Source organism: Zootoca vivipara, chromosome 16 (genome assembly GCF_965207765.1).
Source record: "Zootoca vivipara chromosome 16, rZooViv2.hap1.1, whole genome shotgun sequence".
Lineage (NCBI taxonomy): Eukaryota > Metazoa > Chordata > Lepidosauria > Squamata > Lacertidae > Zootoca > Zootoca vivipara.
The window spans coordinates 29,598,727-29,654,543 of record NC_142599.1 but is presented as its reverse complement, the minus strand read 5'-3'; the positions used below and the strand labels follow the sequence as shown (position 1 = coordinate 29,654,543).

General features: G+C 47.4%; 1 protein-coding gene across 1 annotated transcript; it reads left to right on the top strand.

Moving 5' to 3' along the window:
* The first annotated feature begins 26,711 nt into the window (after positions 1 to 26,711).
* ACKR1 (atypical chemokine receptor 1 (Duffy blood group)) lies at positions 26,712 to 46,398 on the top strand. The gene is made up of 2 exons (XM_035098189.3): positions 26,712 to 26,985; positions 43,151 to 46,398. The coding sequence occupies exons 1-2, from the start codon at positions 26,965 to 26,967 to the stop codon at positions 44,057 to 44,059; spliced, it is 930 nt and encodes a 309-aa protein (XP_034954080.1). The 5' UTR covers positions 26,712 to 26,964; the 3' UTR covers positions 44,060 to 46,398.
* The last annotated feature ends 9,419 nt before the right edge of the window (positions 46,399 to 55,817 follow it).

The window sequence follows — 55,817 nt, the reverse complement described above, 5'->3', positions numbered from 1 at the left end:
ATACGGAGACCAGGCATTCAAGGTACTTTACACTAGAGATGCTCGGGGGCTTTGCTTTCTGTGAATTCCAATGCAAACTGACCTCATCTACTCTGCCTGGACCAAGGTGTGGATCGGGAGGTAATTTATCCTTCAGACGTTGCACATCTTTGCAAGGCATCTCTCGGCTCCAAGAACATGCCCAAACCGGTAGATGCTGGTCTGTTAAGGGAAATGGTCACACTGGTGTAACAAGAACCCCCACATAGGGATGGGTGCTGGGAAATGCGGCTGCTATTTTAGGGTGTGTTGTTGGCTAAATCCCAGCAGAGGTTTTGTATTAACTGTTCATGGTAGTGTGATTGTTTACTAGTCGTGGGATGTTACAAATAGGAGAAGGGGAGCCTATGACCCCTCGCCCCTCACCCAGTGGGTCTAAGTAAGGATGAGGCACTTTTAAAAGGAACTTCATTTGTTTACACCCAAGGAGGGTATAGCTTAGCCGTTACTTTTGAAATACTTTCTTTCAAACAGACCCTCTTGACAGAGCTGTTTAATCTCTTTCCACCTTTCGCTGGACAGAGGACTTGCTTCTAGGACAGAGATTACAGTGGTACCTCGGTTTGCAAATACAATTGGTTCCGGAAGTCTGTACTTAACCTGAAGCGTACTTAACCTGAAGTGAACTTTCCCATTGAAAGTAATGGAAAGTGGATTAATCCGTTCCAGACGGTTCGTGGAGTACTTAAACTGAAGCGTACTTAACCCGAAGCATGGGTGTAATTGGTTCCGGAAGTCTGTTCATAAACTGAAGCGTTCATAAACTGAAGCGAACTTTCCCATTGAAAGTAATGGAAAGTGGATCAATCCGTTCCAGATGGGTCTGTGGCATTTGTAAACCGAAAATACTCAAACCGAGGCGTACTTAAACCGAGGTATGACAATTATTATTATTATTATTATTATTATTATTATTATTATTATTATTATTATTATTATATATATTCTACCAATAATAACAACAACAATCATCATCATCATTGTTTATCAGCCGCCCATCTGACAGGGTTGCCATTCTGGGTGACTTCCAACAAACCTTAAAAACTTCCCTATACAAGGGTGCCTTCAGACGTCTTCTAAAAGTCTGTCAGGCAAAGGAGACACACACACACACACACACACACACACACACCCCACCTCCTGAGGCAGCGTCTTCTACTGTCCAACAAAGTCCTTAAATCATAGAATTTTAGAGTTAGGAGGCATCTCAGTCACTGGCGGAGGAAGGCAGGTGCGGGGGGTGCGGTGCGCACCGGGTGTCAGCCGTGAGGGCGGGTGACATCGCCGCACCCCCACCCCCGCCAGTTGCGTGGGTGGCACCCCTGGACGCTCGCTGTGCAGGCGGCGGGCCACTAAGGACAATACTGCTACGGGCGGCTAGTGGTGCCCCTCCCAATGCTCGCTGTGCAGGCAGAAGGCGGCATGGAACACTCGCTGTGTGGACGGCTAGCCCCGCACCTGTGGGCCAGCTAGCCCTGCCCCTGCACCACTCCAGGTGCCGGGGCAGGTAGCTCCGCCTCTGATCTCAGTGTCCCCCCCCCCGCGCCGCCCCAGCAGAGGACCAGCTAGCCATCCAGTCCCAAGCAAGACTTCTAAGCAGAAATGCTGGCGTTTGTGCCATCAGTTGATGAGGATGGACTAAATTAAATAATTAGGTTTGCATCTGATTGGAGACAAGAATCCCGGAGCACAAAGCAGGCCACTGAACTGCGTATTGGCCTCCTGCGGTTGTCACAGGAGGCTCTGCAAATGTACCTGTGCAAGAGATGGCACATCTAGGGTCCCTTGCTGGGAGCTGTGTTGGCACACCCACCCACCCAGAAAACTTGGCTGCATGCCTTTGTGCCACAGTATGGGAAGAATGGGATGCTTCTCCTACATTTGATCTTGCCGCGATGGTGGCAAGCGCTCCATCACACGCACACATAAACGTCACACACGCCATAGTCTGATAGGTGGTTTTTGTGCCCCTATCAAGGGTTGGTTTCGCAAACCCCTAGGCACACAACCGCTACTTGTTGGCAATTGCCCTCTTCCCTTTTTGTAAGGACTTGTATCATCAATAAGGTTCGAAAGCAAGCAAGCAAGCAAAACCCTATTGCCTGACTAATTGGGGGCAGCTTTTTAGCTGATCGAGAAGTTTCTGATCAATTCGTCTAAATCGATTAAGCGTCGCAGCCGTACCTATAACTCTTTGCAACCTCAGATTCACCCCTTGACTGTGTAAGTCAATCAGAAGTTAAAATAAGTTCAGGGATTGTTAAACCGAAGGCAGATGTTGTTAAATCATCACCATCTTATTAATTTACAAATTGGTTTCCTTCCCCCGTGACTCTCAAGGTCTTTTACCTTAAATACAACAACCCTAAAAATAGCTTTATAAACAGTTTTTAAAAAGCCCACTACATATAGCTTCTAAAACAATAAACACAAACACATTTTCCTTTTTCTCTCTCCTGCGAAAGTGTGTTGAAACATAAATGTCATTTCCCCTCCCCCCAAAAAAAGTACAACCAGTGGCCACTCATATGGGCAAAAAAATGAAAGGCACAAATACAGGATGGGTGACACCTGGCTTGAGAGCAGTACATGTGAAAAGGATCTAGGAGTCTTGGTAGACCACAAACTTGACATGAGTCAACAGTGTGATGCAGCAGCTAAAAAAGCCAATGCAATTCTGGGCTGCATCAATAGGAGTATAGCATCTAGATTAAAGGGAAGTAATAGTACCACTGTATTCTGCTCTGGTCAGACCTCACCTGGAGTACTGTGTCCAGTTCTGGGCACCACAGTTCAAGAAGGATACTGAAAATCTGGAACATGTCCAGAAGAGGGCAACCAAAATGGTCAAAGGCCTGGAAACGATGCCTTATGAGGAATGGCTTAGGGAGCTGCGCATGTTTAGCCTGGAGAAGAGAAGGTTACCCAGTGATATGATAGCCATGTTCAAATATATTAAAGGATGTCATATAGAGGAGGGAGAAAGGTTGTTTCCTGCTGCTCCAGAGAAGTGGACACGGAGCAATGGATTCAAGCTACAAGAAAGAAGATTCCACCTCAACATTAGGAAAAACTTAAGGAACAGTAAGAGCTGTTCAACAGTGGAATTTGCTGCCAAGGTGTGTGGTGGCGTCTCCTTCTTTGGAGGTCTTTAACCAGAGGCTTGACAGCCATATGTCAAGAATGCTTTGAGGGTGTTTCCTGCTTGGCAGGGGGTTGGACTGGATGGTCCTTGTAGTCTCTTCCAACTCTATGATGATTCTATGATTCTATATCATGTCTTTACAGTGATGCTGTTCCACAGAAAGGGGCAGCCACATTGAAAGCTCTGCCCCAAGTTCCTGTGAACTGGAGTCAGTTATTTCATTGCTGAATTAATGTGGTGCAGGGGGTAGCGTGTTGGGCTAGGACCTCGGAGACCAGGGTTCGAATCCCCGCTTCACCATGAGACACATTGCAAGGTCAGTCACTACATCACAGAGTAGTTGTGGGGATTAAATGAGGAGGGAGAGAACCTTGGAGGAAAAGGTGGTGTATAAAAGCAACATATAAATAAATAAAATTGTTTTGACCCACCCTGGGACCTGATGGTGAAGGGTAGGCCAATAATAATAATAATAATAATAATAATAATAATAATAATAATAATACAGTCGTACCTTGGTTTTCGAACAGCTTAGTTCTCGAACGTTTTGGCTCCTGGGTGCCGCAAACCCAGAAGTGACTGTTCCGGTTTGCGAACTATTTTTGGAACCCGAACGTCTGATGGAGCTTCCGCGGCTTCCGATTGGCTGCAAGAGCTTCCTGCAGCCAATCAGAAGCCGCGCTTCAGTTTCCGAACATTTTGGAACCCGAACAGACTTCCGGAACGGATTCCATTTGACTCTCAAGGTACGACTGTAATAATAATGCCACCTCTGGTAGTGGCAGATTTCACACAGTCAAACTTGTGGAAGCTCTCCTTGGATTACGGCGCCTGAGGCAGTTGCCTCCCTCTGCCTCATGGACAGGCCGGCCCCTCAGCTAGGCCACAACATTCAAAGAGGGTGTCACGCAGGACTAAGGAGGGGTGTGGTGAGTCCTGAGGGCCAGGTAGAGAGGCTTGGGATGATGCTAGGGGCTCCCCACCCCTGTGTTAATTTATCCAGCCTTCTAAGCTCACTTGCTAAGAAGGTTGTGGGTGCTGAGGGAAGGGTGCAAGGGAGGAGATAGGTAAAGCCATCGCGTTGCAAAGAGGGAAGGCTGGCTGGGAGGAGACGAAGCCGCCGACCTGCCAAAGCAGCCGGGGAAATGGCACGTGCCGAACCATCACATTGCGGAGTACAGAGGCAGAGAGACCGCATCTCTATGCAGCTGAACCACACCTGGGAGAGAGGCAGGGATGTGTGTGTGTGTGTGTGTGTGTGTGTGAGAGAGAGAGAGAGAGAGAGAGAGAGAGAGAGAGAGAGAGAGAGAGAGAGAGAGAGAGCATCGCACGCATTGTGCGTAGTGTTCTGGGCATCTCATTATCCGCTACGACTGACAGGATGGAGGCAGTTCAAAGAGAGAGAGAGAGAGAGACTGCAGCAGGGGTAAGGGAGTGTGGGAGACCTACTGAAATAACAAGGGCTCTGGAGGGACTTGGTTCTGGGGGGAAAGATTAAGAGAGGCAAATCTGGCTTAGTGCAGTGCAGGGAGCCAACGGTGGGAAAAAAGACTAAAAAGGAAGACCCAATTCCAAGTAGCCAGGAGAGCCTCAGGCTAAGTTAGGATTAAGGCTGAGAAATAGTTCCCCCTCTCCAGAGCAAAAGAATAAATCAAATTGGTAAGGAAGTAGGGAGCCAGTTGCATCTGGCCGGGAGTTTATAGAATTGTGGAGTTGGAAGGGACCACGACTCCACAAGGATAGCCACACGGTCCCCGTACAAACATTTGGGTCAAACTAAAAGGGGCAAAGGGAAAGAAATCCCATTCAGTTTGCATGGAAAGGGAAGCCTGCCCGATTTGCACTTTGGAAAACAAAAATGATCTGAACCGCAGCCCTCCTTCGAAATCTGTACCTCTCCGAATTTTGCAATGCAGCTCTCCAGTCGAGATGTGTGCGCAAAAATGCACGTGCGCAGGTAATGTTGGCATAAAAATGCATATACATTCATTAAACTATGACAAGATGCATTGTATTAGGGGAAATTGCTTTCCAAAACTGTGCATCTTAGATAACATTACCTCCAAAAGTGGGTCTACCACAATACATTCATGCAAAAATATTGCTGGGAAATTTTCCCGGGGATTTTTCTATCCACTGATCAATCACAAACAGATTGATCCTTTGGAGAAGAGCTGCTGTCACGGCTGTCCCTGCCCTGAAGCTTGCCTTCCCCTGTCATGGGAACACCTGGTTGTGCCCCCTCAAAAAAATGCACCTGGGGCAACACCCCCCCCCCCCGCGAGGCCACTGCTAGGATGTGTGCTTTTTAAATTGCTCACAATACCGGTTTTGTTCAGGAACATTGAAACAAGATGGGATTGTGAAAGGCTCCAATAGGATCTCTCCAGCAGAATGGGCAGTAAAATGGTGAATGCAATTCAGCCTGAGCATATAGTGAGCTACAATGGGGTGTAACTTCATATATCCATTAGTGGAGTCTGAAGCGGAGGTGACCGATCAGGACTGATACCTTGGGGTCAAGCTTGCTAAAAATGTCAGCCCACAATGCAGCAGCTGTGGACAAGGTGGAAAACAACCAGAAAAGGACAAGAAAATTATTAAAGGGCGAGGAAAAGTTACAGCATTGGGGCTCTTTAGAAAAAAGGCAAGAAAGAGGTGCCTTAAAATATTGCATGCTATGGTGAAAGTAGATAGAGCTCGGTTTTTCTCGTTCTTTCATGATACTAGAATCTGAGGTCATCCAGCGAAGCTGAAAGTTGGGAAATTCAGAAGAGACCAAAGGAAGGACTTATTCAAGCAGAACTCGCTGCCACTAGATGTGGCCAACAATGTGGAGGCCTTTGAAAGAGGATTCAGGAAGCAGGGGAAGGCTATGAACCATTTCCAGGCACAATGGCTGTGATTTCCACTGTCATGTCAGCTGCTGGAAATCATGTGGGGAAACTGCTGTTCCGCTCAGGGTTTACTTGGGGGTTCCCATTGTGGTACTTGGTTGGCCACTGTGAGAACAGGATGCTAGACCTCATGAGTCTTTGGTCTGATCCAGAAGTCTCTCCAGCACAACTTTTCTAGTACAGAATAAACACCACATCCTAAGAAGTTGAGATTTTGTTAAAATAAGATCCTGGCGCTGTTTGTTCACATAAACACTCGAACGGGGGCAAATCTGAATTCTAGAATTTCACATTGGGGGGGGTGGCGGCGAGACCCCTTCCCATTCAAAATCGGAATGCACAATGTCTGCAAAATGCTGATGAGCTATTAGAGAACCGCTCCTGTTTCCTTATAAAGAAATCTAATTGATCCAGGCATTTACGACGGGCAAGATATTGAAGCAATAAGCAAAACTTGCCTTCGCTTAATCTGGCAACGGGGGATATTCAGAACCAGGAGCCAGGCAGGAACGAAGGCCAAATATCTATCGGCCGGGGTCCAACGCTCCCAAAAAGAGCTCACCAGCAATATTAAGAATGTACAGTGAGTTAGACTATTGGTCTACCTAGTTTGGTAACTGACAGGGACTCTCCAGGGTGTCAGACGAGGGGAAAGTCCCTGTCCTACCTGGAGATGCCTTGGATTGAACCAGGGACCTTCTGCATACAAAGCAGATGTTTTGCCACTCAGCTGAGCCCCCTCCCCTGTTTGATTTTGTGATCAAAGAGGCATCCAAGGACAGCCTCCGCATCAACCTTGCACGGTATTCTGCAGAGATGGACGGGGGCGCCCATTTTCAGCTCACTTTCCTGCCACCACCTCCTTAATCTCTTCCCCTCCTTGGAGGTGAGGAGGAACCGCCAGCCTTGGCGTAGCTCTTTATCTCTGTGCTTTTGGTGTTTTGAATTTCTGGCTGTGGCTGCGCCCATGTGTGTGTGTGAGTGTGTGTGTGTGTGTGTGTGTGTGCGTGCGTGCATTTTCTTCTTCTTCTTCTTCTCCTTCCCTTTGCAAAAGCAATTTCCCGCCTGGACCTTGAAGAACCCATTCGCGGCTGACAAAAGAAAAGCGAGGGTGCTCTATTAAACTCCAGACCTCTATCAATCTCGGCTGCGCAGCATTAGCGTCTGGCGTGCTCCGGCTGCACTCTGGGCTGCGCTCCGCTGCTCAACATGAATTTCAATAGTGCCCATAATAAAACGCTGGCTCAGGGAAGGCCCAGGCCAAGGTCCGAGGGGGTGGGGTGGGGGGTGGAGCAGAGGAGCCAAAGGTACCACTAAGATCGCTCGGGCATGGGGGAACCACATGTCCAGTGCTCTAGGGCAGGTGTGGGCAACTATTCAGTGGCAAGACGGAGGCCAAGACCCAAGAGTGGACAAAGGTACCCACTTTTCCTTTTTTTTTAGGGGTGCCAAAGTTCAATACATGGGCATTCAATTGCAGCAATCGGCTACTATTGTGAAGCTATCATGAGGGCTTCTAGCTAGTGTGAAAATGTTGTTGTTTAGTCGTTTAGTCGTGTCCGACTCTTCGTGACCCCATGGACCAGAGCATGCCAGGCACTCCTGTCTTCCACTGCCTCCCGCAATTTGGTCAAACTCATGTTGGTGGCTTTGAGAACACTGTCCAACCATCTCGTCCCCTTCTCCTTGTGCCCTCCATCTTTCCCAACACCAGGGTCTTTTCCAGGGAGTCTTCTCTTCTCATGAGGTGGCCAAAGTATTGGAGCCTCAGCTTCAGGATCTGTCCTTCCAGTGAGCACTCAGGGCTGATTTCCTTCAGAATGGAGAGGTTTGATCTTCTTGCAGTCCATGGGACCCTCAAGAGTCTCCTCCAGCACCATAATTCAAAAACATCAATTCTTCGACGATCTGCCTTCATTATGGTCCAGCTCTCACTTCCATACATCACTACTGGGAAAACCATAGCTTTAACTATACGGACCGTTGTCGGCAAGGTGATGTCTCTGCTTTTTAAGATGCTGTCTAGGTTTGTCAACTCTAACCTTTTTTGGGGGAAACTCTTTATATCCTGGATCAAGGAAGAGGAATGAAAATCAGTATCCCTTTATTGAGACATTTCCTAATGATTCCTGCATTGCAGAGGTTTGGACTAGATGATCCTTGTGGGTCATCTATGATTCTGTGCTCTTTCTTTTCCCTCGTTTTCTGCCACTCCACTCTCTCTAGTGTTTTCTGCCACCCTGTCTCTTTCTCCCTCTGTTTCTTCCACACCCTCCCTCCCTCCCCCTCCCTCCCTCCTTCCCCTTCCCTCCTTCCTCCCTTGCATGCTCTCTCTCTGCCACCCCTTTATTGCTGCCTCTCTCTTTTCGCTCTTCTCCCTTGCCCTGGCTCTCTCCTCTTCTCCACCCAGCGGGCTGCATGGGGAGGGACACATTGCTCTTTCCCTGAAGTCTGAACTGACAGCTTTGGAAATTGGGCCGAGAGCTTGGCATAATTATGCTGAGGGCTGCACATGGCCTTTGGGCCGCAGGTTGCCCACCACCTGCTCTGAGAAAAATCACAAGCGCACACAAACCTGCCCTTTTAGTTGTTTGGCACAGACTTCCACCTGCGCTCGGTCAAAATGCCTCCCTTCCCTGCCCGAGAAATCGTCTCAGGGTTTCCCTTGTCAGGCTCTCCTGGACTGCTGGGAGATTTCAGTGATCATCGTCCCCCCCACTCCCCCTGGGGGGGGGAGAATGTTTTGTGAAATGCCCCATAATGCTTCTTCAACCACAAAGAATAGGGTGGGGGATTTGGGGCTGTGGATCCGACCCAACACTGCCCAGTTCAACCTTCCCGCCTTCCCTCCTGCCATTCCTGGTGATAGTAACTAAAAAACATGCTGCCTGTTTGGGGCATTTACCCATGACAATGTGGTGGCTTTTTGATTTTTATTTATTTGTTGCATTTCTATCCCACCTTTTTCCTCCAAGGAGCTCAAGGTGGCATACATTTAATTCCCACAACAACCCAGTGAGGTAGGTTAGGCCGAGAGGCAGTGGCTGGCCCAAAGTCACCCAGTGAGCTTCATGGCCGAGCAGGGATTCGAACTCTGGTCTCCCAGGTCCCAGCTTAATACTCTTAACCACTACATCTTGGGGGTACCACATGCTGTTGCACGCCACCCCAGTCTCTGTGTGGGGTGAGATTCCAGGGGTTCCTGATATTTACCCTTTGGAATGAGGGACAGTGGAGACTCTGCTGTCTTTAGGATGTGGGGTTTATTTACACCTATATGCAACCTGAGCCTGCGATGGAGGGACTCTCAGCGTTAACACCCCAGAAGGTATTGCTTCTCCCATAGCCACAGACTTGAATCCCAGCAGAAATCAGGCCTCTCTCTCTCTCTCTCTCTCTCTCTCTCTCTCTCTCTCTCTCTCTCTCTCTCTCTGTGGCTTTCCAGCCTGCAGCCTTTGCTTCTAGTTCACATCACAGTCATAACCTCACTACTATAAACTCTCGCTTTTTCTGTTGAGAGAGGAGGACCGCACCCATCCTTTGTCCTCTTCAGGGCCAGGCAATCAGCTCAACACAGGAAACTAGCCTGGCTTAATTTGCTTTTGACACTTGCTGGATCCAGGATTTGGAAGTGTCTGGTGCACCGTTTAGCACCCCAAGCCTTAAATTGAATTCTAACACTTGCTGGATCCAAGGATTAAAGGAGACTGGTGCCCACAAACTCATAACAATTCTCTGCTAAAATGAGGGGGGGGGGGGGGTAGGGCTGGAAACCATGATTTTCAACATCATGATATATACCACCAGCTAAACATCACGATATGCAGATATATCACGATGTCTGAAATAAGGATGGAGCTGTGTAGATGCATTGGCTGGCTTCACTGTTTTTCCTGCATCGTGTTTTTTGCCGGCACTTGATCTTGTGATTTGCTGCCCCCCTGCGTGAGGCAGGAGAGAGCTGCGCCAGCAGAGTTAATAGGGGCTGCAGGAATCGAGAGAAGCAATGGCTGGCTTCAAGGTTTCTCTCACAGTGTGATTTCTGCATGGCACACACACATCCATCATGATTTGTGATAGATGCCCCCTAGGGCTGGGCAATATACTGATATATCATCCAGAACTGGTTTGAAGTCCATATTGTGCTATGGTTTTCATAATTTCTGACCTGGCAATTTGGACGAAATCTGGCTGAACTAAGCAGGATTTAACCCCCACTCACCAGCTGGCGATTGGGGCTTAAATCCAGCCGCTTCGGCTGCCGGTCCCTGTTCTCCTGCTGGGAAATAGCTATGGGCAGCCAAAGCATCAGAATTTAACCCTGCCCACCTGCCCGTCCAATGACATCACAAGTGATGTCAGTCAGTGGGTGGGTGTGGTTTGGGGAAATGGCCTCACAGGCTAGCTTGGACTCCCCTGGCACCCCCAAATCAGCCTGTGGGCCAGAGGTCCTCCACCCCTGATTTACACTGACTGGCAGCAGTTCTTCAGAGATTCAGGCAGGGGGCTTTCTGATCCCTACCGGCAGATGCTGGGAATTGCGACCTTCTGCACGCAAAGGAGATGCTCTACAACTGAGCAGCGGCCCTTCCCTACATATAATATCCATTCATTCGTGACATCGCTCCTGCAGCTTCCTCCCTCCGCCTCCCTTAAGCAGATGGATAGATGGAATTTAGGGAAGGGGAAAAGAGAGAGCATGAAAGTGGAAGCAGATGGAGTGAAGTTGAGGGTGCAGGCAGACGGGCCTTGGGAAATTATTTGCAAAGCTGGAATAGTCTTTAAAACACGGGGAAAGGGGAGGGGGGGTGAGAAAGGGGCTGTGAAAGTGCTTGAGAAGCCCAATTAATCCACGCACACACACACTGATCTGCTTTTCCGGGAGATTTGTATCTGGTAGCAGGCAGCTGATTGACAGGCTTCGAAGCTGTGATTCTCCTGAATGTGGTTGCAAACAGAGAGAAGCCACCGCTGGACAAGATGGTGCGCCACTGAGTTGTGCAACTGGAGGCTGATTCATTGTGGCACTGCCCCACCAACCAACCGCAGCCTCACTTACCTTCTTACCTACCTGCCAATCAATCAATCAATCAATCAGGGGAACGCCCTCCCATCAGATGTCAAAGAGAAAAACAGCTACCAGATTTTTAGAAGACATCTGAAGGCAGCCCTGTTTAGGGAGGCTTTTAATGTTTAATAGATTACCGGTATTTTATTTTATTTTTCTGTTGGAAGCCGCCCAGAGTGGCTGGGGAAACCCAGCCAGATGGGCGGGGTATAAATAATAATAATATGTTGTTGTTGTTGTTGTTGTTGTTGTTATGCTACCTGTTATTGGATCTGGTGGTTTTACCGCCTGTTGGTCTCCTCCTCGCTTTAGACTGAGAGTGTGTAATAGGCCCATGTCAACCAAGTACAGAATTTGAGCCCTGGGTTGAATCTACACATATGTAAAAATAAATGCAGTGAAAATGTTTTTTTTAAAAAGTTTTAAAATATATATATTGAATTTGCCATTAGCTCACCATCACCATCTAGTGTCACATTTGTATAATGCAATTAAAACATGCTTAAAATATATTTGCAGCTGTATAGCTGAATCTCAGGTCTCTTCTGATTTATGCTGCAATTTCCCCATTGCATTGCACTGTAATAATAATGATGATGATGATGATAAGAATGATAAAATCTTAAACTCAGATTCTCCTTTTCACACAAAGTGTTGTAGTCAGTGGTGTAGCATGGGGAGGGGCACAGGGGTGGTTGCCCCGGGCAAAAAATTGTTAGGGGCACAAAATTTCAACACTCGGTGCTGCCTCAATACAGCTGCATGCTTCCGTCACTTGGCTTTGTTGAAAATGGCTTCTCCATGTGAACCAGGAAGTGACCGCTCCAGACAACAGAACGACTCTTCTTTTCTTATCTCTGCAGCTGCGGTCTCCTGTATGACACGGACACCGTTAGGCCCTGGATGCTGGCAACCCATGCTATGCCACTGGCTGCAGTCATTTTCAGCAGAGGAAGTATACTGGTTTAGGTAAAGGTAAAGGGACCCCTGACCATTAGGTCCAGTCGTGACCGACTCTGGGGTTGCGGTGCTCATCTCGCGTTATTGGCCGAAGGAGCCGACGTACAGCTTCCAGGTCATGTGGCCAGCATGACTAAGCCGCTTCTGGCGAACCAGAGGAGCGCACTGAAACGCCGTTTACCTTCCCGCTGTACCGGTACCTATTTACAGTATCTACTTGACATGCTTTCGAACTGCTAGGTTGGCAGGAGCTGGGACCGAGCAACGGGAGCGGGGATTCAAACCGCCGACCTTCTGATCGGCAAGCCCTAGGCTCTGTGGTTTAACCCACAGCACCACCATACTGGGTTAGGAGGGCTATTTAATCCCTCCATCCCCCTTTGATAGTGAGTTAAAGGGCTGTTTACTCCATCCCTTGACAGAGGCAATACACTGGGTTGGAGGAGAGCCATTCAGCCTCCCCTAGACAGAGATAATATATACTGTCTGGTTCAGAGGGCTCTATTTATTCCCTAACTGACAGAGGCAGCCTACTGGGTTAGAGGAGAGGGATTCAGTCCTCCCATGAAAGAGGTGATACACTAAGTTAATAGGGCTGTTTAATGCCTCCCTTGACAGAGACAGGATACTGGGTTCGGCGGCGCCACCAAAGAGCTGCTCCTTCCCGGCTGCCATCCTTTCCTCCCGCATGTCATCTCCTCTTGTCACACACGCACACACTCCGCCACGGGCTCCACGCAGAGGCGACAGCCACGTCCCGGCTCTCTGTGTGACGAGGTTCCGAATGAGCCTGGAGCCCGCCAGGAGCAGCCGCCGCTCCCCGATAGCGGCTCTTTGATCTCTCCGAATTAGCACTCGCCTCCAAATGGGCCGCGATTGTTTTTTAATTAAGTTCCATTCAAACAGCTGCCACCGAGGCCGTTAGTATTCGGGGGAGGAGAGCGAGCCGCAATAACACTCTGGGATTATAAATCAGCCACGGGGGCTCCGGCTGCACGTTTTGACTGCAAACAGAGAGAAAACGCCACCCGTGGTGCGTGCATGGCAGGTTGGCTGGTCTGGAGAAGGGAGCCGACTGGAATGGCAGGGGAGCTACCCAATAGGCTTCTCTCAGAGCCAGATGTAGGACCAGACACACAAATTTCAATAATTTCTAGCAGTTTCAAAAACTTCCCTCCCTTTTTTCCCAGTTTCCCCCATCCCTCCCCAAAATGTCTATTTTGTTAGGATAATAGGAGAGGATATATCTATTAGATATTATCCTCCCTTCCTCATGCGTGTGAGCTCAGAAGAGTGCATCCCTTTGTGTCTTAACTTAGTTTTAGTTTTAGTTTAAGCAATCCTGGATTTTAAGGCAGCCTGGATTTCCCCAATATTTCCCCTTTTTCTCCCCCTTAAAACAACAACAATTTTCTTATCTATACCATCCCCATTTGGCAGGAATAAATAATCATGCAATCAGCTTTGGGGGAAGTAAAAATAACATTTCCTCGCTCAAAATACTTGTTGAAGAGTAACAGATGCAGCAGCTTTGTTCAGGCAGACTTGAAATGGTAATTCAGCTACAGAGACATACTTAGGTAAAGGTAAAGGTACCCCTGACCGTTAGGTCCAGTCGTGGATGACTCTGGGGTTGCGGCGCTCATCTCGCTTTATTGGCCGAGGAAGCCGGCGTTTGTCCGCAGACAGCTTCCAGGTCATGTAGCCAGCATGACTAAGCCGCTTCTGGCGAACCAGAGCAGCACACGGAAACGCTGTTTACCTTCCCGCCAGAGCAGTACCTATTTATCTACTTGCACTTTGACGTGCTTTTGAATTGCTAGGTGGGCAGGAGCTGGGACTGAACAACGGGAGCTCACCCCGTCGTGGGGATTCGAACCGCGGACATTTTGATCAGCAAGCCCTAGGCTCAGACGTACTTAAAAAGGTAAAGGGACCCCTGACCGTTAGGTCCATCGCAGACGACTCTGGTGTTGCGGCGCTCATCTCGCTTTACTGGCCGAGGGAGCCAGCATTCAGCTTCCGGGTCATGTGGCCAGCATGACTAAGCCGCTTCTGGCGAACCAGAGCAGCGCATGGAAGTGCTGTTTACCTTCCTGCTGTAGCGGTACCTATTTATCTACTTGCACTTTATGCTTTCGAACTGCTTGGTTGGCAGGAGCAGGGACCAAGCAACAGGAGCTCACCCTGTCGCGGGGATCCGAACCGCTGACCTTCTGATCGGCAAGCCCTAGGCTCTGTGGTTTAAACCACAGCGTCACCCGCATCCCTCAGACGTACTTAGGTCTAGTTAAAATGCAATCTGAGCTCAGACAGGCAGACGTTCTCACATTGCTGATGGGGTGGAAGGAGATGGGGAAAGAAGTGAGTGTATCCAGGCCAGTAGGAGAATATATAGCTATGCCCTCCCCCTGTCTGGGCACAGTGGGAGTGTCTCTCACACAGTCCTCTCTAGCAAACTTACAGGAAAAACTCTGTGAGCTTCAGCTCCTGTCATGTGCCTCTCTAGCAAAACCCGCATTGTTGGTTTGACTGCTTTTTAAATATCCCACGTATTTCAGGGGTAGCCAACGCCATGCAGATGCTGTTGGACTCCATCGTCCATCATCCCTGACCACCATCAATGGAGAGCATCATGTTAGCTGCCCTGGTTGCACTGCCCTCACATATTCTCACGTTCCAAACTTCTGTTCAAAAGGGTCCAGGGTCTCCGTCCAATATGAGGCTAGAGCTTCCCTTGTCTTGTTTATGTAGTCATCTGATTCTCTGTCTTCCTCCATTGCTTTCATTCCTCCCTCGGCCATCTCTGCATCTGCGGAGTCCTCAGAGAAGGCTTCGTCAATTTCTTCTTGAAGGTCGAGTCTTGCTTTATGGACCCCGGAGTCAACATAGCATTACTCTGCCAGAGCAAGGACGATGCCTTAAAATTGTATGCATTTTAGACTCCACTCTGCACCAAAGTAATCCTGAGGCGATTAGAGACCATAAGTGATGCCGCCATTTTGGTCCTCGGCTAGCTACATCCCCATGCTCTCACTTTCCATTGACTTCACTGGCCCCTCATGACATTCCGCCCTATATTTCCTGGGGGTTCATACTTCCCACCCACTACCCACCCCCAATGATTCCTATTGAACCAACCCCTTGTGGGAGAACCACTTGCAGCTATCATTCTGAAATTTGGCAACCAGCTTCGTCATCTCAGAATGGTGACTATGTCTGCAAATTCCATTCAGTTTGGGCAGAAAATGGGAAAAAAATCCCTTTTTTTAAAAAAAGCAAACAAACAAAATTTAAACCTGATCCTTAAAAACTGCATGAAACCCTGGCTACTTGTGTCTACTGTTTGGCAGGCTTAACCCACCCTGCCTGCAAAGTCCATCCACTTCTGTGAAAGGGGGAAAACATTATAAACATGCTTAGATTCCCCGTTACAGTGAATGGGAAAGAACATAGCATAAATTTTTATCACATTGAACTGAGAACGGAATAAATGGATCAGGCTGCTCTCCAATGCTACAGATTCAGAAATGAGTCAATTCTCATGACCAGTGCACATCCAAAATGTGTAGTTTTTTGTGGGTTCGAGCCCCATGTTGGCGAAGGTTTCCTGCATTGCATTGGGTTGTACTAGACGACCCTTGTGGTCTCTTCCAACTCTACCATTCTGCAATTCTCTTCCTTTCCTCCACCACAAAAACCACAAAAAGGTTTTCATCATCTTGGCAATTCCATAAACACACAAACGAACTTTTCAGAGCAGGGTGGAGAACTTCAGGCTCAGGGCATAAATGCAGCCCTTCAGACTCTCTACATAACCTTACAGACCCTGCTACACACTGGGAGTGTTTTTGCCTGGCTGGAATATGTCCTTGATCGCTCTGATCATGCTTGCCTGGAGGATAGAGAAGGGGTGTGTGTGAGGGTGTCTAGAAACTAGCATCTCCACCCCCAACATTCAACCTGGACACTGAGGTCCAGCTCCGAGGGCCTTCTGGCGATTCCCTCACTGCAAGAAATGAGGTTTCAGGGAACCAGGCAGAGGGCCTTCTTGGTAGTGGCGCCCGCCCTGTGGAACGCCCTCCCATCAGATGTCAAGGAAATAAACAACTACCTGACTTTTAGAAGATATCTGAAGGCAGCCCTGTATTTTTTAATGTTTAAGGTTTTTAATGTTTGAGGTCTTACTGTGTTATAATTACTTGGAAGCCGCTCAGAGTGGCTGGGGCAACCCAATAAGATAGGCATAATAATAATAATAATAATAATAATAATAATAATAATAATAATAATAATAATACAATGACTCAGCGTGTCTGGCTGTTAACCAGAAGGTTGGTGGTTCAGGTCCACCCAGGGATGGCAATGGGCAGGAGGGGGTTGGATTAGATGACCCTTGGATCCCTCCAACTGTGTGAGTCTATATTATTATTAATAATATTAATATTACTGCCTACTGTACAAAGGCCGCCATGAGGTTGCGCAGAAGGGCATGTGGCCCTCACCCTGCAAAAGGTTTCCTCTCCCCTTGATTTTGAGTAGCAGGACCAGCAGTATTTCAAAACCATTCTTCCTGCTTGCCATCTCCTGGGGGCAGGGCTGAACTTTTAAGCAGCGCACAGGCACAAACTGGTACATTAATCATGGCTCACATTTCAAACTCCCCCATCCCTCCCTTCTACAAGCAGCTCTGCTCTTTTGACTTTCAGCCGAAGGAAGGTCAGAGAGAGGACATTTCTCATTTGGATTTGCGGGTGCCAACGCAGAAGATTTGCTTGCCTCCATCAAGTTGTGGAGGTTGAAAAGCTGGGGGGGGGGGTGCAGTCCTCAGGTGATCTATTCGCCAACAACTCCTTTGTCGCAGGTTTAGGTGGATTAGATTTATACATTGCTTCCCATTAAAGTCCCATTTTACAACCAAAGTGTGTGTGCAAATACACAAACACATAGAGAAATAGACATACTGTACAGTACAACATACAGTACTTAGGGTTGCCATATTTCAAAAAGCCAGGGCACTGCAAAAGTTGTTCAGCTTTTTTTTAGGAAGACCCCCCAAATGGATGAGTTTTTTTAGACAAACCCCAAAGTTGTTAAGCTTTTTCCCCCCTTTTCTTTCTTTCCTTCTTTCTTTTTTTCTTTCTTTTTACATAAATGCCAAGAAACACGATTTTTCAATTGACTCCAGGACAAAGCACTGCCTTTTGGAAATTCTGGTAAACATACTCTCCGACGTTTCTCCGATGAAAATAGGAATGTCAATAATAATAATAATAAATAGCCAGGGCGGCTGTCTACCAGCTCCATCTGGTACGCAGGCTGAGACCCTACCTGCCCGCAGACTGCCTCACCAGAGTGGTGCATGCTCTAGTTATCTCCCGCTTGGACTACTGCAATGCGCTCTACGTGGGGCTACCTTGGAAGGTGACCCGGAAACTGCAATTAATCCAGAATGCGGCAGCTAGACTGGTGACTGGGAGCGGCCGCCGAAACCACATAACCTAAGAGATCTACATTGACTCCCAGTACATTTAGGAGCACCGAGTGTTGGTGCTGACCTTTAAAGCCCTAAACGGCCTCGATCCTATATACCTGAAGGAGCATCTCCACCCCCACCATTCAGCCCGGACACAGAGATCCAGCGCCGAGGGCCTTCTGGCGGTTCCCTCACTGCGAGAAGCAAAGCTAAAGGGAACAAGGCAGAGGGCCTTCTCGGTAGTGGCGCCTGCCCTGTGGAACGCCCTCCCATCGGAGGTCAAGGAAATAAACAACTACCTGACATTTAGAAAACACCTAAAGGCAACCCTGTTTAGGGAAGTTTTTAATCCATGATATTTTAATGTATTTTAATGAATTTTGGTATTTGTTGGAAGTCACCCAGAGTGGCAGGGGAAACCCAGCCAGATGGGCGGGGTATAAATAATAATAAATAATTGGCAGCTTCCAAATATATAGAAACATAATAAAACATTAAACATTTTTTTTAAAATCCTTATACAGGGCTGCCTTCAGATGTCCATACCATCCAACATTTCTCCGATGAAAAGAGAAATGTCCTTAGGAAAAGCAGGACATTCCAGGATCAAATCAGAAACCGGGACGGCTTCTGTAAATCCGGGAATGTCCCTGGAAAATAGGGACACTTGGAGGGTCTGATACAATAAATTTTAAAATACATACATTTTAAGAGCAGGTGTAACCGCACCATGGCCTCTCGGGCTTATTTCCCGAATTTCCACTTACACACGTTAGTGGTTTTTCATACACAACTACTTCATCCTCCTTGCAGGCCAGCGAGAGGCATGATCACAGCCCAAGGGCACATTCCAGCCAGGTAAAGGTGCTCTGTGAAGGTGTGGCTTGGGGAAGTGGGCGTGGCCTATGAAAGGGCGTGGCCTAGACAGAGGCCTGGAGGACCTCCTTTGTCCTGAGTTTTCCCACCCGCTGCCCTTCCTTTTTCCTCCTAAGAGGAGGAGGAGTCACTCTAGCCAGCCGACTCTGTGGCTGGCTGCCATTTTGACAGCAGATCAGCCCGCCTGGCTCCTTGCCACAGCTTTAATTCCTCCCTAGGTGACTTCCTGGGGAAGTGGAACAAAATCCATGTTTTCCTGTTAAAAAATCATCATCATAATAAAGTAAAGCCATAAAGAGCCTCATCCCCACTGGAGATTTTCCGTTACCTTTATGATTGATGGACACCCCCCCCCCCTTCCACTTTGCTCCCCCTGGACGCTGTGTGCAGCTACCCATCAGTCACCGGGCTTGAAATGCTTACTGTTTCCCTGACCTGCAGGGGGCCCATCCGTCATTCTCCATAATAAAACAGGAATGGAGGTTTAATAAAGGAATAAACAGCAGCGGATCACTCCGTAAAAATGCTATAACTTTTATTCCTGGCCATAAAAACGGCGGAGGATGCCAGTGGAGTCGGAGGCTGGTAAACAAAAAGGAGGAAGTGCCACCAAGGCCTAGCCAAGGTTGACGGGAAGCTGGAGCATTGCCCAAGGGGAAGGTGCTGAAAGGGGTGTGGGGATATTTGCAGCGGCCCTGGAAAAGCAACCCCACTCAGCTCCAAAGTGTGCCCCAAAGCATTTCCCCATTCTGAGTGAGGGCAGCATGGACCCAGGCGGCCGCGCCATCACTCCGAGTTGCCTTTGCTTGCTCTCTGCAATGTCACTGCATTGCTGGATCTCATTGGCTACGTATTCCCAGTGTTGCCATCAAATTTGCTGATGTGATCCCTGATTAGCTGGGCTCGTTTAGGGAAGGGCTGAGGCAGCAACACAACAGGGAAGAATGGTTCTGCACAGGCACATCAAAATCAGGCACATACACGGAGAGGAATGAAGAGGGCAGAGCAACGAGAGACTAGACTAAAGAGCCTGAAATTGCTTGGTAAGGACCCAAACAAGGAGGAGACTTAGAGAGCTGTGGGAAGTCCTTGCAACTGCCTCATTGGGGCAAGACCTACTGGGAAGTGTTGCTGTGATCACTAGTCCTGTGCTGTTTTGATCTCTTTGGGAAAAAGAGTTAACTTCATGGACACCTTATGTTTTATTGCCTGACTCTAACTCCTGACACCTACTGAGCTTCTTGGGTGAGTGGGGATTCGAACACTGGTCTCCCAGGGCTTAGTCCGACACTCTAACCACTATACCACACTGGCTTTCAGATGTGGGTGGCGGTCTCTCCCAGCTCTATCCTGGGATTCTGGGATTTGAACCTGGGACCTTCTGCCTGCAAGGCAGGTGCTCCTCCACAGAGCTACCGCCTTTCTTCCTGGTGTCACGCAAGCGGAGAAGAAGGCAAGATCAGGACGGGAGGTGGCAAGGGCAATTGCCTGCTCTCATTGCAGCGTGAAAAGCCTGCAGATGGATGTCTCTAAAAGACACGAGGAGGATAAAGTCCTTACCCTTATAATCGCTGAGCATCGTCCTCTTAACCAGGAAGCCGATCCATAGTATGGATAATATCGCAGCACGCCTGCTGCTGGGGGGAGCAGGGAGGAAGCTGGCCGCAAAGACAAATGGGCTAATTACCGTCCATGATCGCAGTGATATATTCCCAATTGTGGCCATCAACCCGACAGGAGGGTGGAGAGAAACACAACTTTAAGTTGCCTCTTCCAAGAGCGCGAAGGCTCAGTTGCTATAGAAATGCAGAGATATTCACACAGTTTGCATGTACGTACCACACACACATCCCCCTCACCTTGACTTGGGAAGGACCAGCCTCCACCTGATACAGAAGGAGGGGGCAGAATGCCGGATCGTACCAACGCAGGTTGCAGGAGGGGCTGAGGAGAGAGAGAGACACAGCAGCTGTGATGGTGGCCGCAACAACTAGATAGAGCTTCCATGTTCAAGGGCAGTCATCACAATAGCTAAATACCAGGTGCTGGAGCAGGGGCGTAGCGTGGGTTGCCAGGCCCCGGGGCCACACTGAGAGAGAGAAACAGACAGAAGATGCATGTGCATTCAGCTGCCTAAGGGAGTCCTTGTCACCCAGATCATGGCTGCAGAGATAAGAAAAACAGAGTCACTCTGTTGTCTGGAGAGGTTACTTCCTGGTTCGCATGGAGAAGCTGTTTTCAATGGAGCCCAGCGATGGAAGCATGCAGCTGTAACGAGGCCGCACCGGGTGTTGACATTTTGTGCCCCTAACAATTTTGCACCTGGGGCAACTGCCCCTGCGCCCCCCGCTCCGGTGCTATGCCACTGTGCTGGAGAATAGGCCGTAGGCAAGGACCATACGGTGGACTTGGTTATGGGGTTTTCCAGAAACATCAGCCTAGCCGCAGTTGGAAACAGGACACTGGGGTAGGTGGACCTTTGATCTTGAGCAAACACAGCAGCTCGTTTGCTCTTACAGGACGGGGGCATGTCAGCAACATTCCTGATGGATGGATTTAATGTATTAGTTGCCCAGCGCAAGGGAGTCGCTACACAGGGTTGTAAGCTGCCTGAAAGCTTCTTAAATTCCATCAGATACCTGGGTGAAGAGGAATGTAAGAAGAGCCATGCAGGATCAGGCCAAATGGAGGGCCAGGAACAACATCCATTAATTCATTGCATTTGTATGCAACTTTTCTGCCAAAGCACCCGAGTTCGTTTGCAGTTTTGAGAAGCAGATCAAATTATATAACATGTAAAGTTTTCCGGAGAGGGGGCAGCCAAACTGTTGTTGTTGTTGCTGCTGCTGCTGCTGTTCTCAAGGCTAGCCCACCCATGATGCAAAGAGAGGCAACTGCCTCGCACGGCAGAATCCACAGGGGCAACAAATCTGGCCTCCAAGGATTGCCTTGCCCGCTACCACTGCAACTGCAACTGCGATGGTTGTTGTACATTTCTTGGCACTGGCTCCTTGGCAGCATGCCTCTTTGGCACTCCCCCCCCCTATGCCACCTTTACAGCAGCCTCTTGGCAAATGTGAAGCATTGCTGGTCTCCTCTCACCCCTAGGGAGGCAATGGGAGGCTGCCCTCTGTGGTCTCCTGGGCTTTGCATCCACCTGGCATGATTCAGAGCGGACCCTTTTCTTCCGCAACAGTCTCTGATTCCCACTTCAACTGTCAGGTAAAGATGATTTGATTCCCCTGTCCCCGTGTTCCCTATGTAGATAGAATCATAGAATCATAGAGTTGGAAGAGACCACACAAGGGCCATCCAGTCCAACCCCCTGCCAAGCAGGAAACACCATCAAAGCATTCTTGACATATGCCTCTCAAGCCTCTGCTTAAAGACCTCCAAAGAAGGAGACTCCACCACACTCCTTGGTAGCAAATTCCACTGCCGAACAGCTCTTACTGTCAGGAAGTTCTTCCTAATGTTTAGGTGGAATCTTCTTTCTTGAAGTTTGAATCCATTGCTCCGTGTCCGCTTCTCGATCTTCACTAACCCCTTCGTTCCCATTGTAGATCTTTATCCCCCCCCCTCCCCATTCCTGATGTAGATCTTCCCTGGGGGGGGGGGGGGTGGAGAGACGCCATGTTGTGGTTTGGCTCAGGTACCAAAATGTCTTGGAACAGCCCTAAGTATTATTATCTTAAAAATCTGATTGCCTGCCAACCCACAGTTTTCTGAACAAAGGTTGAAGGCTGCCTTGAAAGAAAGTCTAAGGGAGTTGGGTTTGTTTATCCTGCAGAAAGGGACCACTGAGAGACGACATAATAGCCACCATTAAATATCTGAAGGGCTGTCACAAAGATGATGGAGTGACATTGTTTCCTGCCGCCCTTTAGGGTCGGACCCGGACCAATGAATCCCAAATGCAAGAAAGGGGATTTTCACTCAACCTTAAGAGGATGTTCCTGACAGTATGAGCAGCTTGTCAGTGCAACAGACTGCCCCAGGTGCAGGTGAAAATCTCCTTTGCCAGAGGATTTGAAGCAGAAGCTGAATGGCCACATGTAGGTTCCTGTTCAGCTCAGATATACAGGAGCCCGTGACAGACCTAGCGACCTCCTCCATGGATCCCACAGGCTCTTTCCTTCTTCAAACAATCTACTTCCATCCCAGCTTGTGGCAGTGAGTTCCATAAATTCACCACACCTTCTGACCAGGTCCCAAAGCTCCAGCTGGGGCAGAATGCAGTGGCTAGGCTGGATGACAACATGTGGCACTCATGCTAAAACATCGGCACCTGCTGCCCATATGCTACCAGGCCAACACCTTGGATACCTTAAAGACCACTTGAGGGTCCTTATATCCCAGCCTGGTCACTGAGATGCTAGTATGCTCGCCATGTTACAAAGACCTGACTGGCTTCAACTAGAAGTCTCTTGGCAGCTTTTTTAAAAATACAGGATTGGGGCTATGCAGTTGTTGATTTTTTCTTTCTTGAGCAACCAGTCACTGGGAGGATTGTTCTGTGCTGCTTTTAATGCTTTCTTTCTTCTTCTTTTTTTGCCAAAATATTTTATTTTTATATTGCTCTGCACAGCCCTGACATTTTATGAGAGGGTGATTATAAATACTTTTATAAATCAAGCAACATAAAAATATGCTCTCTTTCCTTGGCATATCAAATGAGTCTCTCTTCTAGGGAACACTGAATTCTAGCTTTTATTATATATATTATATATATTATATGTGTGTACACACACACACACACATACACACACACACACACTGCAACAAAATGTTGCCATTTGGCCCACAGGGTGCCCTATCTATTCCATTCTCCTCCTTCTCCTTCCCCAACAGGAAGTTGCCCATAAACCTTTGCCTTTGATCACAAGAAGCCCAAAACACTCCAGCCATTCTTCCTGGGGAAGGTGTTTCTCTATCCCTTGGGCTGCCTGAAAGCATCCTCTTCTGCATCCCTTCCAGCTTCATGTTATGGTACTTATTTTTAATTTTGGGGGGAGATTGGGCAATCAGAACCATACAGGGTTTTCATAATGTGGCTGCAGAACAGAACAGCCCACACAGAATATTTATACCTCCTAATGATGACGACTTCTGTTATTAGTAGATGGGGGTGGGGGTTGGTAATTAAATAAGTCCAGGCTTCAAGGCTACCTTAACGAAACAGGGAAGGAAGAATCGCAAGATCCTGGGACTCTAAGATCAGGTGCTAGAAACTGGGGGCTAAGATGGTCAGGGATGCGCAGGCAGGTGCCGGTATGTAGATGGTTGCTGCTTTGTTTTCTTGCGTTAAGTAGAGAACGAAAGACGCTGACCCAAATTTCCAAGGCATTAACTACACGGACGGCAAATTATATACACACACAGAGTACAGGGAGTGTCTCTGCGTAACCGGTGGCTCCATTCTGCCACCTAGTGGCCGATGCACACGGCAGCCCAGGCCCTAACTCAGAGCTGGGCAGAGGGCCAGCTGTTTTGGCATAGCCTCCCTTAAGGCTTCTGTTCCAGATGTACAGAAGCTTTTGCCCCCCCCCCCAAACACACCCGAAATAGGAGGATGCTGCACGCATGCAATGGTGGCTGTGTTAGCAGAAAGATGCGCACGCTTTAACACTTTTCTTTCTTTCTTTTTAATGAAGAATTCCAAATATATTTGCATGCACAATGAAAGGAAGTTGAGCAATTAGCTCTCACACCTGGCTTGGACACAGTACCTAAGAATAGTCTTGTAACAGGGAGAAGGATCCATTTCGTACAACAGCAGCGGGGGGACGGGGGGGGGCGTGGAGAGAACCTTTCCTGCCCAAGGGCCGCTTTGTCTTCGGGGCAACATTCCGAGGGCCACATGCCAGGGAGGGACTGGTGAAGCCAGAAGCAAAAATGGGTGGAGCCATGAATGGAATTTTTGCCCTTGTGCAGAAGGATAGTTTCAACACGTGTCTTTTTCACACACACCCCTAAATTTTTGTTTGTTTTCAGACAATTTAACCAATTCCATTCAATTTCAATCCAATACCTGAAGCCCCATCCTTACTTCCATCATGTTTCTATTCAAATCATTTACCTCCTGTCATAAGTGGAATATTTCTCTAAAACATATACCCTACATTGCATTCCTTTATCATTCTTGTACCTTCACTTATATTTCAAGTCCTGCCTGCCATTTCATTTGGCTACAATATTTTGTCAGGTCCTCGGGGGGTCCCTTCCAACTCTACGATTCTATGATTCTAGGCCAGGCATCCCCAAACTGCGGCCCTCCAGATGTTTTGGCCTACAACTCCCATGATCCCTAGCTAACAGGACCAGTGGTCGGGGAAGATGGGAATTGTAGTCCAAAACATCTGGAGGGCCGAAGTTTGGAGATGCCTGTTCTAGGTCCAGTCGAGGTTGGTGGAGTCAGTCTGGGAAACGGAGGCTGAAAAGTCTGCCACTGGCATTTCAGTGTTTTGCAGCCACACAGAGATCCAGCAAGTGTTGCCCTGAAAAGATGCTCTCCTTCTGCACCCTGGAATGGATCGTGCTGAGAACTGCTATCTCTAGGACTCAACTTCCAGCGACAATGCTTTGCATACCTAACACTTTCCCTGCAAGTCTTAATTTTTTGATGGGGTGCAATTTTGTTTGGTCTCCACGCATCTGAGTCATGGCAAAAGAGGTTACATGTTATGCTTGCTTATTTGCAGAGGGTCTTCTTCTTATGCGGATTTCTTCCTACTGGAAAGAGGGGGCGGAGGGCGTGGAAAGGAAAGGGAGGGAGGGAACAAGATGGGCAGATATATGTTGTCATTCCTCCAAAAGTGGTAAATCGGTTGGGATCAATAATTCATCACATTCCAAACAGGTTGGTTTGTCCCAGGAGTAATCCGTCTTAATAGTCGCTCGTGGAGATGATAAGTGGTGAATAATTTAGCGTGCACACACGCACACCCAAACACACACGCACTTCCCCGCTGTAATTAAAGTGTGTGAAACTTCGTTTGTTATACAAAATTATTGCTGAATAATTCAGATCCTCAGTAATTACTAAACGGCGGAGGAATTCGCCAGCAGAAAGGGGCCCCTTCGGAGGCTGAGTCTAGGAGGGATTTGCGACAGAGCCAATTACCTCTGAACCGCGCGCATGATTTAAACCCACCGTGACCTGGGGATTTTCAGACATCATCCAATCTGATTTTTTTTTTTAGCTTTCAACTATTTATCTTATAATAATGATGATTCCTAATATTGTCCTAGGCACTGTCTAAAAATTAAATAGAGGCAGAGCTAGCCCGGCATAATTTACACTGGGGGCGGCGGTAAATTACGCTGGTGTAAACTGTTTCTGCTCTAAACTGCGTTCAGGAGCGTGGCTGGCCCAAGCCTGGTGGACCTGCTGTGATCTCACCATCATTGTTTCACCAGAAGGAGTGGCGAGGGTTTCCTCACCTATGCATAAAACCTTCCAAGCGATCTGAGGATACAGGGCAAAGAGGAAACCAAGATGCTGGCAAATCTTCTCTTTTTTGTAGTATAATTTTTTATTAAATTATTCCACCGTTTTCACAATAATCTTCACCTCAAATAGTGACATTGTTTCATAAATTGACTTCCCACCCCCGCTCCTACTTAAACCTTTATATCTTTATTACAAAAAGTTTCTCTATTACAGTTATTCTATCATTTTCCTTCTGCTGCTCTTATCTCGAATCCTGCCCCACAGTTTCATTTGACTGTAGTATTTTTTAAATATATATATATATTCTACAAAAGGCCTCCATTCAAAATGCTGGCAATCTGCTTCAGTGTATCTGAAGAAGTGTGCATGCACACGAAAGCTTATACCAGAATAAACTTAGTTGGTCTATAAGGTGCTACTGAACAATATTTTTTTTTGACTGTGTCAGACCAACAGAGCTACCTACCTGAATCAATGACATCAGTTCACTCTAGGGTGGTCGATTACGGTGAATGGGTCGGCCACCGACCACCCCCCACCTGCCTATCTTCTTACTTGCAATAATCCCAGGGGGGTGGTCCTGCCGGTCAACCTGCCTCCTCCTCAGTGTTGCCCCTTGCAGAACTAGAAGGGAGGAAGGGAAGGATGGGTGAACAAACCTAAACTTGGTTGCTTCTGCCTGTCACTGATTCCAGCTCCACCTCTCTCACCAGCCTTTATTTCTTCCGCCCTGCCAGTTCCAAAGGTCACCAGCCCTAACTGCCCCAGAGGGGTCATGTCAGGATGTCCACATCCTCATTTCCCACCATCACTTCCCCATTATTTACACCCTGGCAACTGTCTCCAGGTTTCAAAGATCCCGGCAAGTCGCTGGCGCGACAAGTCCTTTGCTTCCTCTCTCCTGCTGAGGAAAGGAGAAGATGAGCACACAATTCTTGTTTTTCTTTCCACCTTCCTTATCTTATAAGAACATTCGCTCGCCTCTCGCAGGCAGACGGGTCAGCAACAGCATCGCCGTCACAAGACACAGCCTGGCTCTGCATCACAACCATGGGCAATTGCGTGAACATGGTGAGTCCTGCATCTCAGTGCCACCCTTCTTCTTCTTCTTCTTCTTCTTCTTCTTCTTCTTCTTCTTCTTCTTCTTCTCCTCCTCCTCCTCCTCCTCCTCCTCCTCGGGCGATCTCTCGTAGCCAAGTAAGATTGTCTTCCATAAACACGGTTTTAACAGTGAGTCCGTAAGTGACTGTGGAGGCCAATTCTGGATCCACACGTCCTTCCACAGTGGGGACATTGGTTTCCAGGCGGGAGTTGATCATGGTGAGGGTTTGCCAAGCGTGCCTTCCTCTTAGAGAGCCAGTGTGGTGTAGTGGTTAAGAGCGGTAGACTCCTAATCTGGGGAACCGGGTTCGCGTCGCCGCTCCTCCACACGCGGCTGCTGGGTGACCTTGGGCTCGTCACACTTCTCTGAAGTCTCTCAGCCCCACCCACCTCACAGGGTGTCTGTTGCAGGGGAGGAAGGGAAAGGAGAATGTTAGCCGCTTTGAGACTCCTTCGGGTAGTGATAAAGCGGGATATCAAATCCAAACTCTTCTTCTTCTCCCTTTCGTCCTGAGTTCGAGCGTCTTCAAAGTCAATGACACCTTTGGTAAGGGCTGTTCTCCAACTGGAGCGCTCGCAGGCCAGTGTTTCCCTGTTGTCGCTCTTAAGTCGCTCTTAAGTCTAGACTCTAGAACCCTTCCCCTTTAAATAGGGGGTTCACTCATAAGACCATTAAATGGGACTGAATCTGATTTCAGTCACTACAAAAATGTGGCCCTCTGTTTCTTTTGTGTCTGAGGTCATAGACATCCAACCTAAAGCCCTGACAGTACCATTTCAGGGTCTTCCTACTAATGCTGAACTTGTTGTTGTTTAGTCGTTTAGTCGTGTCCGACTCTTCGTGACCCCACGGACCATAGCACGCCAGGCACTCCTGTCTTGCACTGCCTCCCGCAGTTTGGTCAAACTCATGTTCGTAGCTTCGAGAACACTGTCCAACCATCTCGTCCTCTGACGTCCCCTTCTCCTAGTGCCCTCAATCTTTCCCAACATCAGGGTCTTTTCCAAGGATTCTTCTCTTCTCATGAGGTGGCCAAAGTATTGGAGCCTCAGCTTCACGATCTGTCCTTCCAGGGAGCACTCAGGGCTGATTTCCTTAAGAATGGATAGGTTTGATCTTCTTGCAGTCCATGGGACTGAACTGAAAGGTTCTAAAGGGAAAAAAGAAGAGTTTTAGGCTTGAATTTGGGGTGGATGAGAGGTCATCAGCAAAAGAACAGCCTTCTTATTTGTGGCAGGGGGTAATGTTATTCTGGGACAGGGTGGGGAACTTCCCCCCCAGCTTGAGGGTCTTTCTGGACAACCTTCCCGGTGGTGGCTGGAGATGGAAGCGAAAGAGGGCAGGAAAACATGGTAATTTCCACCTTTGTAAAGTAGGCTGGGTTCAACATGCACCTCCACAACCCTCTCTATCCTGCGTAGAAGAAAAGCAAGAGGCGTCCTCAGAGATCAAGGACACATTCAACTGACAGGTAAAGGATCCAATGAAATCAGGCCCCAGTTTAGCTGCCTCTGCCAATCAGAACAGGCAGCACCATGCTGGAGGGATGGGACTCAGGGTTGCTGTTGGCATCCGTCTGTCTCAAGGGACAATGGAGTGCGCCTCCGGGGGCGAAGTCAAACCGCTGGAGAATCACACCACCTGCTGGAGAATCACACCACCTGCTGTGGCTGCAGAGACTGGTAACGCGTAACAGCTGCCTCCTGTGTTGTTTTTGCTGCGTTAGCAGCACAGAAGAAACCTCTCAGGGGTGCAAGTCTGGGCAGTGTGCATGAACGTCCTGGGCTGCCCAAATGACAAGACGACACCCCCCCCCCCTCTTTCCTTGCTGATGTAGTAGTCCAAAGGAAAGCAGAGCAATCTGGTTGATACCAACTTGGCTGCAGGAGTGGCTGGAAGGAGACATACTCCATGTTTGTGTAGGGCTTGCTCCTTAGCCTTTCTCTTCCCCCAAAAAGATGACCCACAAGTCAGCAGGTACATATTTTTATTCACGGTTTACTCTCATGAATGAACGTAGCCACAAGGCAGCAGAGGTTTAGAATCGGAGCTTTCCTTCTCCTTGATTGACAGGTTGACAAGCCCCGTCTGCCCCTCACTTCCCTCTCCACAGCAGAAGCCACCTTCAGTGTAAAGCAGGCTCAGTATAAAGCAGATATATTGGTTCAAGATTGTAGTATATTGGGTGATTTAGTGCTTTTAAATTGGGTTTTAAGAGGATCTTTTACGTGCCATGAGAGAGAGAGAGAGAGAGAGAGATGGAAGGAGGAAATACGTCTTGCTGAGCACCCACCCCGCTCTGGAAATAACAATATTTATATAAACTAACAAGAAAGCCAGAGAAAGAGGCTGAGCAATCAATCCATAAACAGTGAAATATCAATATAGAAAATGACCCTGTTATACGACATCGTTCAAGGCAACAAACTGCATCGCTCTCGACGACACCCTCCTTAATTTCTGCAGCTAAATTTGCAAGTAATGCCACTCCGGGTACAATGGATGGGCTGCTTTGGCAGGGTTCGGGTTTTTGTCTCAAGGATTGCGGAACTGTAGCTTTAGGAGGGAGCCCAAGGGTCATCTAGCCCAACCCCCTGCAAAGTCTTTGACACACTGCATAATCCGCTTGCGAAATTTGTTGTTATAAGGTATGGCATTCACAGAACCATAAGAGCTGGAAGGGGCTCTAAGGGTCATCTAGTCCAACTCCCTGTAATGCAGGAATATCTAGCTGTCCTTTATGGGAATCGAACCTGTGACCTTGTTGTTATCAGCACCATGCTTAGTCTAACCAATGGAGCTAAAACAGTCATCAGCCTATAGGGTAAAAGGAGATTTGCTAGACAAATTCTCGGAGAATAGGTCTATCGATGTTTTCTAAATATAAGGTAGGAACATAGGGAGATGCCTTATATGGAGTCAGACTATTGGTCCAGCTACCTCAGTACTGCCTGCACTGACTGGCAGCAGCTCTCCAGGGTTCCAGACAGAGAGTATCTCCCAACCCTACCTGGAGATGACACTGGGGACTGAACAGAGACCTTCTGCATGCAAAGCAGCTGCTCTGCCACTGAGCGATGGCCTTCCTCTCTCTTCCTCCATCTTCAGAAGAAGTTTACCTCCAATTACCGGTGGGGGAGGCCTGTGGGGGCTCCTGACTGGTCGCTGTGCAAAACAGCACACAGGAATAGTGTTGATCTTTGGTCTAGAACAAGCCAGGCTCGCTTGCTCGTCTAATTGCTCCAGGGCTGCTTCTGAGTCTTTATTACAACGTGCCTTCTTTTGCTTTATGCTGTGCTCTGTATTTTACTGATTTTATTGAGTTTGCGATTTAGCCATTGCTCACCCTTTGAAATCCTTTGAAAGCCAGCTTGAAATCTTTTTTTAAAAAAAATGAAAAGATGGGAGTTTACAATGTTCCGAATGAATAAAACCAGAGGGAAGGAAGGAAGGAAGGAGTAGGAATTGGGGGTGCAAAGAAAGAAAGAGGAAAAGTGCTTCCTGGCAACCTGTTTATTGAGCATTCATCCTGATTTATTTGCCCGGGAGATTAGATGGCGTCAGAGCATTTGCCTGTGGGGAAGTTACCATGCAGCGTCGTATCACCACGCAATCGCTATGCCACACGTTTCCAGTGAATTTCCTTATTGCAAGGAGTCTGGTCTTTGGGGAAAGCTGATTTGTTCAGAGCCAAATCCACTTTAACTTTGGCAACCTGAATCTGCCAGTATGTGGCAGAAGCCTCATCTCTATTATACAGTGTAAGCATGGTTATAAAGAAGAAAGAATCATGGGAACTGTAGTTTGTAAAGGGTGCTGAGGGTCCTGAGGAGACCCCCACCCACATTCCCCTCACAGAACTACAACACCCAGAGTTCCCTGGGGAGAGGGGGCAATTGTTCCACCACTCCTGGAATTTTCATTTCTATTATTATTATTATTATTATTATTATTATTATTATTAAATTTATTGTTTATACGCCGCCCATCTGGCTGGGTTTCCCCAGCCACTCTGGGCAGCTCCCAACAGAATATTAAAACACTAGTGTATTTCAGCCCGTTCAATAACGGGCGCTAGAATATATGTGAGAGGAGCAGCGGGGCTGCGGCTTTCCCTCTCTCTCTAGAAAGAAAGAAATGCTTTTAATGATAAGACATAATGTTTAACTTGTGTACTAAGGGCAGCGGAGGTGCAGCCTTAGAACAGTTTGGACAGGAGGGTTCAGTGACCGCAGTTAGACGATTACATTAGCAATGCCTGATCACTTAATTCAGAATACATGGATAGAATCATAGAGCTGGGAGGGACTCCCAGGGTCATCTAGTCCAACCCCCTGCAATGCACTTCTCTGAAGTCTCTCAGCCCCGCCCACCTCGCAGAGTGTTTGTTGTGGGGGAGGAAGGGAAAGGAGAATGCCTCCCCCTTCGCTCCGGGAAGGCAAACGGCGAAAAGCCCCCGCCGCGCCGCACTTCGGCTTGGGGACTGGTTTGGCGGCGGCGGGAAAAAGAGGAGGAATTCCTCCTCTTCTTCCCGCCGCCGCCAAGCCAAAGCCGGCTTCCCTCGCCGAGGAAGCGCCGTCCCATGCCGGAGGTGCGCGGCAAGGCTGCCGGGGGGAGCGCTTCTTTCCCCCGCCGCCTCGCCGTGCACCTCCAGCATGAGACTGGGCTTCGGAGCGGCGGTTGGCGGAGCGGCGGTTGGCCGTTGTCCCTCCGTCCAATCCCTGTGTCTCTGGGGTACATGCGCAGTACCCCAGGGACACACGGGACAGCTTGGACGCAGGGACAACTTGGACATTATTATATAGGATAAGACATTAAACATTAAAAACTTTCCTAAACAGGGCTGACTTCAGGTGTCTTCTAAAAGTCAGGTAGTTGTTTATTTCCTTGACATCTGATGGGAGGGCGTTCCATAGGACGGGCGCCACTACCGAGAAGGCCCTTTACCTGGCTCCCTGTAACCTCACTTCTCACAGTGAGGGAACCGCCAGAAGGCCCTCAGAGCTGGGCCCTTGCAGATGGCCATGCAACCTCTTCCTTAAAAACTCCAACCATCTGACGGAGTCCATTTCACCGTTGAACAGCTCTTACCCTCAGAATGTTCTTCCCACTGTTTAGTCAGAATCTACTTCCTTGGAATTTGAATCCGTTGATTCAGATCCTACCCTCTGGAGCAGCAGAAAACAAGCTTGCCCCATCTTCCATGTGACAGCCTTGTAGCTATTTGAAGGTGGCTATTGTACCACCTGTTGTCTTTGTCCATGGAGTTTTCTTGGCAGGGATACTGGAGTGGCTTGCCAGTTCCTGCTCCAGGTGGATCATGTTTAGTCAAAACTCTCCACTATGACCTGTCCATTGTGGGTGGCCCTGCACGGCATAGCTCATAGCTTCTCTGATTTATTCAAGCCCCTTCTCCACGACAAGGCAGTGATCCATGAAGGACAGCATCTTAAAAAGCAGAGACATCACCTTGCCGACAAAGGTCCGTATAGTTAAAGCTATGATTTTCCCAGTAGTGATGTATGGAAGTGAGAGCTGGACCATAAAGAAGGCTGATCGCCAAAGAATTGATGCTTTTGAATTATGGTGCTGGAGGAGACTCTTGAGAGTCCCATGGACTGCAAGAAGATCAAACCTATCCATTCTGAAGGAAATCAGCCCTGAGTGCTCACTGGAAGGACCGATCCTGAAGTTGAGGCTCCAATACTTTGGCCACCTCATGAGAAGAGAAGACTCCCTGGAAAAGACCCTGATGCTGGGAAAGATGGAGGGCACAAGGAGAAGGGGACAACAGAGGACGAGATGGTTGGGCAGTGTTCTCGAAGCTACGAACATGAGTTTGACCAAGCTGTGGGAGGCAGTGCAAGACAGGAGTGCCTGGCGTGCTATGGTCCATGGGGTCACAAAGAGTCGAACACGACTAGACGACTAAACAACAACAACAGCAACAATTGTACCACCTCTCAGTCTTCTCTTCTCCAGGCTAACTATACCCGACTCCCTCAACCATTCCTCATAAGGCTTGGCTTCCCGACCCTTGGTCCTCTCGGTCGCCCTCCTCTGCACACGCTCCAGCTTGTCAATACGTTCTTAAACTGCAGTGTCCAGAACTGTCTGGACACAGTACTTGATTAAGGTGTTGGATGTGCAGCAGCTGTGGAAAAAGGTGGATTCCACGCAAGGGATCATTAGGAAAGAAGTTGAAAATTAAACTGCCAATATCACAATCCCTTTGTACAAATCCATGGTGACGCCACACATGGAATACTCTGTACAGGTCTGGTTACTACACCTCAAAAAGTATGCTGTGGAGATGGGGGCAAGGTTCAATCAAGGGGTTGTATTAAGGAAAGTTACAACATATTGGGCTTTTTAGCATAGAAGAAAAGGCAAGCTGGAGGGGAGAACACAAGAGGTGTAGGAAGAGAGCACAGACAATATGTTTTCTTTTTCACAGCACAAGAATTCAGGAACACCCTCGGAAGCTGAAAGCTTCCTAGAATTTTAGACATTACATAGAATCATAGACGTTGGACCCAGACCCTGAGGATCATCTAGTCCAACCCCCTGCAATGCCGGAATATGCAGTTATCCCGTACGGGGCTCAAACCTGCAACCTTGGTGTTATCAGCACCACGCTCTAGCCAACTGAGCTACCCAAGACAGATCAAAGAAAATACTACTTCACACAGTGAATAGTTCAAGTAGGAAATCTGCTCCCATAAGAGGCAGCAATAGCCATGAACTTGGGTGGCTGAGGGTAAGATAAAACCCATGGGGTATAAAGCTATCAACTCGTCATGATGGCCATGCGCTCTGTCCCCTGTCGAAGGCAATATGTCTCTGAATGCCAGTTGCTGAGAATCACCAGTGGGGAGAGCTGCTGTTGCACTCAGGGCTTCTCATCTGCATCTGGCGGGAGAAGAAAATCTTGCATTTGTATGTTGTTATGAAAGGAAGGAAGGAAGGAAGGAAGGAAGAAGGGAGGGAGGGAGGGAGGGAGGGAGGGAGGGAGGGAGGGAGGGAGGGAGGGAGGGAGGGAGGGAGAAAGGAAGAAAGAAAGGCAGGCAGGCAGGCAGACAGACAGACAGACAGACAGACAGACAGACAGACAGACAGACAGACAGACAGACAGACTTAGGCTAGATTTAACTAAAGTCTGGTTGAGGAAGAGTTGGATGAGACCAGCTAGGCATCTCATTCCAATTCCACCCTGCAATCTTATCTAAATCTCAGGAGACCTAGTGAAAAATTGTTCCATCTTCGTTCACACTAGGAAGGAGATCCCAAGGGTGCAGGAAGGAAGATTATTATATTTATAAAATAGCCACTCTTCCCACGCTGTGGCGATTGGGGGTGGGGGTGGTGGATATAAATGAAAACCATTTTCAATCAGCGACCAGTATGCAGGCCTAAATCAGCGCTTAATTTCTACAAATTAGAAATAACAGGCCTTCAGTTTGTCTGGAAACCTCCAGTCTCTGATCACCAGAGTCTCTTTAGAGAGGAAAACTGTGTATTAGCAATGAGGAAAAAATGCATTCTGCTTTGTTCAGCTCTGACTTAATAGGGTTGAGCACTTTCTAAAGCATACTATTAAAAAGAAGAAGGAAAAAGCACAAAGGCTAAGGCTGCAAGTCTGTAGCCACTAATCTCAAAAGACATGTGTAATTTGCACTGTAAGAGAATGATCTAGCGCAAGGGTTTCCAAACTCCACACCCCGCCCCCCGACCACTTGAAAATTACCGAGGGTCTTAGAGGACCACTTAATGGTTTATCTGCCCATTGTAGCAATTGTAATGAACTGCTGGATGCTGTGTGATTTATAACAGTATTTTATTGCTCCTTTTAGGCTATAGTCAACTAATGTTTACTCAGAGTAGACCCTCTGAAATTAATAACTATGGCTAATGTAGTTTTATTAATTTCCATTGGGTCTACTCCAAGTAAAGGTTTAGTTTACTATAACTATTTTTTGTTTTGCATTTCAGTGTAGATTCAAACTGTAACACAATAAAGTACAAGAAATGGAAGAAGCAATGAAAATGCAATTAAAAATCAATATGAATATTTAATCTGATAGGTGTGCTATCTCCCGTCTACTACCACAAATTCACAGACTGAGGCTGGATCTACACAGATTTTTTTTATTAAAACAAAAACCGCTATGAAAAAATATAGCTCCCAGTGCAATTTTCCATTGACTTTGGATCGCTGCTCTACAGCGCCATCTGGTGCCACATTTTTATAACACATTTATAATGTTATAATTGACCTGTATAGCGGAGTCCGCTGTGTGAATGAATCTCTTGGACCATTGTTGGTTTATGGACTGCCATTTGGGAATTCCTAATCTAGGAGGGTTTTAGTTTGAATCTTGTCTCTGCCAAGCACACAGTAGGTAGCTTTGGTCAAACCTCGGTTCTCCCCCTCACCGCATCTGTCATATGAGGATAATAACAGCAGCCTACCATGTGCTCCATGTCAATTTCATGACTTATAAATTAAGTCAATCCTGTTCCATTTCTGCATTTGTTAGATTTTAAGAAAAATGCATGAAAATGAGTATTTATGACAAAATGCGTATTTACTAGGGGTGTGCAAGGGCCTAAGGTTTGCCTTGAATCTGTGTTTTTAAAGAATAATAAAACCCCATCTATTTCTGAGGCACTCTGTTTTCTCCTTGATCTGTGATTTAGGTTCCGAGTCACTCTCTATATAATGAAGTTCTATGTTCCTCACTCATTCTTATGGCAGATCTAAAAATATCTATGCTTTCTTTCTTTTGGTATAAGCAGGTGAAATTTGCAGGTACAGGAGCTCCACTCCCCATTGGCTTACGCCTGCCAAATTGCAGGCAAATAGGTTCAGGGGCCTTGAAGTAGATGAGGTTAAAAAGGGATTGCCGTATTTTTCCGTGTATAACACGCCCCCGTGTATAAGACGGCCCCTATTTTTGGAGACTCCAAATTAAGAAAATGGAGGGAGATTGCCCAGAGTTGTTGAGCTTTTTTGAGTGGGTTGCCAAAAATAGCTCACCCACCAGACCGACGCTGCCAATCACATGCATCACTGAAGCCGCCAATCGCCCACCCAATTGGTGCAGCGGCAGCCAATCATCAGCAGGCCTTGCCACAGTCACCAATCACTTGCCCAATCACCGCTGACAATCTCCTGCTCGCAGCTGCAACCAATCGCCCGACCCCCTCTGCACTATCCGTGTGTAAGACAACCCCAAATTTTTAACATGATTTCATAATTAAAAAACAACAACATCTTCTTATACACGGAAAACTACGGTAACTCTTCCCTATAATCCGTGTTAGGGCTGTGACTTTCTTAGGTCAACTAAAACTCCAAAAGCCATTGCCCAGCTCAGCTTTCATTCAAGGTGAAGCTGTCTCGAATGCTGCCTTGCAGGATGTTGAAGATGGCGATGGTTTCAAGTAGAGCAGCAGATCGTTTTTTTAAAAAAGTGAAAGGAAGTATTCAACTTAAAACTACTATCCACTGCTCTGCTTTAGTAAAATAAATAAATAAATCCAGAACTCTTCAGTGCTCCACAGACAGGATTCAAGACAGCCTCACTTCATGAAAGCCCCATGGACCTAGAATAGAGAAACTCAGAGACATAGCGAAGCATAGAGAGACAGGGCCGAAAAGTGGAGAGCAATAGAATGCTTTGTGGGGGGCCAAATATGACCCAGATGCTCTATTAATATTGTGGGTTGACTTGGGAAGGGTAAAATAACCCCCCAATTTGCCTTGTTCTCCAGCCCCAGCACTTCATTCTGCTATGTTTGGGTGAACCAAGAACTGCATCAGAAAATCCAGACAAGTATGAAATCCAAAGAGTAATTTCATTCTGATCCACGCATTTGTCCAAGAGATGCAAATCAGGCCAGCCTACGTCAGAATTCACAAAATTAGGAATCCTGGAGCATTCCCTAAATTCAGATGCCCATTACTGTATTGTATTGTGTTTGCGATGTGCAAATAATACTGACCTACTCTCGTCTTCTGCTTCCGTCGTTGTTTTTAAGCAACGTTCTAAAAATGAAAATGGATACCTGGATCAGTTTTTAAAACAGAAGTTTCATACACAGTGCTTTGCAAGCAAGAAACACATGTTTATATTCCAGTTGTTATGAAATGCAAAAAAAAAAAAGGTGTGCTTTCATCCAGGGATGATAACAGAACTCCCAGACCCTGAACTTGGGAACACGGAGAGAAATACCTTTCCATTATCCAAAGATAACTACATTTCACTTCACACATGAACAGAACTATTCCTCTCCTCTTGGACACACTTTTAAATAGCTGATCGCTGTCTCCATACGCTCTGCCAAAACTTCCCTCCCCTAATTGCATAGAGCCACCGAGCATTACCAGACCCTGAAATATATCCCCTGACTCTTTTCCTCGCGCTTGAGCTGGTGGAACATCTTCCTGTCTCTTATTCTCTACAATCCCGCCCTGCCCTGTGTTGCTAAATCTCTTAAAGCAGCTGAACTGGTTGCCGGTTGTTTTCTGGGCCCAATTCAAGGTGCTTTCTTCAACATTTTAAGCCAAGGAAGGAAATGTTATTCCATACTGAGTTTAGAGCCGCCTGTGCTCTAAAGCTAGAAGATGGGTGCTCCTGATGGTCCTTCCTCAGTTTGAGGAGTGTGGTCCAGAGGCCCGGGAAATGGCCTTCTCAGTGGTGGCTCCTCATATTTGGAGCTCCCTCTCAGGCTTCATCTCTTTATAGTTTCAGGTGGCCTGTTAGGTCACACCTTTTCCAGCAGGGTGTTTTGAGAAAAAGAGACCTGATTGCTGCCTCGAATAGCAGTGATAACCGCCGTTGTTTGGCTATTTGTTACCATGTATGTTTTAAAGGATTGTGCTGCTTTTATTTTATTTTTTCAATTTCCTCTATTTGCCTGTTGTAAACTGCCCTTGGGTTGCGCAAAGGGTGTTAGTACAGTGGTACCTTGGTTTGCATACGTCTTGCTTTGCATACATTTTGGATTACAAACACATCAAACCCAGAAGTGTGTGTTCCGGTTTGCAACCTGGTTTGCAAACCAAGGTACCACTTTTACGATCCAAAGAAAGAGTCTAAACGCTTAAAAGAAGATAAAGGTGGCAACAGCCTCTGAAATGGTGGACCCAGTTCCTGCGTTAATGTAACTGGCATGTGCTGGACGTCTCTCTCCCCCACCCCACCCCCAATGGAAAGTGTTTTCATGCGAACGCAAGTCCAGACAGGGCAAAATTGGCAGCCTTCCTAGGACAATCTCTGAGTTTGTTTGCACTGTGGAGTCACAGGGGAGACTGGCCCTGCCAGGCCATTGTTCTCGACTGTTAATTACCGTCAAAACAGACATAATTTGTTTTGTTCCTGGAGAGTCTGGTGTGGATTCTGTGATTAGAGGAGGCCTTTCCTCCTGAAGTTGTGTGTCTTGTCGGCGTACAAACACATAACATAAGGAATTCACTTGCCAGAAGTTGGAGGCGGCGATTTTAGCTTAGCCGTGTTGTTGTTGTTTTTTAAAGAGAACTGGAAAATACCGGATCCAGGCCAACCCAGGGAATACCCAACCCAATCCTGTCAGCTTCCTCCCCTTCCTTGGTCTCAGTCTTGCCTTTGTACAAATGAGCAGGGAGGAGAATGGGGACCAGACGAAAATGAGTTGGTTCTCCTGAGGGCTGGGCAGCCCATGAGGTGGACTGAAGCAGCCATCTTGGGTGGTGGAATCCCATGTGCAGCCATAGCTGCCAAGTTTTCCCTTTTCTCGCGAGGAAGCCTATTCAGCATAAGGGAATATCCCTTTAAAAAAGGGAGAACTTGGCAGCTATGTGTGCAGCTTCTGGTGAGATCTCACCGCCAGCTGCCACCACACAACCACAGCAGGCAAGGTTTCGGCGCAGGCCGCAGCCTCTCTCCACCTCACCTCAGGCAGCGAAATGGGCAGGCCGCCCCTAGATTTGCCTGCCATTTACCCTGGTTCCACCTCCTGGCGGGCTTCCTGCCTTGTGTTCTATCAGTCCTAAAGGGAACCAGCCACCCAACAGTTTTTTTGTCTTTTTCGGTGATTTACGTAGGTGGAGCTAAGTTACACCTGGGACCCTTTGGGACAGTTTTTTGGTGTCTGAAATGGGACCATTTGAGGCCCAGAGAGGGCATGGCGGTACTGAGACTGAGCAGAGGCTTTTAGAGTCTGATGCAAGGTCATAATAGGCCTGACAGAAGCTTTCAGGCTATCTATCAGGCCTGTTGCACGGACGTCATTGCCAAAACTCAAGTTTCTATTTTCATAGAATGGTAGACTTGGAAGGAATCCTGAGGGTCATCTGGTCCAACCAAGGAATCTCAACTAAAGCATCCATTTTGTCAAAGGTTCGCCAGCTGACAGACTGCTTTGCCCATGCTTAATATTTCCTGCTACTCGCTAGAGATGTTTGCCTCTAAAAGGCAGGCTTCTCCTAATCCGGATTTTCCAAAACAATCAGAGCACTGAAACACAGCCATCCCTTGAAATTTGTGCTTGCCTGAATTTTGCAATATAGTTCACCAGGAAACCCACCCCCCCCAAAAAAAAAAATGTGTAAAGAAACTGCATAGTTTTTGATGGGCAGCCTATTGGTGAACATTCGAAAACTTGCATTGCATTAAGGAGAATTGCTTTGCAAACATGTATGTTAGGCAAGATTGCATACAGAAATGTGCATGTCCAGAGAAATTTGCACTAAGACGCTGGTGATTTCCAGGAGGGTTTTAAAAAAAAAATCAAAATCCTGCAAAATGGTGTGGAAATGTGGAGAACTGAATTTAAGATTTAAAAAATGAGAAACCAAAATTGACAGGCTCACCTATCTTTGTTCCTCCTGGTCCTCTGATCCAGGGTCGTCCCCCTTCTGCAAGTTGAGTCATTCTCCAGAACTTTACTCCCCTCTTTCCCCAGGCCACCTAGTATGCAACAAACAGAACTCCCAGGCAATTTGCTTGTTTAAGAAAAGGCTAAGGTGGGAAATAAATTTCCATTAATTCAGAGCCGCGGCCTGACAGGAGAGGCATAAAGTTATCAAAGCAAATATGAAGGAGGGAGGCTCATTTACATGCTAGCTGAGTGTGTCCTTCAGTGATGACTTTTGGACCAAATAGATCTACTGCTCCTTGAGATCTTGAAGCCACATGTGCATGCGTGTGTACACACACACACACACATACACAAAATTATTTTCCTACACCTTTCTCCAAGAATGCCTGATCGTTCACTAAACAAAGGTTTAGTATGTGCAAGGGCTGCAAACAGCTAACTCATATTTTTATTATTGTTATTGTTATGTACTAAGCTTGGATCCTAGAACAATAGGCATGTAGGATCCTAGAATGCAACAACTGATTGGCCTGCAGGAAAAGACCAATCAGGCCCCAGGAGGGAAGCAGAATCAGCCAATCAGATGGGACTCACTGTGTAAATAATGTATATGAAAGCTTGAGGTTTGGGGGGCATTTCATTCACTGTTTTACAAGCTGCAATAAAGAGCATGAAGTCACTACAGGACTCCAAGTATATTTCAGTTACTAATTATTTAAAAATCTATACCACCCTATACTTGAAGGTCTCAGGCCTTTATTTGACAGCAGAAGAAGGAGCACTCCTGCCTGCCGATGTCTCTCCCCCCCCCCCCGGTCTCAGTATTGCCCTTTGCATACCCTCCAAGTGTATCGGGAAAAACCAGGACATCCCATTTTCAATCAGAAGAGAACGGCGGCCATTTTGGTTGCTGTGATCTCACGCGATTTTATGGTGCTACCCCCACCCCACCTCGCAAAAAAACGCTTTTCCAGGGATGCAATGTCGTGTGGCGCCCCAAAACATGTGTTTTTGGATGCCATGCCTGAAAAGGTGCTTTGGGTGGGGGGCACGGCAGAAAATCACAGCAGGTCACGTCAACCAAAATGGCTGCCATGCTCTCATGATGATGGAGTCCCAGATTTTGGCTCCAAAGTGTCTTTGTAGAACTCAGCAGGGAGGAGGAAGATGGGGATAATAACTAGAATTATTTGCCTCTGCCTGGCGTTGGTTCTGGCTCCACCTATCAGTGGCTCGGGCTCCATATCCTGTTGCCTTCTGCCCCACTGGTCCCAATGGGGCACCATACATCACTGCGCAAACCTACAGCTAGCCAGGGCCCGATAGATATAAGAGGTGGTCTCAGCTGCAAAGCCCATCCTTCTCAGAATGGAAACAAAGAGAAGTTAAGTCAAAAGCTACGAGCAGAGAAATTTGTGGCCGTGCCTTTCAAGCCCAGGTAGCAGGCGTCCCTTCCCAAATGCAATTACTTTGGGTGAATATGACAAGCAAAAAATGGATGCCAAGCTTCCCATCAACAGCCAATAAATCCAGCTCAGGGTGGTTTATGGCTCTCCCTCCCTGATCCTCCAGACAGAAATTGACCTCGGATGTTTATGTTATCTTAAGTCTAGAGAAACAGGGAAGCGTTCGAAGTACGGGTCTGCAATAGGAAACAAACTTCATTTGGCGGACCTCAATTGTTCCCCAATGCCAGCAGGGACCAGGTCCAGAACTGCTTCGCTTCAGCAAGGTGGCTCCCAAGGCTATCCTTTCCAAAAGCCAAAGGAAGCCACTTGGCTCAGGCAGCCGATCAGGCAATGGAGGCTGGTTCTAATGGGACCAACCATGATTTTCCCTTGGTCAGCCGCCACCTGCCTGCTTCCTTTTTCCCCCAACCATGCTCTTCTGGCCAGCTTCCTCCTCCTTAGACTCAATGATGCCTTTCTAGAACACAGCAGGAAGATGGAGGAAGAAAGGAATGGAATTGGAATGGCTCTTCCTGCCATTGGCTCTGTTCTGCCTCCACCTAATTTTGGACTCCCTGCTTCCCCACCCTGCCAACGGGCACCAGCCACCACTAAGATTTTGTTTGTTTGTTTGTTGCAATTATATCCCATCTTATTTCTGCAAGAAGCTCAAGGTGGCGTACATGGTGTGTCCCATCCCGCCCCCCCCCCATCTCATTTAATCCCTACCTCAAGGGCTGCCTCTCTCCATATGAACCAACACCAGACTCTGCAATCGTCCTCTGAGGCCCTTCTTCGTGTGCCCCCTTCACAAGAGGTCCGGAGGGTGGCAACACAAGAACAGGGCCTTTTCTGCAGTGGCTCCTCAGTTGTGGTATTCTCTCCCCAGGGAGGTTCGCCAGGCACCTTCATTATACACCTTTAGGCACCAAGCAAAAATGTTCCTCTTCAGACAGGCTGATTGACACGTCAAGCCCTTGTGGGATGGAAGTTATTGGTTTGTTGTTGTCCTTAATTTTGTTATGTATTTTGTGGCTTTTTTTAATCTTGTATTTTTATGTTGTGAACTCCCCAGAGATCTTTAGATGAAAAGTGATATACAAATAAAATATAAAATAAAATAAAACAGCCCTGTGAGGTAGGTGAGGCGGAAAGGCAGTGACTGGCCCAAGGTCACCCAGGGAGCTTCATGGCTGAGTGGGGGTTTGAACCCTGGTCTTCTAGGCCGTAGTCCAACACTCTAACCACCACGCCACACTGGAGGCAGATCTACACTCATTGTTTTTAACGTTCGCAATGCATTATTTTTAACATTCATAATGCATTATTAAAATGTGACACCAGAGGTTGCTGCGTAGCAACCCAAAACCAGGTAGACGGTGTGGAAAGGAAGCAAAAAGGAAACTAAAGAGGACTTTCCCCATCTTAACATTTCAGAACGATATTTCCAATTTTGTTCTAATAAGGTCGTAAAAGTGAGTGTAGATCCAGCCTCAGGAGAGGCAGCAAAGGAACGTAGGAAGCTGTCTTATACTGAGTCAAGCCGCTGGTCCAGGTACAGTATTGCCAACCCTAACTGCCAGCAGCTCCCTGGGGTTTCAGGTAGGCATCTCCCCCACCTAGAGACACCATTAGGGATTGAGTTTGGGCCCTTCCATATGCAAAGCAGATCCTCCACCCCTGAGCTAGCTACAGACCTTCCCCGTGCAACTGCTTCTGGTGACATCATCCATGCATTTGCGTTTGGTTAAAATAGTTCTGCTTATTTATTTTTTTAAGGGTGCGCTCTAAACCTCTGTGTTGTGTCTCACCCTTTATTCAGGACAGGAGCCCAAGCCATGTCTTGGAATCTGCTGACTTTGCAGACCTGCTGGCCACCTGGACCGAGGATTATACCTATGAAGATACCACGCTCGCTGACAGCGCTCTCCCCGCACCGTGTTACAGCACATTTTGCTCCTCGGTCGGCGGCGTCATCCCCACATTCCTGGTGGTAGCTGGCACTTTGGGCATCCTCGGCAGTCTCGCCCTGGCCATTGCCTTGGTCATGTGCTTCCGGCTTTGGGAGCAAACCGGGCTCGCTCTCACAACTCTGTCAACCGCCCTCTTTGCCACCATCTTGCCGTTTTTCGCAGCGGGGATCAGCTGGGGCTGGACCTTTGGGGACGGGCTCTGCCGGGTGGCACAGGCTGTGAAGTATGGGTGCCTGTTTTCCCAAGGGCTCTTGGTGGCTGCCTGTGTGTGCCCAACGCCCAAGGCAGCTCTTCCTGGCTGCCTTTTGCCTCTCGTTCTCTGGGTCACAGGCTTCCTGCTTGCGATCCCTGTCGCCGTGATCCACGGCACGGCTAAAGACGGGGGAGCAATATGTGCCCTGAGCCAGGCACCTGAGGTGCTCTGGTGGTCTCTCACTCACGTCATCTTCTGGCTGGCTGTTTTCTACATCCTCCCAGCGGGGATCGCTCTGGCCAAGGTGGCGCTGAAGTGGCAGAGGGCTGGGTGGCACCCGCCTGCAGCCGTCACTTGGGTCTTCTACCTTCTATGGATGCCGTATGGAGTGGCCCTGATCCTGGACATGCTGCTGCAGATGAACCTGCTCACCCATACTTGCAGCTTGCAAGAGCATCTCAGCTACTTCCTGGGGCTATCCGAGGGACTGGGGGTCCTCCACTGTATTCTGTGCCCCTTCTTAGTTCTAGGGATGGTCATCCATCACCAAAGGGCTGCCCAATGAGGCAGGCAATAAAAAAATTGGGGGGGGAGTGTCCAATTGCAATCAACAGAGCTTTAATCTACAAATCATTTTGTATCTGCTTCTGCCTGTGCAACAAATCCTGGAGGGGGGTGGGGGGGACTTTCTTAGAATTTCATAGTAGCCAAGCTTGCTAAATAAATAAAGTTCTGCGGTCAGGCAATCCCAATTCTGCTTCCAGAAATGGTGGGTTCTGCGACGTGAATTCTGCAACAATGAGCTATTCTACCTCTGAAAATTTAAGCAAGGCCGTGAAGCACATGCCACATACCACTGTGTTTATATAATTTAGCAGAATTTAAACGATCCCCTGTTTTGAGTTTATGCAGCGACAAGCGGGTTGCTAACTCGTTTGGGTCCTATCAATAATTATACCTTCCTGGTTGATAATCCCTTTCTGTCCCTCTTAATGAAAACACACACTAATCTGAATCATATTATCATAAACTACTTTACTATCAGATTCATTCAGGTTTACAGAGCTGTTCCTGAGGGCAGGCTTAGGTTACATAACAGATAAACTAAATACTAGATAGTAGTGAGTCATGAGAAGACTGCATCCGAGCAGTTACCAATTAACACTCCTAGCAGCAACCGACCAACTGACCACATAGAGGCAGTTAGTCCTCTCGGAATGTTGAACTTCACTGACAGCTTTGTATCCCACAACCACAAGTGTGGAAATTTTATTCAGACCTACATTTTGGGGCCCCTGAAACTTTTAAATGCTATGAGGACCACTTTGCAACCAGCAACAAGGTCTGGGTAACCACTGTTATTGCTAAAAAATAACTACTACATCTCAGATTTTGATTAAAATCGCTGTACTGTGCTATCTCACTCTTCCCAAGTCACTGGTGCGAATAAATATTTCCTATGCCGTGTAGTTTTCAAGTTGTGTGACTCAAATTGGGTCTAGTAGACCCAACCTTTTAAAGCCATGTGGACCCAACCTGGATCAGGCTGTGGCCTACTAGTTGTCCTGGCTGATATCTGGTTTTCAACATCGTGATATATCTGCAGCTAAATAACACAATATGCTGATATATCACAATATCTGGAATGTACCTTGGCTGCTTCTTCCTCCCCACCTTAGGGGAGGGAGAAGCAACCGAGAGAAAAAAACCGACACAAGCCCCCATACCAATCCCACTTCATTAAAATTGCTCAGCTGGGGGGGGGGGCTGGAAGCCTCCCACCCCTCAGCTGAGTTAGCCCCCATACGGCTCCAGCTTGTGTGAGCCGGAGGGAGGGGGGCTTCCTCAAAGGCACACACAAGAAAGGAGATGGAACCCAAGAAGGTGCTCACCCAGATCTCTTCTCAGACTCTGTCTCTTTGCCTGCCTGCCTGCCTGCCTGCACCTTTGCCGTCCGCAGGCAATTTGAGCTGGCGCGATGTACGGTATTGCCAGCTCAAAATGTCTGGAACCAGTATCACAATCTGAGCACCATACTGTTTTCATTTATTTATTTTTAATTATTTAATTAGTTGATTTTTAATATATATATATAAACATACAGCAAAAATAAATAAATCAAAATCAAAATATTAAGATTGCTCTGAATCTCCTGACCCCCCCCCCCCAATCCCTTCCATGGGTCCAAATAATAATATTTACAATAATATTGACCGGTACACAAGCATATCAATACTTGTCCAAATTTTTGCCGTTCCAAATTATCCAAACTTTCCATTACTTTACAAGTGTGATTAAAATCCTGCTAATGTTTTAACCTGCTTACAATGGCCTCGTAAATAATTTCTACATATAGGACATTTCTATATATAGGACATTTAATTTCTACACATAGGACATTTAAGGATATATATTAGTTGAAATATGGGGAAGCAGCACTGTAATATAGTATCTGATGAACCTGAGAGAGAGATGAGTGGAAGTCAAATAGGAGGGGAGGAGATAAAGGGAAATAATTAAAGGAGATTATAGGAGGAGTGTATTTGGAATATTATGACTATAATAATTTTGGGTTTGAGTGACTGAAGAACTGTTGTCTGTATTTTCTTCTTCATTTTTTTTCCTTTCTTTTTTTCTTTCTTTTTTCTGTTTTGCTTTTACTCGTAATTCTTTTAGAGTTATGAGTATTACAATTTGAGTTGGATTTAAGTTGAATGTATGAATTTAATTTTCAAGTTACATTTTTATTGTTAATATTAGATCTCTTATTTTATATGATTTTGTATGTTTTCATTACTATTTCAAGTGTGTGTATGAGTTTATGTGTGTGTTCATTTTAATTTGAATCTCAATAAAGTTTATTTAAAATATATATATACAATGGCCTCGTAAATAAATCATAAACTTTCCCCCATTCTTTTTTGAAGTACTTGTCTTGTTGATTTCTGAGCTTCCCAGTTAATTTTGCCATTTCGGCATAGTCCATCAACTTGGTTTGCCATTCTTCTTTAGTTGGAGTCATTTCTTCCTTCCGTCTTTGGGCTAGCACCATACTGTTTTCAGACAATGTGCCAATATATCGCCCAGCTCCAGCCCCAGCCCTGGCCCATCGGTTGAAAACCGATGCTCTAGGGCAGGCATCCCCAAACTGCAGCCCTCCAGATGTTTTGGCCTACAACTCCCATGATCCCTAGCTAACAGGACCAGTGGTCGGGGAAGATGGGAATTGTAGTCCAAAACATCTGGAGGGCCGAAGTTTGGGGATGCCTGCTCTAGGGTGAATTCAGCCTGCCAAATAATAGGGAGATGGGGGAGGTGGCTTTGGGTAAGAAACCAGCCATATTGTAGGAAAACAGGGCCATGGTTCTTTGTGATAGGAGTCTTCAAAGTTGACTCTTTCTTTCTTTCTTTCTTTCTTTCTTTCTTTCTTTCTTTCTTTCTTTCTTTCTCTCTCTCTCTCTCTCTCTCTCTCTCTCTTTCTCTCTCTCTCTCTCTCTTTCTTTCTTTCTTTCCCTCTTTCTCTCTTTCTCTCTCTGTTAGGGGTGGGCAGAAATAAAAAGATAAGGATAACCCGGCTGCATGATCAGGCCAAAGGCCCACCTAGCCCATCTTCCAGTTCTCTCACCTTTCCCTCTCGGGCAGCCAGGTAGAATGGCTGCAAGTGACTGTGCTTTGGGGAGGGGAGAGAGATCATGACTTTTGGCCTCCTTCAAGTCAGCCCATCAGAAGGGCCTGTGACATAGCTGCCAAGTTCTCCCTTTTTTTAAGGGAAATTCCCTTATGCTGAATAGGCTTCCTCACGAGAAAAGGGAAAACTTGGCAGCTATGGCCTGTGATAGAGTTTTGCTTGCTGGTCCCAGTTTCCTCCCCGCCTCCCCCCCACACACACACTTTGGAGAGAAACTCTTCGACCATTCTACCTGAGAATATGAATTTGCCTCACACCACATTGGACCATCTCATCTTAAGACACAGGTTGCCTCTTCGTTCGCAGGAGAGAATAAAAGCCTGGCTTCATTCTCTCCTGGCGTCTCTCCCAGAATGCCTCTTGGGACCATCATTCTTCTTCCATCTCCGGGGATCGGTCCCAGCGCAGTGGGCAGAGAAAGGCAGCAAAAAACGGGTCCTTGTTTCTTCCTTCTCCTCCCACCTCCCCCATGAAGATGCAGTATGTTTTGCTGGAGAGATTCTGGCTGAAATGTGACTGTCCCCCCCCCTAACCTGCCAACGGGTCATTTGACTCAAGGCATGATAGGAGGGCACCCTGGGGCCTATTTCTGTTTACTAGCGGGTAGCAGAATTGCTCGCTCCATTAAGGCTGGCAGTAGGACGGCAAGGCAGGCAGACTCTCTTCCTGCTCCCAGGCCTTGGGACAGAAGATGCTCACCAAAACTTGCCGTGATGCTTGGACTAGAACTGCCTCACAGAGTCGAGGGAGACACATCAGTGCAGCGTTGGAGCACTTGCCCCCAGTTCAATTTACAGCCTCTCAACAGCAACAACAAACTCAATTTATGGAAGTTTTTCTCTCCCCCTCTCATAATACCATAGCCTCCAACAGTGCTTTTCTTTAAAAAATGTTAGGAGTACTCTCATTTTGACTAAAGAAAACCACAATTTTATAGTTCAAATCAGGGGAAATAAATACAGTAAATGGAGAAAAGTACAAAGAACATGCATTACCTCATGATGATGAAAAATAGTTAGTAATTTTCCTACTCATATTGAAATACTGCCCCTCAATGAGGCAAAACTTTCCTCAGTAAAACATCACACATCCACATTCCACACTGCTTCACACATTAAACACTCGCTTCTGTCTGAGATTCAGGAAACACTGGGAATGGAAATAAAGCTGCCATTGGAGGTGGTAACAATGAAACTGACCAATCACCATGCTAGATTCCAACTCCTACTTCACACATTAAACACTCGCTTCCGCCTGAGACTCAGAAAACACTGTGACAGGAAATGAGGCCGCCATCGGGGGGTAGCAACAGAACTGATGATTCACCATGCTAGAGAAGAAACTAAAATAAATTTTAAAATTCACAAAATAAATTTTAGATTCACAAAATGTTTACGGGTATGCGTACCCCTGCTTTATCCCAGAAAAAAAGCTCTGCCCTCCAACCTCTCGAGTCCCAAAACCAGGACCCGTTTCTTCCAGCCTGTGTTCTGTGCGAGTCGAATGACCCGCATGAGATCATGGAGCCCAAAATGTGCACTTGGGGGGGGGCATGCAACATTGTGGCCCCGAAAAAGTGCTTTCTTGAAGGGAAGCACTTTTGGGGTCAAGATCTCGAGGCAGAATCACGCCAGATCACAGCACCCAAAATGACTGCCGAGTTCTCACTCGAGAAAATGAGGTGCCCTGTTTTATTCCGAGACACTTCTGTGGTGTTTAATAGTAGAAGTCAGAGACATCCAACTGGGTTGGACGCTCGAAGATTCTGCGCAGGCAAAAGGCAAGACTTGTTCATAAGTTAAGCTTCAGAATTCACTGCCACAGGACATAGCGATGGCCACTGGCTTCGGTAGCTTTAAAAGAGGACGGGGCAAACCCATGGAGGATGCGGCTATCAGTGGCTCCTAGTTGGGAATCACATGAGCTTTGCCATTTAAATGGTGTTCATGTGCCACCTCTTGTGGTCAGTTGTGTGGGACGGGGCTTACCTGTGTGTGTGTCCGTCCATCCCCCCGCCGCCATATTTTATTCAAGTTGGGATCCCTGTTGTTCACTTTGGGAACAGGACGCTCTATTACAGGCATCCCCCAACTGCGGTCCTCCAGATGTTTTGGCCTACAACTCCCATGATCCCCAGCTAACAGGACCAGTGGTCAGGGATGGTGGGAATTGTAGTCCAAAACATCTGGAGGGCTAAAGTTTGGGGGTGCCTGCTCTATTAGGTGAGCCTCTGGTCTGACCCAGCCACTGGGCTCTTCTGATCATCTGACAACACACTCATTAATTTACTCTTGTGCAATTTACACGCGGATGGTGGTTCACCGGGATGGTTCTTGCTTCCAACACAAGCCTGCCCCCACATACCCACGCACCCACACAGCCAACCATCCCATGGCACAGTCTTCAGGCCAACCTTTCAAATTTTCATACTTCTGCCGCAGCTCTAATGTACAGAAAGCAATAGGAGGAGTGGATCCTTTCCTCGGGGCCAACACACTCCCCCTCCCCCACGGTCACAAGTACCCTCTCGCCCCATGTGGCTTCTCCCCTGGTACAACAGTGCACTTAGTGAACCATTATTTGATCAGAGCTCTCAGCACATCACCTTTTAAACACACACATACATACACAATTGCTGTCCTCCTAAACCAAGGATTGATTTGCCCATCTGCAGAACATTTTACAAGGCTGCATATTAATCCCGCCGCACGCTCTCTAACCGGAATGCAAGCTCTTCTGAAACATCCTGTACCCTTTGCTCCTTACATGCTTTCATTAACTATTGTTCATTGGGACTTAAATACACATCAAATTAAATGCACTTATCAAAATCGGGGGCAGAGGGAAATGCTCTTCCCGGATGTCAGCATTCTTGGATTCATACTGCCCTCTGCTGGCTGGGATGAGCGCTGCGGCACATATACCGAGATGGAGATAGGCTGACGTCTCCAGTCTTGCATGGTGGCATAGCTGCCAAGTTCTCCCCTTTTTTTAAGGGAAATTCCCTTATGCTAAATAGGCTTCCTTGCGAGAAAAGGGAAAACCTGGCAGCTATGCATGGTGGGCATTTATTTACACGATTCCGGATGCCCTGATGTGTCTAAAATGTAGAAGGCCATGCTAAGGCTCTCTGAGAAGTGGAGCATAGCTAATCTGCATTGAGTGATCCTAAGTGTGTACTTTTGCTTAGTCCAAACTTTTTTCAAAGAGGGCCGGATTTGATGAAGTGAAGGGCCATGAGGGCCAACCAAAGGGCCAACCAGAATTGTTGACCTTTTTTAGGATTGAAGTTGTTAAGGTTTTTTATAGGATTTTACCCCAGGAAATAAGCTGCCGCAGGGGCCGGATTAAACCAACCAGTGGGCCAAATTAGGCCCCCGAAAAGGATTTTGGACATGCCTGGCTTAGAAGGAACAAGGCCAAGAAAAAAAAAAGAGGCTGTAAAAATGAAGACTCCCACCGGCCCCACCCAGAATGGACAGTGGACAGGAACTGAGTCCAGCTGGATCAGGCCGAAGGCCCCCTCTAGTCATAGTGGCCAACCAATTGTGTCTGCCCATGTGTGGCATCATCTACACTCAACACCTGTGCTGTCCCCAACTACCTGCCCACATGGGCGCAAAAAAGGGTACACACCCCTGATTCACACTGAATGGCAGTGGCTGTTTCAGGCAGAGGTCTTTATCAGCCCTACCTAGTGTCAGGGACTGGTTAGAGGAGGAATGGTGGAGACCGCCTCCTCCCCAGCCTGACACTTCCAGAGAAGAAGAAGAAGAAGAAGGAAGAGGAAGAGGAAGAGGAAGAGGAAGAGGAAGAAGAAGAAGAAGAAGAAGAAGAAGAAGAAGAAGAAGAAGAAGAAGAAGAAGACAGTTCAGAATTACAGCAGATATTTGAGGGAGGTCACAGCTCGGAGGCAGATGAGGAGGAAAGCTGGGAAATAATGGGAGAAGAGGAGGAGGAAGAGGAAGCAGCTGGGGAGAGACAGCTGACGGCCTCAGTCCCTTTAGAAAGCATTCCAGAACCCCCCTCTCCCAGAACCCGGCAGGCACTGAAAGTAGGAGAGCAAAGTAAGAGCTCAAAGGCAGAAGGTACATTCCAGCTCCCGCAGAAGTGAATAATGAGGAAGTGGGAGAGACGGAGGGGGTGGAGACTCACTCAGGACAACGCCATTATTCCAAGAGGCTGCATTCCCAAGCCTCTCTCTGTGAATATTTAATAATAATAATAATAATAATAATAATAATAAATTTTATTTATACCCCACCCTCCCCAGCCAAGACCGGGCTCAGGGCGGCTAACACCAGATATAAAACAATTGATTAAAATACAGGTAAAAAACACGATTAAATATAACATTAAAATGCAGCCTCATTTCAATAGAAACTCAAATCAAAAACTGTTTGGGGAAGAAAATGTCAAATCTTCCCTTGGCCAGCTATCCAGACTGGTCCTACATGGGTCAGAAAAAAGCCAGGGAAGTCCCCATATATGAGTTTGATCACAGAAGGAAAAAGGAAAGAAGGGGAGGGGGTCAAGTTGGTTCCAGGCCAAAGGCCAGGTGGAACAACTCTGTCTTACAGGCCCTGTGGAAAGAAATCGGATCCCGCAGGGCCCTGGTCTCATGAGACAGAGCGTTCCACCAGGCCGGAGCCAGTGTTGAAAAGGCCCTGGCTCTGGTTGAGGCTAATCTGACTTCCCTAGGGCCCAGGACCTCTAGGGTGTTGCTATTCATGGACCTTAAGGTCCTCTGTGGGGCATACCGGGAGAGGCGGTCCCGTAGGTACAAGGGTCCTAGGCCGCGAAGGGCTTTAAAGGTCAAAACCAGCACCTTAAATCTGACCCTATACTCCACCGGGAGCCAGTGCAGATAGATAGTAAGGACTTTTCCTTGTCTTGTCCATTCCTGGCAACCTGCCGTGGGGGTTGGTTCCTCTGCCGCCTGACACCTACAGATGTTGGGGGTTGAACCTGGGACCTTCTGTTTGGTCGGTGGTCAGTGGATTCTTTAATTCCAAGGCTAATATGGAGTAACTCTCCATCGCTGAGTTCTCCCTGACAACTCCCCAAAACAACTCTCCGAGACCTCGTGAAGAGCAGGGTCTTCCGCAGTCCAGTTCACCTGAGATTCCTAGGAACATAGCACGGGAACATTGAGAAACATGGAATCATAGAATTGGAAGGGATCCTGAGAGGCATCTAGCCCAACCCCCCGCAATGCAGGAATCTCAGTTGAAGCATCCATGGCAGACGGCCTTCCAACCTCTGCTTTAAAGCCTGCAATGAAGGAGAGTCCACCACCATGTGAGGTAGGCCATTCCACAGCTGAACAGCTCTTGCCACCAGAACGTTCTTCCTGATGTTTAGTCAGATTCTCCCTTCTTGTAACTTGAAGCCATTGGCTTGGGTCCTGGCTTCTGGAGCAGGAGAAAACCAGCTTGCTCCATCTTCCACGTGACAGCCCTTTAGATATTTGAGGATGGCTATCGTATTGCTCTTCTCCGTCTCCTCTGTACTCGGCTAAACATACCCGATTCCCTCAACCGCTCCTCACAAGGCTTGGTTTCCAGACCCTTGATCATCCTGGTCGCCCCCCTCTGCATACATTCCAGCTTGTCAATATGCTTCTTAAATTGTGATGCTCAGAACTGAGCACAGTACTCCAGGGGGGGGGGTCTAACCAAGGCAGAACAGAGTGGTTTTCATGTTTGTGAGAATCAATTCTAGAGATGTAACATGTTCAGAAATGGCCCAGGGGGGGATGTTTCTCACCATTTACACACACACACACACACACACACACACACACACACACACACACACACACAAATGGAAACCTTTGGGAAAGATTGAAATACAGGCAATACTTACCTTCTTATCAAACCAACATTTAGTTTGCTGCTTTTAGGGCATAAAAGGCATCTCTCATAACTTAACATATACAGTCATACCTCATGTTGCGTCTGCTGCGGGTTGCGCTTTTTCAAGATACGAACACGGCGGACCCGGAAGTGTTTGCTTCCGGGTTTCGCCACGTGCGCATGCGCAGAAGCGTTCTGCGTGCTTCGTGCATGCGCAGAAGAGCGCAGCTCAGGTTGTGGACTTTTCGGGGTGCGAACGGCACCCCGGAACGGATTGGGTCCGCAATCCGAGGTACCACTGTAAATAATAATAATAATAACAACAACAAAAACAATAACAATAACAATAATTTTTATTTATACTCCACCCTCCCTGGCCAAAACCGGGCTTAGAGCGGTTAACATCAAATGTATAACACATTAAAATAAACACACATTTGGCCATGGAGCTCACTGGGTGACCTTGGGTCAGTCACCACCTCTCAGCCCAACCTGCCTTGCAGGATTTTTGTAGGGAGCCATATTCCTTAGAGGATAAAAATGTAATAATAAAAACGAAATAGGACCTGTGAGGGCTTTATTTCCCCAGCCGGAACTCACTGGAACTCACTTCTGGCACCTCTCAGGTGGGCGCCATTGCCATTATAAGAGAACAAGGGAGGTGTTCGTGGTGAGTTCTGACACCTCAGTTTTTAGGAAATAAATAGCACTGAGGCCTACTCTGTTTTGGAGAGCTTTCTCCCAGGCATAATGCGTCAGCTTTTGGGGAGAGAGGGGACAAGGTCAGCCACAAAGAGGAGCCAAGTGAGAAGGCCAGCAGGTTGAGGATACTTGATTCTAGTATCTCCAAACTAGATCACAAGTCCATCATCACAAGAAAGCAACAGCAGTGTGGAGTTGAGAAGGCCTGGACACAGGGAGGGGAAACAGAACAATTGGGAGATCCTGTTCTTTTGCTGAAGGCTCCCCCCCCCTTTCAGTTTGTGGCAATGTTGTGAACAAGCCAGAACTCCTCTGAAATACCTTCTATTGTGGCATGGGTGAAATGGAATTTGCCACGATCTATAGGTATCCTGAGAATTACTGCTGTTCGGTGCATTTTCCGCTGAAAGCAGCCTCCACCCGATTTGGAAATGTTAAGTTGTGGTTAAGCAATAGGGGGGGAGCATGTTTCTTGGAGACTCTGCATGCATACCAAGTGGAGAATGTGCACCTTGCCTGGATAATGCACAGAATTGTATTTCTATTTTGTGAACCTCCCTGTGGTCTTTGGCTGAAGGCTGGCATACAAATAAGGGTGGTAATAAATAAATAATAAAATAAAATACAAAGGAGTGGTATTAGATAGATGATAGATAGATAGATAGATAGATAGATAGATAGATAGATAGATAGATAGATAGATGATAGATATAGATAATATGCACATTTCTCAAGACCTGTTGGGGATCATGCATAGTAGCTGGGGAGTGTGCAGAATTCAGCCAGGAGATGCACAGTCCTCAAAGCTTGCTGGGGATTAGGCATACCTGTACTGCCTGGGAAATGTGCACAATTCCCACTTTTGTTATTGTGCACATTAACCACTCCTGACTGGTCACTGTAGGAAGGTGGAAGGCAGACTAGCTGGGCCTTAGATCTGAACCAGGCCGGTTCTCTTCCTGCACTTATGGGCTCACATTAAAGGTTCCGATGGGTTCCTTTGACCAAGGATCTCATCCTTCGATGACTTGCATTTCATTTGGACAAAGCAGCTGTGCAAAAATGGTGCCTGTCAGAAGTTTGCTTAACCGGATCACAACCCTCTCCATCTTACTTCCCCCCCCCCTGGACTTGAAAGCAAGAACAGACTTTAAGGAACAGAGCCATAGCTGTCAAGTTTTCCCTTTTCTCGCAAGGAAGCCAATTCTGCATAAGGGAATTTCCGTTTTAAAAAGGGAGAACTTGACAGCTATGAACAGAGCCCAACACTTTGTTCTCAATGCTCACATCGTTATCTCTGAGGTTGAGCATTCCCTTATCAAGAATGAGAACTTGGGTTGCAAACAGTTTCTTCTGTCACCACCCAATTATATCCCTTTTTAGACATTCATTGCATTGCTGTGGCTGGGTAGCTCAGTCAGTAGACCGTGAGACTCTTAATCTTAGGGTAGTGGGTTTGAGTCCCACGTTGGACAGAAAGACTCCTGCATTGCAGGGGATTGGACTAGAAGACCCTTGTGATCCCATCAGACTCTATAATTTTCTCCCCATCGCTTCTTGGCTTCACGCAAAAATCATAACAGGTAGCATTTTGGGAGACTCCAAAAGTGTTTTCCATGTACAACTATTATGTAAGGTAGGTCAGTTTTATCCCCATATTATAAATAAGGAACTGAGGTTGGATGGAACAGGGGAGATAAAATTCAAAGAAGAGGAAGTTCATACCAAGTTGTTCATCATCAAGCTGCCTAAGTCATCCAAAATGACCTGGGCTCTAATCCAGGATTGGGAAATCTATGACCCTCTAACTGTTGCAGGACTTCATCTCCCATCATTCCCAGCCGATCATGGCAAATGGTGATGGGTCATGGAGTCCAACAATGCCTGGAGGGTCATAGATTCCCCATTCCTGATTGAACTCTCCCAACTGCTGTCAGGCTTCAGGGAATTGGCTTCCTCCCCCCGTGACAGCAGATAAGCAGAACAAAGGAAAATGAGTCTTCTTACCAGTTAGAAACTTTAATAACCACAGTGAGAGAACAGAGTATCCATTTCCTAGAATGGCGGTGCTCCCA

What these genes read in the sequence shown, in the direction of transcription:
- ACKR1 (XM_035098189.3), top strand. Translation starts at nt 26,965, where the DNA reads ATGGGCAATTGCGTGAACATG. An exon ending in TGGGCAATTGCGTGAACATG is followed by an intron (nt 26,986 to 43,150) that starts GTGAGTCCTGCA and finishes CCCTTTATTCAG; the next exon opens with GACAGGAGCCCAAGCCATGT.